This window comes from Malurus melanocephalus, unplaced genomic scaffold (assembly GCF_030028575.1).
Source record: "Malurus melanocephalus ecotype Western Australia unplaced genomic scaffold, MMel_1.1 scaffold_196, whole genome shotgun sequence".
Taxonomy (NCBI): Eukaryota; Metazoa; Chordata; class Aves; order Passeriformes; family Maluridae; genus Malurus; species Malurus melanocephalus.
Window position 1 is genome coordinate 970562 of NW_026623428.1, and position 72089 is coordinate 1042650.

The 72089-nt window shown below is 38.6% G+C and overlaps 4 protein-coding genes across 5 annotated transcripts in view; 1 reads left to right on the forward strand and 3 right to left on the reverse strand.

Moving 5' to 3' along the window:
• ARHGEF3 (Rho guanine nucleotide exchange factor 3) overlaps positions 1 to 2711 on the reverse strand; it is a 95528-nt gene extending 92817 nt beyond the window's left edge. Inside the window, 6 exon segments of the mRNA XM_057373403.1 lie at positions 2120 to 2166; positions 2169 to 2236; positions 2239 to 2294; positions 2296 to 2393; positions 2396 to 2615; positions 2617 to 2711. Coding sequence (XP_057229386.1) covers positions 2120 to 2166; positions 2169 to 2236; positions 2239 to 2294; positions 2296 to 2393; positions 2396 to 2615; positions 2617 to 2711 — 584 coding nt within the window.
• A 4487-nt stretch (positions 2712 to 7198) lies between these two features.
• Positions 7199 to 48786, reverse strand: IL17RD (interleukin 17 receptor D). Its single transcript, XM_057373405.1, has 13 exons — positions 48535 to 48786; positions 26561 to 26618; positions 23261 to 23386; positions 21294 to 21412; positions 20513 to 20633; positions 19440 to 19484; positions 19194 to 19345; positions 18737 to 18802; positions 18260 to 18314; positions 17234 to 17344; positions 15420 to 15604; positions 12693 to 13629; positions 7199 to 10449 (listed from the first exon to the last, which is right to left on the reverse strand). Exons 1-13 carry the CDS (start codon positions 48775 to 48777, stop codon positions 10334 to 10336), a joined length of 2334 nt encoding a protein of 777 aa, XP_057229388.1. The 5' UTR covers positions 48778 to 48786; the 3' UTR covers positions 7199 to 10333.
• Positions 48787 to 59662: 10876 nt separating this feature from the next.
• HESX1 (HESX homeobox 1) lies at positions 59663 to 66202 on the reverse strand. 2 transcript variants are annotated; one of them, XM_057373408.1, is made up of 6 exons: positions 66113 to 66202; positions 64131 to 64232; positions 61622 to 61880; positions 61315 to 61520; positions 60906 to 61007; positions 59663 to 59948 (listed from the first exon to the last, which is right to left on the reverse strand). In XM_057373408.1, exons 3-6 carry the CDS (start codon positions 61833 to 61835, stop codon positions 59850 to 59852), a joined length of 621 nt encoding a protein of 206 aa, XP_057229391.1. In that variant the 5' UTR covers positions 61836 to 61880; positions 64131 to 64232; positions 66113 to 66202; the 3' UTR covers positions 59663 to 59849. The 2 variants fall into 2 exon arrangements, with proteins under 2 accessions (XP_057229391.1, XP_057229390.1); XM_057373407.1 differs by lacking the exon at positions 66113 to 66202 and adding an exon at positions 65762 to 65823.
• A 169-nt stretch (positions 66203 to 66371) lies between these two features.
• Positions 66372 to 72089, forward strand: part of APPL1 (adaptor protein, phosphotyrosine interacting with PH domain and leucine zipper 1) — a 24981-nt gene continuing 19263 nt past the window's right edge. The window contains 4 exon segments of the mRNA XM_057373416.1: positions 66372 to 66484; positions 70175 to 70273; positions 70791 to 70850; positions 71556 to 71627. Of these exon segments, the coding sequence (XP_057229399.1) occupies positions 66431 to 66484; positions 70175 to 70273; positions 70791 to 70850; positions 71556 to 71627 (285 nt within the window). The 5' untranslated portion in view covers positions 66372 to 66430.

A 72089-nucleotide genomic window follows, 5' to 3' on the forward strand; every position in this document is an offset into this window, starting at 1 on the left:
TATTTAGTATAAGGTGTCTGCAATACACCACAACACATACACAGACCACTCCAAAAGGATTGTAAAGGCATTCATTACAGCATTTGTAGCAGCAGGCAGATGCTTCCACAAAAAATACTAAGAAAAAACTCTTCCATCAAAAGAGATTGTTCAAAAACTGAAACCACTGAAAGCATACAAATAAAACTCCAKCATAAACAAAATTTAAGAGGTCGGGTTATTTTTTTTTTAAACACCTAAAGCAAAAGATTTAAGATAGGAACAAGGAAACACTCAGGAGCTTTTTAACACAGTAAAAAGCTCCTGAGTCAATATGAAGGTGTTACMCATAAATCCCCAAGCAGAAGCAGGTATGACCCATTTCAATTCATGAGCAGCAAAAGAAAACAGTTTTGTTGAAGGCCATGTGGTCTAACTGGCCACTTGCTGGAAGCAACTCCACATAATACACCTCCAAATCATGTGCACAYACGACTCCCACAGCTTGGAATCACGCCAGAACAACTGTCTACACAAAAGCAGTCCTGAGAAGAAGTGAGCTATTCAAAACAGAGCGGAGGTCCGAGAGAATGTACAGGCAATGATACTGAATGTTACAGTGTCCTCACRGGTCACGAGGCCTTGTCACACTGCTAACCCATACACACCGCTCCCAGGGGAAAGTGAATGGATCCCTGTTCAAAACAATGACATTTTGTTTACTGAAACTGGCTAACAAACACTTACTGAGAACAGGTATCATGTCATCTATATGAAACATTTAAATAGAAGGACTAAATCCACTACATGACTWGCCAGAGATATCCCTGATAATCCCYTTACTTCATYTGCACCTGGGCAGTTCTGTTTCTCACATTCTACTACATACATTCTGCAAGTATTATTATTCTGGAATAAATACTTAACTCCATTTTCCAAATCCCATGGCTTCTCCTTCTAATTCTGTACAGAGGGAACATCCATATCATAACTTGTTGCACTTGGCAGACCTCTGTACATGCTACAGAACTAAGTATGTAACCAAATTAATTCTATAGCAAGTGTTTGAGGATGAGGGAATTTCCTCTGCCCTTTCACTGTGAAAATGTACTGAAGGATAACATTTAACTAGAAATTGCATTAATGAATGTAGGTATGCATGGGAAAAGTAGACAAGAACGTCTATATACGCATAAGATTTAAAAAACATATAAAAAATAAATTTTAAAAACGTACCAAAAAAAACCACTCCAAAGTTGAATTTCTTGCATGAAAGCAAATGGTTCCGCAGTAAAGCACAGCTCCTGGCCGCGGCTGAGCGCAGCACTGAGATGAGCAGGAACGCACGAACCGCACCGCGCGTTCACCTGAGCCCCAGAGCCCGGGCTGCGGCTCCGCGCCCCGCTCACCTGCGCTGCCGCCCACCACGGCCCGATCCGGGCTGCGGAGCCTCACTCCGCAAGTGTAACTCATTACGCTCCCTATTTGTTTTTTTCCACTTTTCCTTCAGCTCGAGCCTCCCCCACCTCCTCCCCCGAGGCGGGGACCGTGCGGGCGGAGGGAAGGGCCGAGAGCCGGCTCCGCGCCCCGCCAAGGCAAACAGCAGCGGGGGCACAGCCGGTCCCTGATAACCATCACGGGGCTCAGAGGMGGCGGCGGGCGCCGGGCAGCGCGGCCCTTCCCTCAAAACCGACACTCGTGTAAGATTCGCCACTAARCAAACGTTGAAAGTTCTTCAAAAGCATAAACTAATAGAGGCACCCGAGAGGGAGCGGGTCGAGCGCCCGCCGGCCCCGGTGCCGCCCCCTCAGGGCCCCTCTGGGGGCACGAGCGCAGCCCGCGCGCCCGCCCCACACGGACCGGAGCTGCGGCCTCCCCGGCACGGGGCATCGCCGGAGCGGGGACAGGAGATGAAGAACGAGCCCCGTTTTCCCCAGCAGGAGCTGGCGAGAGTCCCTTCCCGACCCGCCGTGGCACCGCCGCCACGGTTCCTTGCCGAGTCCCGCAAGGCGCGGCGGGTCCCCCCGGAGTGACCGCGGCCAGCTCCGCCAGTGCCACCTCCAGCTGCCCCAGAGGAGTCGAGCCAGCCCAGCTTTCCCGGGCAGCGCCCGCCTGCACAGCTCCGYGGGGCAGCACTCACCTGGAGCCGTCCTGCTCCTGCTCCGCTCCGGGCATGCGGCTGGMGGAGCTGCAGCCCCGGCCCCRGCCCGGCCCGGCGGCAGCGAGRAAGGGCGGCGGAGGGTGTGCAGGGGGAGCCGGCGGCGGCGGCAATCCCGGGGCTCCGGGCGGCTGTCAGGGCAGGCGGAGGGAAGGAACGTTTGTCTGTGTGTGCTCGCCTGGCCCCACCGCCCGCCCCTCTCCACCGGCCCCGCCCGGCTCTCCGCCCGGCTCTCCGCCCTTCCCGCTCCGGCTCCCCTTTCCCGGCTCCCATCTGCGCCTCGGTTGTGTGTTCTGTGCTTCCCTTCCGCTCCGGGTTCGTTCTACGCTGCTCATCCCGGCGAGGAGCGGYCGCTCGGGCTCACAGCAGCTGTCTCCGCAGCGCCGGCCGGCCCCTGCCTCTGCCTCTGCCGGGGCTCCGGGCTGCCCTGCACCGGCCTTCCCCCATCCCTCGCCTCCCGGCCGGGGCTGAGAACGGCTAACGGGGCAGACCGACCAAAGAAAGGCAAATAGCATCGCGCCACGCTGGGAATCTCAAACGACATTAACAACAAGCAACCAGGAGTAGGTCCCATTAGCTTAAGAACTTGGAGAAAATATTAATGAATGTACAGATGGTGAGAAGCATGTGTGTTTCRGACAAAAGTAGTAGTAAGGAAATACACTCAAAAGTCCTATTGACCAGGAAAAATATAGAGATGTGAAGATGGAAGCATGTAGATGATGAGGACTTTGGATGAGGGACTCTTTATGGTATCTTTGTACTGTGCCTGGTAAAGATAATCTTACTTTCTGTAACTGAAGTATAATAATAACTAAGTATTACATCACTTTAAACAAATTCAAATTAAATGTAGGTGGTAGGTCTCCTGCAGTAGTAGCACTGCCCACATAAAACAGCCAATGGAAAAACAATAATAAAGCTCACCACATTTTGTAGCCCAAACACCAGAAACACTTTACAGTAGAATAACTAATAATTAACTATGGCTTGGCCTTGCTTCCTAAACCAACATCTTGCAATGAGATTTCATCTCTCAGTTGGTTCTARCTGCTGAGATCAGAAGCGTGATATAGACAGACATGTGGACATCAGACCTTGCTTTAAGTAATAATCTCTAATTCTATGTAATTGCTTCACTTTGGAATACTAAAGGAATCTCAAAACTCCATACTGTATTAAAACATTCTGGAATTTAAATAATATTTTTAAAAACTGGTTCTTAAAGTGAATTCTTTTTAAACTAGGGACAATTCAACGGAGTAAGAGTCAAGATGCCACAGTAGTTTTACATAGTAGTTTACAGCTGGGTCTTTTTTCTGCTCTTAAAGTACCAATTCACATAAATTATACAGGTGTGTGGAGACCTGGTACATCTCTTGCCCTATGGCAAAGTCAGGGATTTGTGTTTTAATCAACACCAGGTTATGGGCAAAACCTGGGCTCCCAGCAGCATTGATATAATTAGCAGAATGGAGAAATCTGTAAGGTTGCTCAGGTCTGATAATTTCTGATGGGTTCCTGAAACATTGAGCCTTTTTCATAGCTGCAGCCAAGAAAAGTGTAAAACAGACATCACACCCCCTGCTTTGGCAGTGCCTGTAACAAAAGCAGAAATGCATGGGCTGTAAGTGCTTGTCCATTTTTCATCCAGGACTTACCATGTCTGTCACAGAAAGTGACAGTTCTAGGCCTCTGTTTTAAAGTTTAATTTGATATTCATTATCAGGAAATAGGAGAAGATGGTCTGTTTAGAGACCTTTAACTTCTGGAGTATTTTATGTGTCCACAAAATTTCCACTTATTTATGCACACAGGGAGTAAACAATTAGTTGATGTAATATTTATAATTACATGACAAAGTGGAAGCTGCTCAACCACATCAATTAAAAGCATTGTCCAGGGAGACTGAACACTTTTCAGTAATTACTCATTTGTATTTCCTGGGTTCAAAGATGATAAATAATACAATGCAATTTAAGATTGTTGTTTGTTCAGCATTTTAAAATTGTAACAAGCATGGATTTTTATTTTTTTTTTAGTGTGCAAAATATAAAATTCAATTGTTAAATGTATTACTACTTCAGTCCAAACTTTATCTCAAAAACACAGTGATATCTGACTGATATATTTTTTAAAAAAATGTTTAGGAAGCCAATTGACGGGTAAAAACATGAAAATTCAAATAATGTACTGGCATTTCTCAGGTTTGAAGGCAGTCTAAGCAAAGAGGGTGAAGTTCAGGAACACAAATGCTGWCCTGTTTTCCTGATTCAGTGTCACCATTATTCCCACTCCACCCTTAGTAGCTGAGCATTGTCCAACTGCTCAGCAAAGAGATGGTGACTTCCTTCCTAACACCTAAACACACCTTGGCATGTTTGCAAGAACTATAACAGAGAGCAGACAGTTTCCTTTCTGTTGGTGACTCACAGCTTTTACGGGTACATCCCCTCTATTAGACATTGCTAAAGACAAGTAGGTCCAATTCTATTCTCACTTTTAATTATTTTGAAATAAGTATGATGTAACTGACAGCAATGAAATCACTGCAGATTTTCATCGAAATTATAAAGGAGTCATTCTTGCAAACTAAGTTCTCATCAAGCAATGCACTTCCAGAGGAGCACCAAGGAGTGCCACGGGGCTGAAACAGGCCCCTGCAGAGTCTGCCCCAAGGTACCTCACACTTCWGAGATCCCCGTGGAGTGCTGTAAGGAAATAAACATTGCTTAACACCTGCCCCAAATTTTTCTCTTCCTTCTCCTGCGATTCTTGCTGTGCCACTCTGTTTCCCACTGTGCTCCATTAGCAGACGATTTGCTGCAATGGTGCCACAGAACTCTGGGACATGAACCATTGCCCTGTGGTTCCATCACACAAGTTAGTGCAAAACGCCAAAGCTGTACCAATCATCTAACCAAATACCAATAACAAATCTGAAAGAATTAGCACAGACTGCTGAAAGAATCAACACGATGGCTCATGACCGAGACATGAACCCCTGTGGTCTGCCTTCAGCTGACACCAGCCCACCTCTGCTCCCAAGTGGATCTATTTCCTGTATCTTATCWACTTCCCATCCAGTTCTCATGTAACATGAGGACAAGAACACTTGCTTGTGGCCTTTATTTGACCAGCTGTGCACTTGTGAAGAAAAAAATCCTGCCATGTGACACATCAAACAGCTGCCCTGATCTATGTCCCACTCCCATCATTAGTGTCTGATTTCATAACCAGACCCATTGAGATTGGTTGAATCACCTGAGAAATAAAGCATTACTAAAAAGGGTGTGACCACTGCCTTCTGGAAAGGCTGAAAGAATGTTGCCAAAAAAGATTTTTATATCGCGATTATAGTTCTACAACTTGCACTGTAAATTATTTTCACYAGACAGTAGCTGGCTGCCCTAAAAATATTCCTGGTCCTGGTTTCCTCAATGTAGAATCCTGCTGGCAATTTTTTTTTCTATAAAACACAGTTTAGTWGGGTAATTATGTAAACAAAAAATAAACAAGCCCATTCTCCAAGTGTTTAATTTTCACTTTTGCTATGCAAGGCATCCAATTTGTCAAGTTTAATCCTCTGTAATTGGGTTAGAAATACTTTTTTTTTTTTATCCATTAAAAAGTTGACTTCTCTTTTTAGGTTTGATCTGTATTTTTACTGTACTATCAAAGGTAATGAAGAATTCTTGGTTTGCATTTATTGGAAACAGTCAATTTTCCAATAAAGGGAAGCCTCCAAAAGTTAATTTAGTCTAAAACGGAAAAAACATGGTATTAGTTTCCCAAGCCCTCAGTATAATTTAGAGTTTTATGGCTATTAAAAAATGCAATATTAAAGAAATATTGTAAGAAATGTTGTATTCCTAGGAAAATGTATTCTGATTATCAAGGGCGAAGTATTTTAGGTCGAATAAAATCTCATCATAAACCTTACTGGCTATTACAGAAATTCAGAGCAAGTTGTGTGAACAATTTGATGGTGATTTAAAGGGTTAATACAGAATCTGCACAGGAAGCAGATGGGTTAGAGTATAGAATTACGTGAAACCACAGATAGAAACTYACCCTGTGGAGAAAAAATGCCAAAYTGATGGACTACCATGAAATAAACTTACCTGACTCATATAATCAACAAGACTTGCCTCTCTTCAAGCAGATCTTTTTGCACACCCATAGCTACTAAATAGTTAGAATGCCAACTAAATCAGCAGCCACACAGGACAGCATTCCATACACTCACTCACACTAGTTCAATCTTCCATCTATTGTCAAAGCCTGGGACCCTACTTGGAGAGGCTGGAAAAAAAATTGATTTTTTTAAATTAGCCTTGATGTTACAGCTTTAAGTCTTTTAATTACCTGATGAAGAAAATCCTCCAAATGTTGATGTCTTCTTGCATGCATTTTTACTATTGTAACTATTAAACYGATTATACATTTTTATATCTAACATTATATAACTAGATTACCTTCTTTTATCTGAGAAACATAAGGAATCAGAGTGGTTTCAAGGTTGACCCTAAAATTACAGTTTGCAGGGTTCACTGACTGGAACAGTGCTTTGAAATCCRCTTGGATGAAAAAAACCCACATATAAATCTTAAGTATTTATCACACCCTCTTTGACAAAACGAATCCAGTCCAGGTTGTTAGAGTTTCATGGATGTGGATAAGTTTCACTTGGCATACAGAACAACCATGTACTGCTAGACCTTCAGARAAGATATAGGAAAAATAATTCCATAAAATCACATTAACACAATTTAATTAAAAAGTAAAATAAAATCAGACTAAATCTGTCCAAAACAGAAGCTTTAGAAGTTWAAAGTTTCTTGGAGTTGCTTGACTGTAATACAGACCCACTAAAACAACTGTTCCCCTCCCAGCTGTAGGGCAGGTAYAGCAGTTAGCAGGTCTGGCTGGTTCTGTGTTGTGTGGAGCTGCACTCAAAGTGTGAGGGATAAAATCAYTGCACTTTTAAACCATTTCTTTTTAATAGCATAAGAAAAGCCCAATGAACGAAAYGGAACAAAAATATTTTATTTAGATATTTAACTTCTAAATTATAGTATGATAAAAAATTAYTTCTGCAAGTGTCAGCTGCATTCTATTTTCAACAGTTGATGTGGCCATGAACAGGTACAAATTATGGCAACAATTATACTCATCATTCAAAATGCTGAACATGCTGTCACATCTTGAGTCTTCAGCTTTCCAACGTTTTTTCCACCCTCTCAGAAAATATACTATAAAAAACAATGTCCACACACTTGAGTGTAGCAGAAATTAAAAAGATCCTTTCATCACTAACATGTTTAAAATTTACTAATGCTTGAAAACAGTAGTAGCTAACTTCTAATATGTGTGTTAACATATCTTCAAAAAAAATTTATAAGGATTTTGCTGCTATTCTCATTAGAGAAAAAAAAAAGAATTCTTGCCAATTCAGTACTACGTCCTTCCAGCATCTCAATATACACAGTATCTTTCTAATTGTGTTAAGAACTGTGGCTTTGTAAAAAAACTATACTAAGTTAGATTACTTCTCTTACTTTTTTATACTTCAAGTGTGGGCTGTCCTAATCTATATTTTCACTTAATTATATTGTCTTTCTTCTGAGTACACGTAATACGCTGCTTCCACCTTATGCTAAGAAGGAATAAAGAAATTCTTCTTCCCTCCCACCCCCAGATTTGACTGTCATCTGCATAGACTTTTCATAATTAACAAGTAAGTTTTGCAAGATTGTACAGCAAATTTTGAACCAATAAAAATAAAAACATKAATGACAAGTGATTGTTTTGGTTTGAGACAGTGATTCTTTATGCAACTGCCTTCCTCCCTCTTCAAAGCTCAGCTTTCTTAGAGCTGAAAATGCAACTTAATTTCATTTTATAACACCAATTCTGTCACTGAATTTAATGGAATGAGGAAATCTTCCCAATCTTTAGCCCAGCATTAAATAATGGCAGGTGAGCTGGGACTTCCTATGGATGAAAGCAGCATTTCCTTCACYAGCTCACTRCTAASAAACTGCCTCCTCCTCCTCCTCATGTTGTGAAGCTTTGGCATTTCCATGCACAGCAGATCTTCAGCACACAAACTGTGTCACCTTTCTGACTTGTCTTGGCAGAACTCTTTCTCCAGTAAAATAACAAGAATTGCACCAAATCAAAATCCTTCATAGCTGGATTTAGTGGAGGAGCATTTACCTCTAAATGACACTGCCTACTTTGACCTTCAAGTGATGGGAAAACATGGAGAATTTTGCCTTCCATACAGCCCAAGGCACAGCCTTAAAAAAATCATCAAAGGTGCAGACAATGCACAATGTGTGTAAAATTACCCAAACTTACTTAGATATTTCACGTTTTGAAGTTTTCCAGGTAGTGTTCTTTGAAATACAGAAAGCAGAGAGAAGAAAGAACTTTACATTAATGGACAAGACCCTCCAGATCCAACACATGCATCCAAATAATCAGAGAATTCTGTATTACAATTGTAAAGCATGTCAGAGTTCTGCCATCAACAGTTATACACAATTAATTGTTACAGCACTCTCACTGCATCTGTGACAACAATCTCTAGAGTCTTTTGTTTGGAAATTCAAATGATTAAATATAAACYGATGCAAAAAAACCCCAAACCAAAATAAAGACAACCCAAAAAAACAACCCATGAGCTTTACAGCTACTCAGCCAAAATCAACACTTATTTAATAGTTCTATCTCATGCTATTAAAATGGATAATAAAATGCAACAGTTAGCAATGTCTAATTCTCATCTATCAAAACTGAGAATATTTGAGGTATTTGAGTTCTCCCTTAATTCTCCCCAAAGTAATGTCCTGCTACTGGAACGTGAATACAGGTTACATGAGACAAAATTTGACTCCATGAGCAGAATGAGCAAAACCACATTGGTAAGATGTCCTTTCCTACTTGCTGTTTCCATGCTGATTGTAATAGCACCTGGAATGGATTACATAGATGTGTTTAACTTTGGAAAAGTTGCTCTTTGGAAACAGGAGGGACATCCTGCATGAGGATATACCCACCTGGTCACTGCAGGAAACAAGACATGTTCTGTGTCAGTACATTAACATGGCCAGTTGGGAGTTTTTTGCATTTTTCCTTAATGTAACACTATGACAGTACACGAGCTTAATCACAAAGAGATGGTAAGTTCTGTAAACTGCAAAATAACTCCTAGGCTTCTGTTCACTGGCTGGTTCAAGACAAAGTATTCCCGCCTGTTTACTGCTTGTCTGGTTTCTGTCACCCCAGGTGCTTTTGTAGCACCACGTCCATGAAGGATAGTAAGAACCCCCCATAAAGCATACTCATCTCATGGCTGAACAAACCTAGAATATCTTCAATATAAAATATGGCCTTCCTTCCCCCGTCTCTGTGGTTTTTTTATTAGCCCTTCAGGAAGAAAGTAGGAAACTGTGTTTCCATGGTATCACTCAGCATATGGAGGACCTGTATTTTTGTCTATTATAAAAATGCTACTTCAGCCTCAGTATGGTGCTGTTTGTGAGTCAGAACAGCCAGACTGCAGAGGAGAGATGAGAGATTAATGCAGAAGAGGGAGACCTGCACTGAAATTAAATACTGAGACACAGGAACATCTGGGAAAAAGAGACTGAGGAAAAGAGCTGCAACATTTCTAAAAGCAAATTATACTTCTTCTGATGGAGAATTTCTTGATCTCACCTTTGGCATTTTATCTTGCTTCTGAAAAAAATCCTGTTCTCATTCACTACAACACTCCTGCCATCAAGTACATCAGCACTTAAAACTAGAGGCTGGACTACAAAATTTACTAAGGCTTAGTGTTCTAAGCTATTTTATGTCCAGTTACAAAATTATTCTTAGCAAAAAGTAGTAAATTTTGATTATGGCATCTGTAAACAGTGCAATATSATGACATTTAAATTATAACAGGAATAATTTTGAAATGTATTCTCTTCCATTCTTCCATGCTGCATTTTTCAAATCATGAAAGACTTTTTACAAAAAGACCAACAGATTCAAGTTTACTGGCCACAAAAAATGGAGTAACAGATCTTCCTCAGGGACTATTTGTTCCTTCAAGTAGATTTAGTGCTGAGACAGTGTGGTAGTTAAAGCACAAACAGAGGCTGTTGATAAAGTGGCAATGCATAACAACGTTGTAATGTRTTATAAAGGAGCAATTGCCTGCAGTTCGTCAGTGTGGATGTGGCAATGAAGTTCTGCTTTACATATTCCAGGCACTAAGAACTTTGTCGCACTCATTACAGGAGGTTCTTCTTCCCCTAGAAAAGGAAAAAAAAAAAGAAGTGAAGTTCATTAATTGAAACACTGATTTTGTACTTGGTAAACATTTCAGAAACAAAGCAAAGAGAACTTATGAAAACTCTCTGCACCATCTTGCTATACACCCCAGGGGCTGAACTACCATGCTCAGTAAAACCTTATCTAAAGAAACAACACTATTTTTCTCCCCAGGCACAACTTCTTAGGGAAGACCTTATTAGTGAATGGACCTTGTAAAGGTTTGGTTGTTGGTACTTCCTCAAAATTAAACTGGTTTGAACTTCAGTTGAGGATGTCAAAAATTACGATCTCTTTGGAATTTTTCATTTGCAGACCAATAGTCTGCACAGGAACTGCACTGAAAGATAGAAAGGATTATAAAAATTGTGTGATYTATGGTTTTAATTCAGAAGATTATATCTAACTGTCCTTTAAGGAAGAAAGGAAAGATCTACTTTGAGATGCTAAACGAGAGTTATATCTATCTGTTCTGACCAAGTAATGAACAGAAAACAAGCAAAACTCAGAAATGCTGTGAATTCAGAGTAATAATTTGGATGTRTCCATATTTCAGAACAAGAATAAAAAGTTWAAAAATTTATTTATTCCTCTCATTRTCAGGCAGATAAATATCAGGGCTAYAAATGTTTTGTAYGTCTGGGACAGTAAAGAAATTTTAATGGGTTGCACTTCAAAAGGCAGTTSTAGATACTGTCTCCTTTGTACCCTGTACCTCATTAGGACTGTGATTTGGGGGAGAGTCAGTCAAGACTGTGCTTTTGGATGAGGACAGTAAATATGAAAATGGCAGAAATTATTGTGTTTTTTTTTAAGGCATTGGAATATCAGCAATAAAATCCAGCTCTACCAGCGAGAGCTCCAACATTTAACCCCTACAGCTGAAGTGTGTTAATGAGGAGGTATGTGACTGGAGAATTAATTACTGGAAAGACTGCCTCTTTCTTCCAGTGCCTCCCTGCAGCTGGGATACCCAGCTGACAGCTCAGTAATTGAATCAGGAGGGGAACACTGGGAGAGCATTCTTACAGGGAGGCCATACATTTTAAACTAGCATCCTCCTGTCACCAGAACCTTTAGAGAGAGAGAGATCATCTGTAATTTTTTTCCTCAAACGAGAGAAAAGGCTAAGTTAGAAGATGGCAGGAAACTTCAAAGGATACAGTTTTAATTTTGCAATCAGAGTAATTGTGGTTTAAGTAGTGAAATCAGTAAATCTGTATTTTATTCCACCTGTAGTTTTTTTCAGGTTTTAACTATTCAGTCCTATAKACTATCTAGCTGATAAATACAGATGTTGTATCCATAAATTAACATTTCCTCCAAGATAAATTCGGCATCAAGCATTAGTTATGAATTATGTTAATAATAATAAAAAATTCATTTAGCCAAGAGAAAAGTATAGTTAACTCCCTGTCAACATTCATTCCAGAAAGCAGAACAGCATACTACCATCAAAATGCAATGTTCACCTGTTGTAGCCGCCTAAGGAAAATCTCAGCAAAGAGCTATTTTATCATACACAATTGCTGGAACATTCCACACTTGTGGATGTACTTGTGATGCCAGTTCTATATCCTGGAAGTAGCAAGGTCAGATCAGTTTTTTTATATAGCCTGAGGCAAATTTACATCTTCTAGCTGGAGGTATCTAAGCTGGGTATCTATTCTGGAGAGCATCTTCAAAGCATTTACATTCCTCCACTGAAAACCATTTGTTCATTCCCCAGCCCCATATCTGGTGAAAAGCCTGATGTCATCCTGAAACTTGAGTTAACCACAGTACAGAYGATACCCCTAAAGGATCCAATATGTGCTGGAGCAAAATAGGATGTCAGGTTTAGATTTATGGCTGGCTGTGAGAATGCTTCACCATATCACCCTCTTGATTACACCACACAGCTGTCAGCTGAAATCCCAGCTGCCAAGGRGTCCCTGGAAGAAAGAAGCTATCTCTCCAAGAATAGGCCAATTAATGAGCAGTGACTTATTAATAGAATTTTAGTGAAACCTTACCTAGCTAAGATTTCCTCCACACACTGTAAGTTAAGAAAAAATTCATTTTTCCAAAGTTACTGTAATTGTTTTACCATATTTATACAAGTCTTACCTTTCTCTGCAGCTTTCTATATGGATCCTCATGTATTACCTTACCTATTTGGAGACTGCAGAAATATGCTCACACAGTAACTGAATTTAAGCTTTGAAACACYTCTGCATCTTACCTAAACCTGATGATGAAGAAACACTTCCTGTAATGGAAGACGTTTCCATTTGGTCTGTCAACAGTCCTTCCATTAAAGGTAAAGATAATTCAGACGAAGGAACAGATGAATCATAGATTCCAGAATCTCGAGGCATGTCTTTCAGATTTGAAGCTTTAACAACATGTAACAATGGCTGAAGGACAGAGCTGCCACCACCTTGAATGTCCTGAGTTTCTATATCTTCTCCAAGGTTTAAGTGCTGAATTATACAGTGAGAGTCTGAATTCCCCACTGAAATATTTACATCTGTTTTCAGGTAAAAATCACCATCYGTCACCTGTTTATTCACTAAGTCATTCAAAACCAAGCCTGAATCAAATTTTTCCATGACAGGCTCCGAGTAATGTAAAGAAGGTGGAGGGAAGGGAATAAATTGTTTCTCAAACCARTCTGGTTCCTGATCAATGAACTGATGCATATTGCAAATAGCAACATAAAGGGACCTTCCAGATTTGCTCCTGAAATAATTTCTTTTACTAATGTTAACAGGAAACACCTCTGAATCCTGTACACTGAGATCTCTGGAGTGYAGGTGTGAATACAGCTGGGGGAGATTGTCCATGAGTTTGTATTTTGTGCTGAGATCCAGAATAGCAGGGATGTCTCCYTCACAGGAATAATCAAAGTAGACTGCAATGAACTTGCAGAGGTCAGCTGAATTCTGCTTTGCCTGMCGAAGCTTCTCTGCAACAGTCATCACAGCAAAGAGAAACAGTTCTCCTTTTCCTGCATCTTTGGTTACTCCTCTGTGCTTCCAGTTCTTTTTTTCAACAAAGTATTTCATTCCTTTGGAACAAACAATGATGATAAACTGGGACTCATTTATTTTYTTAATAAGCCACTCCTTCTGATCTTCTTTACAGTTTTTTAGATCTTCCCACAAATCTAAAGCCACCTGGAAAAGAAAAAAAAAAATTCTGGTTGATAGTAACTTGCATGAATGTAAACCCAAGTAGYTCCTCAAGAAACAAAAGCTCTATGGATTTGACCCATGGCAATATTTCTTGGGGAATAAAAAGAACACAGAAATGTGGATGGATCAAATAAACTACAATTTACTTATGTAATCAAATTTGATATTATCAATCCATAATAAACAATTGTGCCTGCCTCAAACAATTTACCATTGTACGTCTGGGTCTATAATGTGCTGAATATAATGAAAACAACAGAATAATAGAATTGTTTAGATTGAGAAAGACCTTTAAGATCAAGTCCAACCATTTACCCAGCACTGCCAAGTCTGCCACTCAACCCTGCCCCTAAGTGCCATATTCACTTATCATCCTTTGCATATTAATGAATTGTGATGCCAAGAATTTTCATATCTAGATAGAAACCTAATTAGAGCCTATAATGCCAAGGCGTTCCAGTTAGAATGCAAAACAGAAGCAGCCTTATCTGATAAGTAAGTTATTTTATTTTGTACTTTGTCAAGCTTTCTGACCGTTCTACATGATCTGAAATGCTTGTGTACACCAAGATAAGGGATTAAATGCCTTATCTCAGAGGAGGAATGAGAAAAAAATAGATGCAAAAAACTTGCATAATAGACACATCACAAACACTTATAAAATCTTCTTTGAAACTTTTTTCCAGAGAACAAAGATTTTTGCTCAGCTGTATCACCCATAGCAGAGTGGAAAACTTTGACCTATCTATCAGAAGATAGAGTAGGTGGATGTCCAGAACTCAAAGACTCCTGAAAATTGCTACATCTTCATAGCAGATCATTTATTCCATAGTACACAGAGCAGTAATAGCTCACTCCAACACCATTCCAAAGAGAAGCAGTGTAGCAGGGCTRAAGTACATCTCTAAAAGGGGTTTCAAATAAGTTCCTCTTAAAACACTTTATCCTGAACTATTTCGAAAAAGTTGTGACCATCCCCAGCAAACAGGCGAGGCCTCGGTTGTGTTTTTGTGTTTTGTCACCAGATGGCAGAGTCGCTGTAATGAAAACCAGCTCCCGCTCACATCCCGCAGGTGGGAGGAAAAATGCAGCACAAAGAGACCAACGATTGTGCTGCCTTTTTCCAGCTGAATAGTGGAGGGCTGGCCACACACTGATTCTATTTTAAAAAGCAGTATGAGATTCCAAACCTACTCATTCAGAGTAGCAATTTGAATGTCTCTCTCATAGCTTTCAAATAAAAACAAGGAAAAAAAGATTTGCTGATTTTACAGTATTAATGGAACAGAAGGGAAGTAAAAAATAAAAATYGATTAGTAAGTACATACTGTTAACAAGTAATCCTAATCATGCAGTTTTTGCTCTGTGAGTAGAAGTCTTCATACATTCGACTTCTTTTAAGTCACAGTACAAAACATATTTTAGGAATACTGAAGTATATCAGACAACAATATCTCTTTGTTGCTGCTGACCATAGAGATGCAAGACCTACTGAACAGAAAAAGCACTTAATATAAAACAACTAAATATAACTAAATGAAAGTACTGGAATCATGATTTTCCACTATTCTGTTGRGTTGTTTTGTTTTGTTTTTTCACACTGGATAAGAACTGCTCATTTCCCCAAGTAAAGAAAATTTATACAGCCAATATTTAGAAAAATAACAGAAGTTGTCTCTGTGGAGAGACTGAAATACCTAATGCTCACACACAGTTTTGTTGGTGCTGTTTCAATAAAGGAAAGTTGTTTACATATGAAATGTTGGGTTTACCTCACAGCCACAGAAGTCCTGAAGAAAATAAGCAAAGCATTGGATGACATTAATGTGTTTCTGGCAATCTTTACTGGAATAGCAGATGAACACTTTTGGCCGGGGACGGAGTCTTTCCACATGCAGACCTGCAGCATACGCTGAAGATTCCGAGCTCTCCTCGTCTAGATGGGAATATATATTTTCTAAATTGGAAGAGAAAAGAGAGTTCACACCATAAAGCTTGATTTTGTTTTGGCTTTTTAGAACTTTTGTAGRCTCTTTACTAATGCATACAGCAATGATTTTTTTTCTGAATATTTTCCTCTCCAGCCTGAAAAAGTTGCACACACTCTTATTTATCAGCCTATGAGCTGCTGCATGTGGAACACACTTTCAAAATTAAATGTGCATTTATTTCTGTCCAACTCAGAAAACACAAGGAAGGTTTATTTTATAAATAAAATGAGGCTGTTTCACCTTTATCCRGTTCCAACAGTCTTCAAATCCCTGTCCAAATATTGTAAGCCCAAAAGATGTATCATCTTCAAGAGTTTCCTGTCTAACAAAGTCTCGTTTAAAAAAACCCCAAACCACAACATAAGCCAGGTAAGAATATTAAACTCCAGGTCCACAGACCCTTTCAGGATATCATACAGGATCCCTCTAGTGTAAATATACACACCCGTGTTTGGACATTAATTTGACATTAATTTGCAATAAGATATTATTAATTTAGTGTTTCTTTCCTTGCATAGATGCTTTTATGCTGGAACATGAAAGTCTGGCCTTATGCCAGACTAATTCAATCTAGTTCTACAGCTGATTAAGCTAATTTGGAATAAAGCATGAGTATTTCAAAATATTAATATCCATCTAGGGATTTAATTCAGAACAATTCATCAGGAATAACTATTCTGGAACAACCCTCTGTACACAAATCCTCAGTGATTTGTCTGTTTTTTTTGTTGGAACTGTGCTAGCTGTGAGCAAAGGGATAACTACAGAAGACCAGAAGGTAAAAGGATTTAACCCAGCTGGCGCATGGCACTTGCAGTATATCTCAGTGCCAAAATTCAGGTGGATAACACAGATATGTGAGGTTTGGAGAAGTAATATCTTTTTCCATTATTCATGAAACCACATGATYCTCTGAATTCTGTTTAAAAGCCAATGGATTTTTAACATCTCAATGTATCAAGTGTCGCTTGCCAGCTCCTGGATAGGGAGAAGTCAGCAAGGAGGGATGGAATCTAAGTTAGAAAAACATCTGCAAGSAGGTTTTAGAAAGAGTAAATTTAGGAAGATGGCTTAGAATGAAAGGTAAAGGCAACTTCCAGGAAAGTGAGCAAATCTGGAATAGTWGCTGTAGATAGTATTCCAGACAGCACTGTGAATTGTATTGGCATCACATGGCTTTACTCTCCTTCTGATTTAAAATAAATATGAATTAGATATTTCTGAGTGAAATAAGGGAATATTTAAAACATATCCATTTACAAATCTGTTTGTAATCTACATGGTTACGTAGTGCTTTCTCAAATAAAAAGAGACATGAAATAAAAAATACTTTCCAGTATTGGTTTTGCTCTCTTCTTTCTACAGTGTAGTCTTGATCTGTGATACAATACTGTCTTGACAACAAATTACTATCAAGCACTGATTAAGAATTTGCTACCAGTTTCACCAAACAAAAAAGATGAAGGGAGGCAGGAGAACTAAAAAAGAAAGCTGTTCAGATAAAGGTACTTCTGGAATTAACCTACCAATTAAGACAGTTTTGGTTGCAAAAGGATGTCCTTAAATAGAACTCTGTAGTGGATAAACCCCCTTACCTTGCTGTTTCTTGCGGCACATCACTGTGAAAAGTGTGGCAAAAGCAGAGATGACAACCAAGGGGACTGTGATGGCAATAGCTCGGATCGGGCCGGCCCACGGAGAGTGCACTTGGCAAAAGAAAGCAGAATTAGCCACATGCAAATAAGCTGCATTACAATTATCTAAACAAATCTTCACCCTGGGAATGCAAAACTGCTGCAGTACACTGTTACCAGGTAATTCTCAAAGACAGAGTGGGCTCAACCATCATGTTCTGCTCCATTTCAAATARGCTTTTCATGGTGGTGCCCCAATGCCACAGCATCAGAGTGACTTGCACAAGYAACAGCTCACAACAGCCCAGGAGAACAGCCCTGGGTCAGGTGTGCTTTTGATGRGATATGCAATGGTCACTTGGATCTGACACATTTTGGTTCCAGAGTGCTGAAGTTGCCACTTGGGAAGAACTGTCCTAATGAAGAGACCACCCTTGCCAACGTGCATTAGGACTCAGTGCATTCTGCCCATTGCCTCCATCTGGAGCTGTTTTGAGCCTGCAGTTGCACTCTGAAATCCCTGTTTAGCTTCTCAAAAATGGGTCTGGTACATGGGCACGTGAAGCATTCACCTGACAGGTTCTCCAGATTGCTTGGTTTGATACCTGGGCTGAAGGACACGGGTGATGCGCTCAGGCTGCTCCCACAGTTTCATTACACACTTTCCACACTACTGCACTATCAATTGTGTGCAATTAAAGTTCTAATTCCTCATACCCACATATATTACAAAAGTCACTTTCCCACAAAGATTTCCAATGATGTATTAATCTAAACTCCAGTAAATACAAATACAGAGATGCACATGTCAAAGTGTGTACATCAACTCTTTTACCATTAGGTAAAAAAAAATCACAGCACAATTACCTCAATCATCTAGATAACGGCAAGCAAAGGTCAATTAGAGACTTATTTCYGACATAATTAAAACTGGATCTAAATTAATAAGGCAAATATAGTATATTGTTTAAGAAACAGAACTCATACCTGGTTTTAGTGCATAGTGCATTGTYTTCCTTGTTGTATTAGTGTCATCAACCAGCTTGGAAAAGCAAAAGATTAATTTTATTTTCTGCAATATGTAATAATTATAACAACTTTTATTAACAAATGTGAAGGAAGTTACTCCTCAAAAAAGGTAAAACTAAAGAGCAGCACAAACTAGTATAACAAAAATTGACCAAGCAACAGAATTCCAATCTAAAAGAAAAAAATCAAAGCTCAGGAATTATTCAGGCCCACAAGTTCAATTTAAGGCACAGATCAAAGTGCTGTGCACTCTGGGAAGCAAAGCTATGGAAAGGTCAAGAACATTCTGAAAAATTTACTTGCCCAAGTTACTTCAGCRGGGATGCCTGAAGTTCAATTCCACCAGAGTGTGATTTGAAATGCTTTAATTTTACTCCATTTTCCCATTAACATCCTCACTYAGGTGTTTTACCAAAGACTATTTAGAAATATTACCTCAATTATATAATCCCCTGGAGATACGTTCTGAAGAACACAACTTGTAGTGTCTGTGTTCTGTTCCTAGAAGAAAGAAAGAAAACTTTGCAATTCATTCACATACTTTTAAAACCTAATAAAGAATTCACATAGATTTAGCAGTGCACTCTGGTATTAACACACCTTAAACCAGCAAAACTAAGTTTCCCCATTCAATTACAGAGTCCTCTGCCTGCAGAACTATTTGTTTATCCAGGTCCAATGCAGCCCTCAAGCCTGGTTTTGACTGATGAGTGCTATCACAGTACAACAGTTGTTTACATAAATAGTTTCAAAAACTTTTAYGATTTTAAAACTGATACKGTTTTATATTTTTACTATTTTATARTAAGTTTTTAACATTTCTACAAGACCTTAGAACACYTCATGTTAATAGGTTTTGTGCTTTTAAGAGCTGCAAAACTCAGCCACGTACCTGTTTGCAAGTCTTTTGCTTAAACAGCCCTTCATGCTTAAGTTTGTAGTGAAGAAAGTAGTACCTAAACCCAAAGTTGTGAGGTGCATGATCAAAGGACACCTGCATGTTAAAACCTTGCTGGGTAACATTCACAGTCCTTGGCTTCCAGTCTGTCAGAGGAAATATTCAGGAATCACAAAATGAMTCTCCAAGTACAGTAACTTTTTGTAAGATTAATATAAAAAAATATAACATTTTACTTACAAGGTTTGCAGACAAGGTTTTCTGGCTGTAGCAATAATTCACATGCTACAAATGAACAGAAAAATTATCAATTATACTGTGTCAAACTGCTATACTATTTAAACAGAAAAAGAATGAGAGCAAAAATAGGGAGTTCATTATTTTGAATACACCTACTTCTTTCCCAGACTCTAAAATCCCTTTTCTAAATACAATTTGCAAACTTAACTTCTTTGTTATGATTTCAAGTCCCTTCTCATTTTTAYATGAGAAACAGAGATTCATTAATTTGAAAATCACATTTCTTAGTGAGACAAAAGGGATAACACCAGGCATAGCAGATCAGGAGAGGAAGTCAAAACTCAAAATACATTTACTCAGATTAAGTAAATATGCTGAGCACTACTACAAATATTACTGCAGTCTTCAGTAACAGACAGACTTGAAAATACTTTAAGAAGTTTTATAGGTAAGAAAACCTCTCAGCAGGACAAATATCAATAGTTCACCCCAAAGGGTACTTGCAGTTCCTCCCCATATACCCCAATACCATGTGAGCACTGAGCTTATTTAAGTTTCTTCTCTCTACTTCCAAGAAGAAGTGCTAAGTAATTTTGAGAAACTCAACTTGATCAGCTGCTATCAAACTTTAAATGTCTTTCCCTACATCTAAGGGATAGTTGTTTTAAAATTCTTATCTCAAAAAGAAAAACAAMCTGTCCTTCTCCACAATGTCCAGAGAGGACTACACCATCTTCATGAGTTAAATGATCCYGAGAACCACAGGAACAACCCTGCTRTGGGCAAGCCTGAGGTAAYCTCAGGCCTACCTGAGACTTTTCTTCTGGTTGCTGCATAAYACATATGATCACACCCCACAGATTYATCTCTGGYATGCAAATTCTTTCTGCTTAACACTCAGATCTTMCTTCCAAGACAATGTCAGGAACTACTTAACCCAGAGTCAWCTAACACCATCATCCACTRYATTTCTGTGTTGGGAAAACCAGAAAGTCAGGCGGATGGGAAGCCAGCTGAAGAGATTATATGCAATATTATATTATATACAACACTGTATTAGATGCAGTACTTACATCTAGTTCGGAAGAAAAATGGGTGATAATTACTTTCATTTTTAACGGAAGGAAAAGGTACAATCTTTACAAAGTAATCTGTTTCAAACTTCAAATTTACAAAGGGCTGGGACTCCATTCCCTACAAAAAAGACAATATTGCAAAGTATTTTAAAATCAATTACARCTGAAAGTATTTTTCAAAGCAAGCCCATGATTTTGTAATCAAAGGCTGAAATAAATACATCAAGAATCCTTTTTCTACCCCTCTATTCCAAACTGACATGARGAATCTCAATACATAGCTGGATGTAGACTATTACACAAGTCCATCTGTACTCCAGAGTCACCAAAATGACAGTTCCCAACTTCAGGAAAGGTTSTATCAAAAGGGACAAGGTCGGTTTCTAAAGCAACATCTATCATTAATTTCAATAACTATACTTTTGGGAACCAACCATTTGACAAGGGTATGGAGCTATGGGACAAGGGGGAATCGAACTGAAAGAGGACAGGGTTAGATTGGATACTGRGAAGAAATTCTTCAGTGTCAAAGAAGTGGGGCCCTGCCATCGGTTACCCAGAGAAACTGAGGATGCCCCATCCCCCCAAGTGCTCAAGGCTGGACAGGGCTTGGAGCAGCCTGGGGCAGTGGGAGCTGTCCCTGCCCATGGCAGAGGGGCTGGAACTGGATGATCTTCGATGCCCCTTCCAACCCAAACCATTCTGTGATGATAAACACTTTCAAGACTACTCACATAGTCAAACAACACGGAAATTTTTCATGAAACAAAGCACTTACTATTCGTTTAAAACTGGGACTGAGCTGCTTTGGATCTTTTAAAACCATCTGCTGGCATTGTCTTCCCTCTGATTTTAACTCCTCTAGTATTACTCGAAATCCCTTCARGTACTCAATCCCTATAAACAGGCAGGGCATTTAAACAGAAGATTAATATTTCAAAACCATAATGTGGTATTTTATGCAATTTGAATATATTTCATTTGTCTTTAAAAATAAAAACTTACCAGTCATATGAAATATGTTTGTATTTAATTCCTGTTGTATGTCAGCTCTTCCTGCATATTCTATATTGCCTATCTAGAATTCAGTCTTTGACAAAGGCTGCAATCACTACATAGTTGTGTAAGGGTTAGAACAGAGGGGAGAGGGGCCCATGTCTCATCTGGGGTTTGCAAATTAKCACTGCAATATAATTATCAGTACCTTCTTCACCCTCAGAAATATTTTAGAGTAATTTCACATTTCCATTATTAGCAATTAAATACAGTATTTTGCTGGCAATTACAGAAATATTCCTTTATAAGATTTTACTATCATCCCTGAGACTACAAGATTAAAGTGATAATAATTGCTACAACTTCTTTAGTTCTAGTACAGTAAGGGATAACAGAAAACTTGACTTAAATGGAATGGAATTTATTCCAGTACATATATACTTCCAGTTATTTATAACTGCTGCCAGAACTACACCCATTTTGTTCAAGTTACTCTAACCCAACTTCTCTCAGCACAGTGTCTTTACAATGTTCCCAGTACAGAATTACTTCATGAAATGACTAAACTGAGTCCCAGTGATGTGAATATCCCAGGAAAATGCYRGTGTAACCCTGTGACAGTTTGTGGCTCTGRTATCAAAGGCATTGCACAGCCCCTCCAGACCAACTCTCACTACTCCATCTCTTCAACAGCAATGCACATATTTATCAAAGACACAGGCACAGCTTCTGTAAGCTCAATGCTGCATAAATCAAAAAGGACTAATTTCAGTTTATGCTGCGCTTGTCTAACCAAAAAATAAAATCCCAAATGTATAATTTCCACATTTTCCACCATTTTCTCTGGTTCACTAGTTTTCACGGATTTGTGTTTTGATTAATGTTTTATAATTTTGTAGRAGATAAAATGCTGCCAAATGTGTTCTTAGTATTCCATGGAACAAAAGCACTATTTGTCCTTACATGAAAACCCTGAAGGAGAAAGTGTCCAGTTCCCATGTTACCCGAGATGTCTGAGCAGCAGCTCTGTCCTCACACTTTCCAAAGGATTAACCTCTGATGATTACAAGGAAGAACACCAGGCTTTGTTTCCCATGGATGTTTGATTCATGCARTCTGCAGCTGAAGATTACCAAATGCTTTCAACTGCACAGTTCTGCAGAATTCAGTGGAATTTTCAYACCTTTCTTTCAAAGTCCAGAAATAAGTTTCTCATTGGAAATATATTTCTGCACATCCTCAATTTTTGGGCACTACTGCTCTAGTTGGCAACAAGGTACTTCCATTGACACTGAACTAATGGAGGAATACTCTTAAYGACCAGGCCTGGCAAGGAAACACATTGAAGTTTGTATAGCTGTGATTAGATAATGTTTTCCACCTGTGAGATATTCTGCCTCCCCAAGAACCTTTAAGTGTACCAGGAATTAACTTAATCAATGCCACTGAAATRCACTAAGGCCTTAGGGCAGAAAATGAAACCAGGGACAATTGTAGAGTTTTGAAGAGAAGGAATTCAATAAACTGGGATAGTAAAAAGCAGTGTTTGGCTGCAGAGAGCATCCTAGTTTTAAGGATATTTTTGAAGCCAGTAAAATTAGGAGCTTTGCAAACACGTAAAGAATTCCTTTCTTCTTAGGCAGTTAGCATCAATGATTCCAAGCATAATTTAATTATTTTTAATACTGAAAGAGCAGGAAGTCATTACCAAATCCATGACCAATAAGTCTATTTCTCTCTAGAACTTACCAATGGCATTTGCTGTCCAAAGGATCATCACAGCCACCTGCTCCTGGCATGCAAACTGACTGATAGTGATGTTCTGCACATCTCCAATCACRTGTCTTCCCACTGAATTCAGGTAAGGAGTGCAGTCTAAAAATACGGACAAATAAACACTTCATGAAAAACAGTCTAGCTGACATAAATTCCCTAACATTTCTTCAAGACTGAGCAAAGTAAAATTGCACTATTTTCTGTAAGTACTATATAGTAAATATACATGAAGTTTTTGCTTCAAGACACAAAACCCACAAAACTTTACAAATCACTGAGCAGTACCACTTGCACTGGCTGCCAACCCCTAGTTCACAAGATTCCCAAGGAAATTACCAGTTTATACCACCAGAGCAACCAGTGCTACATGGCACATGTTGGGACTCCCAGAAGAGAACAACTTCTCCTTGTAATTGTTCAGAAGAATATGAAGACTGACATTAATTTTCTTCATTTACAAAGCTCAAAGCAAGAGAATGTTGCAAAATGATCAGGAACACATGAGAACAATAAACCATGTGAAGCTCGAGAATGGTGCTCAGAAGAGCTTTTTAACCACAATACTGCTTGTTCCTGAACACAAAGAACCAGCTGCCTAAATCCATCTCTCCTCTACTGTCCATTCTGTAGCCATATCCCTGCAGACCATTTTACTGCCACTGGATTCACTCAGGACTGGTTTTGTCTTGTTATCCTCATAAAATGCAGTGTATTCCCTAAAGTTACAGCTCCACAGATTTGATTACAGAAAAAATCAAAACATCAGCAAAAGATTCCTGACTTTGTCGTTTGTTGTTCAACTTTACCATGTTGTTTTGCTTTCAAAACCCCAAATTGTATTACTTTTAGAGCTTTTCAAAATTTAAGCTCATATTTTGTGTCAGGAAGAGAAGTAGCAGGCAGGGAATTCACTAGTTCTGGAGCACAGTATACATGAAGATGGGTGTGCAAAAACAAACATTCTGTTTCTGAAGCAGTGGAACCAACAAAATCCAGGAGAAATTGATCAGTAGATTGTACAAAAAACTGAGATCATTTATAAGGTATATATTCATCCGTACTTGTCAAGCTTGTAGAAAAGAAACATGAAAAATCAAGTGCGATACACCAGTACAGGAAATTTCAATTTACTTCAGAGGTGTAATCTTAAAGGCAAGGAGAGAAAAATTATTAACTGTAAAGGAGATTTAGAAAATGGCTTTTTACTATGAATAACCATGGCAAAGGATCTTTTATATGACTGTCACAGACACAAGAATAGAACAGTCTGTACAACAGTGYCTTTTACTAAAGCTGGGTTGTTGGTAGTGACACCGCTGTTTGTAGAATTCGGTTGCTATGAGTGAACTCAGTGACAGCATGAACTTCCTCTGAGGAGGAGAGAGGATCTCTTTCAATGGAAAGTCTGAAGTAACTGGTTTTTGCTGGGTCTGGATCTAATTAATAGTAARCCCAAAATTTTGGATCCTGGTTACTAGAATTTTATGGTCAAATGACAATTTGCCAAAATGGAACACAGCACAAATGCCTGAAGTTTGACTGCAAGTCACTGATTCACAGTCTTAAAGAACAACAGTTTTAGGAAGAAAACAGCATGGAAAAATCACACATTTTAGGAAACCACTTCTTTTACTTGAATRCAAGTGACATACTATAAAATACAAACATTTCTTTTTCACCTGAATAAATAATGTAACCAACTAATTTATCAACACAAAACACAGTTTGCTAGAGYTGATGTGTGGCAAAATAAAAGCCTTTAAATTACAGCCAGCAAGCCAAATTTTCTTTTGTGCTGGCTTATTAAAGTTAAATATGTATTTCCATACTAYGTAAGCTCTTTAGTCTTCATATCAGCAAACTTTGTTCCTAGACCTGCAGAACTCMAATAACTCCTTTGTCCAGGAAGCACACAGTGCCAGTAGAATTGTGAATTAATACTTCTCATTGGTTAAACACAGTTTATGGTGCCAGAATTAATGGAAAAAAACATGACACATACTGGGAATTAAACAGAGTCATTGTGTTAACTAAATGTGGGGATCTCTGCTCTGACTGGTATTACTTCCTGGTTTTCTTTATGTAGATTGAAAAAAAAACCATACCTCTTTTGTAGAGACCACCTACAACTTGTGCAATCCGACATACTTAAATTTTGCTAATTTAAATATTAAAATCAAATTAGATTACAAAAATTCACAGTGAAGGACTGCAGATTCAGAAATTAACATGAAAACAGAAGAACAAAAGGATGATCAGAATGAAACAAATCACTATTGTTAGGATCCCTGGCAATGTTCTCAATGATGAAATTTTACCTGCATTCAGCATCTGAGGTAATTTCTTTGGGTAGGCAGAAAAAACCACCTATGACTTGCACTGGCATTAAAACAAACATTACTGCTGTAAAATAGGACCTTTCCTTGACTCTACATTGAGTTTATATTGATAATGGCCACTGACTGCCCAAATAAGGATAAATTCCTAATGTAGTCAACAGTCCYACTTTGACAACTACACAAGACAGATGCCAAACCATCTAAAATAACCCCCAACAAGCAGATACAGCCATTTAGCAGATGTTTGAGGAGGTCTGAAGTATTACTGCTGCAACCTGTTTACCACWGTAATTATGCCAGAGATTACTCTGTTCTTGGTTTAGCTGCAGAACACCACATCCACTACAGCCCCAAAACCATCTGTCTGCACTGCAAACAYAGACAGTTTTCCATTGGCCTGGGCCTTTAAGACTGTAGCTAATGAAAAGTTCCCACTGATTCAACTAAATTAAGAATATTCTTCAATTTTCATAATCAATATTAATCCTTGCAAAGACCGTTTTTTTAATATATAAACTGTATACAAAGTACATGTTTTCTACTTTGAGATACACTTCATGCCATTTTCACCCAAAATTACACATCACAGAAAAGCTGTATAAAGCTCCTTTCCTATGAGTTCATGTGAACTGAACCTTTCAGTGACTCCATTATGTCACAGAATAAAATAATTCCCTATAAAGTTTCAGTCCAATACTGGGCAAATGATATAGGCCAATCTGAAAGAGAAACTGCTAGAAATTGTTAGTTTTATTATCAGTGAAATACAGAARGAGATGATCTACCAGAAGACACAAATCTAGATTTTAAAATTATGTCAATATTGAAGAGCTCATGMCATTTTTAGAGCCATTTTAACAGATATGTTGCTATATATTGACAGCTGTGATGGAGTCTTTGATTTCTGTGAATGTAGTGCAGATTTTCAACTTACTGTCATATTTAAAGGTGATGTTGAGTAGCCCATTGTTCTTCATGACTGATGACAGCCCCTGCAGAGAAAAACCAAAGGGAAAGGGAAGTCAGAATATAATACTTGCATGAAGATATGAAATTGTGATTGAAGTAGTATGTCCTTCCCAGTAGATGGGAATCATAGAAGCTTATTTTTGGAAGAAAATKATGTGATATTCTCAGCTTCCACCATCTAGGTTAATTGTGCCTGTACAAAACCCGCACCTTTAATCAAGATTTAATGACAAATCAAATTGGGTTCTCCAGGGATAACAGTGCAAGAGAAGAGAATGTCAGCCAAAATTACCCTCCACTCCACAGCCATGAAAAAGAGAATCCGAAGTTCCGAAAGTGACATTGCAGAAATCCATTGTGCTACCTCAGACACCCTTTTCTATTAGCAAATACTATTAAAGATACTGCAAACTGAGGACCAACCAGAGAATTGCTCTGTGTCAGGGAGCAATCCAGGCTGATTCCCTTCTACACTTACAGAAAAGAACTCTGGACCCCAGACATGCAATACCTTACCCTTCAGAAACACTGACATTGTTTTGAAACAAAATGTAGCATCACCCTCATCCCCACAAGACACAGAGTTGAAAACTGGAACACTGATTCTTATTATAAAATGTCATTCCCTGAAAAGCAAACAACATCACACAGAATTTTATCTGGGTTCACTGCTACAGGGCAAACAGCAAAAATCAACTGTGTAAGAGGCCTGCAGCAGTAATGAGATGTTATGGGGATCCTCACAGAGCACTCACTATGCATCCCTCCACTGTCAGACACAGACAGGTACGCACAGAGGAAAACAAGGTAGGAGTTGTTAACTTTAAAAAAAACAAGTAAAGCACTACCTAAAAATCTGAAAGCAACTCAGACCTTGATAGTATTGTTACCAGTTAAATTTGTAATCTCACTTTCTTCTTAGGTACCTTTTCATTTGTTTAGGTTTGGTTTAGTTTGGCATTGAACCAAATGTTATACAAAAAAGCTTCCTGAAACAGGAAGGAGTCYTTCTTCTTCAGGTGTAACTTTTCTATAAATACCTGTTCTATTCTGACTCACTTTCTGTTTCTCTGAACTATTAAATGTCGTTTAACTTATAGCAAAACAAAGACATGATTTATTWGATTAAAAAACCACCAAAAAAGCAACTACTAACTTTTCATATTTAGAAAGGGAGATTAACCATCAAATTGATACTTGTCTTCCTTTTGTCCTAGAGCTGAAGTTTTGAGAGACATAAATTTTACCAAACTCCACAGAAAATTAGTGTATTTTAATTCATTAGATAGCATTTTTATATGCTATATTAAAAAAAAAGGCAACACTTCACCACACCTTTAACTGCATTTCTACCAGGGCTATGGTGACATTAAACAAAACGTGTAACAGTAGAAGTACAAATCAATATGCCACAATGATTGATAATTTAGAGGCAAAAAAAAGATATAACATAGACCAAACTCAGCTGAACTTATGCAGCATATAAGACTTACTGGTTGCAAAAATTTACTCCCAAATATAGAAAAGGTACAAAAAGGCTGCAGTAATTAGTGAGAGAACTAGGGTCAACTTAAACTATTGAACAAGATAATTGTTATATTATTAATAAGTTAGAATATGTAAGCTACTCAGATAATTTCAGGCTAAACTTTAGTATTAATCTAGGAAGCATTCCCTTGGTTTTGAATTAAAGTAATTGTGCTATTTAGATAGCTTAGAGCCAGGAGAACTTGTTTAGAGCATCTTACTTTAAACCTATAAATACTAATGTTATGGCCTCAGGGCTCTGCATTCTTGGCTAATTGTCCCTGCCCATGGCAGGGGGGTTGGGAGTAGGTGATCTTGAAGGTTCCTTCCAACACAAACCATTCCGTGATTCTATCATTAATTAACCACGAACATTTGTTGAATTTACATTTGTTTAATTTAATTTATTCTGAACTTTACTAGAAAGCAAGTCTTTGTGTCCTGGAGCTTTGTCTACAAAATCCCTGTGGTCTACATATGTCTATACACAGGACTGAGAAGAAACACATAGGAAAGAAAACAGCCAAAACATCTTTTCTGAAGAACTCTAGACAGAAGATCTTCAAACAGATAATCAAAGTTGAAATGCACACACATTAAATCACAACCTTATCTGTCAAAAAGCCATGGGAGCAGAGGAGGCATTATCCACATTAAATCTCACATCATGTGAGCTCAAAGCAGAGCTCCACAGAAAACTTGACAAGCTAAAATCCAAATCCTGTATCTCTATTGGGAAGGAAGTCAGGAAGAYTTTCCATCACACATCACCTACCTTAAATCACAGAGGTCAATGTTGGATCTGTTCCTCRATCCATATAAACAGCCTGAATAATTAAGGTTAAGATCCCAAGATATCTTAAGTCACCACAGATCTAAGACCAACAGACATCATCTCCTGAAGAATGAATAGCTCACTTGGATGTTCAAGGCATGTACAGGCATTTCATTTTATTTAAACTTYCATCTTTCAACATGAAAGAGCACAATTATTAATAAAAGACAAAGACTATTATGTGAAGTTAACCTCTGGTTTTGTTTATGTTCTTCTAATACCCAACCTTCATTTATAGTAATAGCTCAGTAATGAAATGCACTTATGACAAATCTTTTACACATTACTAGGCCAGAGAGGAACAAGGTCGGGATTAATATCCAGACATAAAGGTTAATTTAAATTTGTAACCACAGGAACTAATTGTGCCTCCAAGAAAAGTTAAATTTAACTAATGTCTGCTGTCAGAGGCATAAATTAAATACAACAGAATTAAATGAAAAATGTATTTGATTTTTGTTGAACTTTTCTCTCTTCTTTTTTAACATAGAACATACAATGTTTCATATTTTAAAGTACCATCTATCTTTTACATCTGGCAATTCCTGCCAGAGATAGCACTGGTGATAGAAATGGATGGGTGATTTCAGAATAGTTCTATGACTAATCTTTATTACAAATAATATTGAAGCATACTCCAACGTTTTTCTGTTGAGCAAACACTCTTTCATTCAAGAAAGCCAATTTATGTGGGTGAATAGGCACTGTCAGGCAGCCACTTRAACATCAATACTAGGAAACACAGAGAGATGCTAGCACTAATTACAGAGATCTGGTAAAGGAGGTAGGAAATCACTACCCCTCAAGCACAGCCTTGTGCAGCAGACCAAAACAGTAATCATGATTCATCTTTCATATGTTGYTAATCAACACACACATGGTCCTAATTTCACACTCCCATGAGGCAAACTGAAGGGACAATTGTTTTTGAACTCTAACATCAAGATGAATAATCAATGTTTATCATACTCATTGCTCAGTAAACCAAGTGCTTTATATTTGACATCTGCTCTTTTTGTTTGAAAGCTTTACTGATGTTTTCAACCAAGTAAAAACATTTTCTATTTCTAGAGTCATTGGTAAAATAATGAATTATCTGTATTATTTATATGTCTGCATYTTGAATTGCTTTCAAGAGAATATACCAAAAGACATAATCCATGTTTGCTATGTAACTTGTGTGTACTCCATTGACTGCAGAATGAATTCTAAACCCTGGGTGAATGGGTTTGTACTGTTATYACTTATAAACTTGGTGTAACTGACAACTGCAACCATAAATTTTGTTCTGATTTGCCTTTTTGTATACATATATTCCTGCATTGCACAAATTACAGGAATAGCATTTTAAAAAAACATCTCAGTGACACTGAGGAAGTAAGTTTTAATATAAGTGAATTAAAGGGGCAACAGACTTCTTGATGCCTACTTCATATTTCAAAGAGGAACCAAGACTCTTCTAAACAGGTTGGTTTTAACTTCTTTTATTCTTATTTCACATGAACATTCTTAATGCTTTGACTTGCTCAGCCTCCCGAGGAGTAGATGCCTGGTGACCAGAGGCAGGCACAATACACATCCCTTTGTTTTAAAACTGGCAGGCATCAAGCATATTTAGCTACATTTAGCATATTCCTTCTCCATCTCCCAGGATACAACTTTTTACCCCAATTTGAGCCCTATGACTGGGAAACACATTATGAAGCATCCATACTAGATTTTTTAGGAGAATGTGCTAACTGATTTACCAACAGTCAAAACCTTCTAAGAAGAAATTCCAAACCAGGACTGTATAGAYGTTCCAGAGCGAGATATTAAATTATATAATATCATATTGCAAAGTTAAGTTATAATCCAGGCATAACAAAAAAAGCCATTTTAAGTAAGAATCTGTGAGATAAAACTCACTTTGAAGAGTAACATGTAATACTTATTTCCTTAAACCAAACACAAGGAACTCATACTCCCCTTGAGTTGTTCTGACCTTTTGTGATCATAAAACATCTCAATGACATTATCCACGGTTTTATGGTTGACTTCCCACATTTCRTAACTACATTTTGTCTGAACAATCTTTCTGCCATTTCAACTAAATATGGTTTTCTCAAGGTCCTCCTATCAAGAACGGATATTGAATTGAGCARCTGCTGGCTTAAATCCTGCCAGGGAAGGAGGTGGTCCTGAAAGGTATGCAYGGATACTCATTTCATGGGGTCTTTGGGGATTTTGGAGGTGAAACACGCTGGCTGAAGAGCCACAGTGAATCCCATCTGAACAAAWGAAAACAGAAAACCAACCAAACCAACACAGTAAAAATGCCTTTTCATTATGCCCTGTTCCTGCCTGGTTTAGCTTCTATTTTAAAAAGGCAGCATGGAAAGTTATCTTACACGAGTCTGACAGAAGTGAGAAACCATTGTAAGGAGAAACACGACAAGAAGTATTTACAGCACAACTCTTCAGACAGCATGGCCCCATGCAGCTGTTCACTGAAATGATGTGAACTGGTTACTTCAAGGAACAGGCAGTTCTTAGGGGCACAACTTAACAACAAAGGAAGCCAGTTTAATCTATACTGTTCACCACCTACCGTGACAAACTTAAATCTCTGAGCCAAACTCAGGAATTTAATGCAGCAAAGCATGGCACAGAATGGGCAATACCAGCTCTGATTTCTCTCATACAATTTGAAAGTTTGCCTAAGAAGTTTTCTATTGTTTGCACTGACAGTTTATTTTTTTTCCAACATTCTTGAGCAAATAATGTTTGGTAAATTAAAAGCCTTCTAAAAACAAACAAAAGGGCCCCAGAAGTCAACAGAATAAAAATTTTCAAACAAAGCCTATTTCCCACAAACAATACTGAAATGTGCTGGTCTAAGGATATTTGGATGAAAGCCAAAAGCCTGTAGTTAAGGCAGTGTTCTCTTAACTGTGGGACATGACCCCTGGCAGGAGAATTCTGAGAAAAGACGAGGTGTTTGGGAAGGGAAGAGGGAGAAAAAGCAATGCCAAGACAGGTGCAGGAGCAGTGACTGTGACTGGGAAGGAAGGAGGCTACAAATGGGAAAGCTGCTTTTAGAGAGACCCAAAACAAATTAGCGTAAGAAACACTGACTTGTGCTGTTAACAAACAGAATAACACAGATCTGAAATAATGGAGAAGAAGAAATTAATGAAACCTGTAATGGATGTTTACTGTTAACTTATGCACAGCATACTGTAACATCAGCAAGCTGACTATTCCACYCAAAAAATATCTTTCTTCTTCTGGTAGGAAGTTATCCACACCTCAGTTAGCCCACAAGGTTCCTCACATTAGGAGGAATAACTGGATGAGCACTGAATTTCAGCTTAGTCCCAAACACTTCTAAACTAACCTGTCTATGAAACAATTAAATAATCTATTTTCACTCATTTTATCAACTGTGCACTTACTGTGCACAYAGAGCCATAAGCTGAGAGGCACAGTCTTTGTCTCACAAAGATGTTCAAACACAGCTAGAAGACAAACAAGAAAAGGTTTCAAGAAGCAACTGAAATATGATAGAGCAATWATTATATTATTTATATTAATATGTATATAATATATATGTACATGTTCATTCATTCATTTTGCTTACCACATTAAGAAATTATGTAGCTTTCAGAGAACAGAACATCAAGGGAAAAGGAAAACAAAGAAAAATATTTCAATTACAAACTGTATATTTCAGGATTTTATGCCCATGAAAGTTTGCTGCTTCTCCTAAATAAGTACTTCCAAGCAAGACAGATCCAAGAAGCAAGTCTTTGCCTTTAAACCTGAGCAAATGCAATGGCACCTGGAAAACAACTAAAAGAGCTCATTTCCAAAGTCATAAATGATTCCCTAATAATGTTCTGCTGCCAGATTCCTACCTTTCAATGTGGAAACTCCTAGCACGAGCTTTTTGTCTGATTTCAGGTTTCATCCAAAGGAACAGAAAATCTGTAAAAGTAACTAGCGCTGACTTCATAGGCTCAGTTTTAAGCTTCAGCCAGAACACAACTCACAAYTATGACTAATTCAGGGTGGGTTTTTATTCTTCATTTCTCAATACAATCCCAAAGTGCACACGCAAAAAAAAAATTCCTCTAACAATTCTGAGGGAACAGTCATTAATTGTGGATTAACTGTTTTATTCATAACTGTCCATAATTTATAAAAGTTCTAATCTGAAATTTACTGCAATGTTGGACATTAAATTGCAAACAACCTCAGAGCAAGCAGACTACAAATACTCTGTAGTACAGGGTGATTTTATTCAGTCAGTAACTTCTGAAAATGATAAGAACAGCTGCTTGAAAAGAAATCTTTAAAGCAGAACATCACATAAAGGCTGGAATGTGAAAAATCTGACATAGCACATCTATTTTGTTGTGATGTATTCAGACAATGTTTCCCCCCAGTTATGATCCGTCTCCTGTATTATTTGAAATTCAGTGAAATTCTTTAAGAGTTTGCAATCAGAAAATATGAAATGCATATTCTTAGCAAGTTCACTTGAATTCTTATTTACCTGAATGAAACATACAGGCACAGCTACAGAAAGTACTACATATTCACAAGAGATCATGACTGTAAAGAATATTAATGTACATTGGTTTTGTAGGACCAACATATAAATAGACCAAAGCCTTGGCTCAGGAGGATATGGTGGTAAGGTAATTTAGCAATAACAGCACTGATTAAAGTGCCACAGAACTCATAAAACTTTTAAAGTAGATAGGATTTGGGACTCTTCCATCTTAATCCCTCCCTTTGAAATAACACAATTATTTTGGACATAAAAACCTATTCTTAGGGATTTAGAAACACACAATTCTTTAGAAATACACATTCATCCAGGAGATTTTCAAGCTGAATTGGTAAGCAGTATGGTTCTTGTCCAGGAATAACCAATGATTAACTTGCCAAACCCCCCTGTTCTAACTTTAAAGAATCGTTCCCCATTCTCCCAATAGTATTTTTAATACTTCACACAAAACTGGTTTAAACAGTAGATGAAGCAAAAAACCCAATTTTCTTTAAAATAACACAAGCACCTCCTCACAAAGTTCCCACCCTTGTGACTACAGAACTTAAAAACCCTTGGGCAATGAGATGCCAGGACTTGAAATGCGATAGGCATCTCCTCAGTAGCAATGAAAAGGTGCCTTTGGCACAAAGTTTGCTATCAGGAGGGGCACAAGAAGAGTAAAACACCAAGAAGAGCCACATTTATTCCATACACAGCCATGGTACACTATCTGCTCATCAGAAGCAAGGGGCAGATTGCTGCAGTTTCAGAACACACCAGCATGATGTTCCAGACTTTTGTACTGGGGAGAAAAAAACAAGCCAGAAAAATGGAGGGGCCATCATGTCAAAGATAATGACTAAAAATACCTCATTGTTAGAAGTAAACATTCTTATACATCAACTCCGCTAATAAAATCGACTACCTTTCCATACAAATCTGGATTTCTAGGAAGAAATCAAGCACTCCTCCCTCTCTTCCTTTCCCCAGTTAATGGACAAGCTGCAGAAGCTGCTTCCTGCAGGCAGACACACAAATCTCAGCTATGCTGCCCTTCCTTCGGCTGTTACAGGGACAGGCTTTGGTTCCTCTGCTGCTACACACTGTTACTCCCACCTCCCCAAAATCTCTGCCAAGAGCAATTCTTACTGCTGAACTATGYACTTTTAGGAAATAATTCCTTCTCAAAGCCTCAGTCTAGTCCAGTCCACAGAGAAGATGAAAATTACTCCACAGCTTAAGCAGTAATACATTCAACAGAGAGGATTAGAAGGTCCAGTGCTTGCTGTGTACTGATGATCCACATGGCTGAGCTTCAGAGACATAAGCAGACACATTTGGTGGCTGCAGATTTAAAGCTTTGGCTGCCAGGGAATTTATACACTCCTGGTTACTCTCTATGGAGTACAGCCATCATATTTGCAGCCAAAAAAACTCCATTTGGAAGTGTCAGAAACATACACAAAGCTGCACAAACACTTCTTGCTCACCTGAAGGATACTTGGAAGAAATAGTAGTAAAATATTCCAACTATACCAGCCCGTCTCTGCAGGCAAATTGGAGCTTCCCCACTTAGACACAAGTAGGAAAAACCAAATAATCAACACCARGAATTTGAACACAACAAAATAAAACCATCCAAAACACAGTTTTCTGAGGAAACACTCATGAGATTGTTTCTGAGAACTGCCAACCTTGAATAAAGTTCACCTCGTGATTCAACCACTTCTTTACACAGAATAGTTTCTGCCATCAGGATTGTTAAGGCTTTTCACAATGAAAAAAAAAAAAGAGGGAAAGACAGAATACATTCCAATTTTCTTGTGTGCTCATCTGTCTTCAGTACTTGGATTCAAACAGCATTAAGTATTGCTTAATTTTACTGCWGGAAAAAAAAAATCAGAGAAATAAGTGTGTTTAAAGTATATCTGTACTGGCAAACTCTTTAAGCATTCTGTGCTATCAAGTCCCATGCAGTGTTTAACCTGTAAAAAAGGCAACCTAGATCCAATATTTAGAAGAGATCTAAGGTTTGAAATGGTAYTGAAACTGCAGTCTGACTGCATCCAGTTTCCACTAATGAAAATCACACCCTATGGATATCACACTTCATACTACACTCGATCAAGTTAAACATTTTAAAGGATGCATTTTTCCTAAGTATTTCATGTTAAGTGCTTTTGAAAGTTGGCCAAAGCAAAGGTTACACATCCTATCTGTATGATATGTGGCCAGCTCCTAACTGCCCTTTTCATACTAATTAATACAACACTTGACATGAAATGTGATATCTGCTAAAACACTGACACAACCCGTACCACAACCTGCTTGGGCTTTAAATTACTTCATTGGTGCCATTTGCTTAACAACTACTTAAGCGCTTGCAAGATTTTAATTCTAAATCTTTTTCTAGAACCTTGGAACACCTCTTGTTCTTGTATTATTGGTTAAAAATGAATTATCCCGCTAAAAATACAAAACAAACCCATGGCAAAGAATATCTGTATCTTGAGAACATTTGTTTTTCAGTCGCATCCGATTTTTTAAAGTTAATAAATTTCAATACCCACTAATAAATARTAATAGGAAATCATACTGTGGGAAAAGTTACGGGAACCCTAAAATCAAGTGCCTGAGGTACAARTGCAGGCTTGGCATATGGGTCTGTTCTGTCATGGCCTACTCTGACAAGATGCAGGAATGGTACAAAGTCCATTTAGCCTCAGGAAAAATACCATTGCTGTGCTGCTCTAAAGAAATACCTCTGGTTTCCATACAAGCAGCACCAATAAGATGCAGACTCATTCCACACTGTCCTTACAAGTCAGAGGAACCTCAGACGAGGGTACCCCAAACTGTAATTTCACCCATCTCATTGGAATTATAAAAATACAGAAATCTTTAAAAAATCCTGTTAGAATCCTACATGAAATGCATGAGCTGCTCAAGTGAACACAGCACACAGCATAGCAAGAGGTTTCAGTTCATGCCCTTCAATGATACCCACAGGAAATAATAAGTTTCACAATTAAACTTTAGTTTAACCTTTTCTTGTCTTTAAAAGGAAGGAATGCTTTGTTTTCACACACAGATTTAATTAATYATTTATTATCCTGCACCTCAGATAATAAAACTTTTCCAAACTGCCCAAATTAAGTAATAAATCTTGACACTATTCAGGCTTGTTTCCTATTTTGTGTTCCTGAAAAGCTGAAAAAACATCCCCGCATACCTAAATAACTTACTTGATGTAGAGTATTTCAGGAAGTTAATACATGATAAAGATAAAAATTTAAATTTTTTTTCTGCTGGTTTACACGTTCCCTGGACAAACATACCCATTTTAAATGTAGACTTATTTGAAATGCTTTAAATACTTAAAATGTAGAGCTGTTTAAATACTACTTAACACATGAAAAACATACCAAAATTGCAACCTGACTGCTTGAAGTTTCCATTAATAAAGTTACAATCCATGGATCTCACACCTTATAATACAYTGGAAGAGGAGACAACACAAAGAAATGCATTAAGCTGGAAGAACCCAACCAAAATGTAGGAATTCACACCCTGAAAACCCCAACCATTACAAACACAAAGCTCTGAGACTTTGAAGCAGTTTGGGCACTGCACAGCAACTCATGAAATTGCTGCTTATTTGGCACRTATAGGTACCTGAATGTACCTGAAAATATATTTCTACTATTCCTTCTGCCTTGAAAAGGAGAAGGCATCAAGACTGAAATAAAGAAAATATGTGACATTAATAAGCAGTATCTTTGCTTAAAGTACTATAAAGTAAAAAAACATATTTGAAAAAGCTTATACTCTTCTGAAATACTTCTATTACATGGATATTCACAGTGATTTTTCTGAAATCAGACACTTGCACCCTAGACTGTAGACTGAAGTGATTTGAAATGGAAATATTTCCTGTCCACTCACTGCCAGTTTCTGTTCCCAGAGTGATATAACAGATGACATCCAGTACAATAAATTCTTTTATTAACCATAAATTTGAGCCTGCTTTAGGGATTTGAAATGCTCAGTTTCATGCTGAAAAAATGTAATGTTATCCACAGACCATCAGCATGTGTAACAAAAACAGAGCCACAGGTTACGTGACTTTGATCAAATTATGACAAAATTTCATCTGAATTTAAAAACACTTGATAAATCATTTATACTAACTTTTAACCTCTTATTTTTTAAAGATCCACGCACAGAACTSATCTTTTTCTGCAGGAAGGAATCACTTCTAAGAAACAGTCTCTTTACAGAATGGCAATGAACAAGTTACCTTCTAGCATTCATCTTATTTAAGAAGACAGAATGCAATATAAGTTTTAAGAAAGCATTCAAATACACAGATTAAAAAGTTAAGTTGAATCAAACTTTCACTTGATATCCTCCTATCAACATTAAACTTAACAGATATGTAGSTAATCCTAAAACACTGAACAGGAAGATATAAAATATAATCACATTATTGTGGTAAATTGAGAACTGCATCCAAAGATCATCAAGTTTCACTTTCAGTAGAAATGAGAGCTTATAACAAGAATATCACTTGGATGTAATTGTAAAATATAAACATGGAAACAAGTGGGTTTTTTGTTGCAGTAAAAGCTAACCGCAGAGGGAGGAGAGGGAGGAATCACACCTATAGCTCCAAGCCAGTTTGCCACATATGAGCATGTTAAACTACCAGAGTTTGCATATTGGAACTTCAGTGGTTGATGGAATATAATAAACAATAACATAAAACATGTAAACCAAATGCAATATTGGTTACACCAAGCAATCATCATCCACATCCATCAGCATTGTTAGACGATATTGGGTGTTATTCTATCACTTATCTGGGGCTTTGATTCCTACATTTACTGCCAGAAGGTAATAAAAAGAAACTTCTGTCGTTGCAGCTCATTCTTTARTGAGTTGAATGTTCCATTTTCAAACCTCTGCATGACATTTCACGGCCAGTGGTCCTTAATGAAAAAGAACCCCAAAAGTGAATGGCATGATTAGTGAATTACTCTTACAAATGCAACTATATGGAGAAACCTAAGCCATCTCAACTTGCATTATTCCTAACTAATGAATAAAAGATAAAGGTTTTGTTTCCTTTGATGTTCTGAAGAAGCATGGAAAAATAACTTTTCACCTGTTAAGAGTCTGGCTGAGTTATGTGTTTGTTTTTTCTTTTTGTTTCTTATTTTAACTCTTTTCATATTTAACCTATTACTACCGTCAGAAAGTAAACTAAGCTAATTATTAAATGCCACCAATATAATTTGCTCAAAAAAAGAAAACCAAACAACAAAGCAAAGATGTAACTAGGCAATAGATCATTTTACTGGTTCTTTGAAAAGTATCTTAGCTAAACTTTTTGTAGTAAACAACAGAAATAGCAAAATCTTAGATACTCTTTCATAATTAAAGCATCAGGCTGTACATCTGGCCCTTTCTCCTTTGGGGATAGTTAACACTTGCTTTGTGAAASGGTACCAGGAGGGCTTAGATAAAATTTTGACAGAGTAAACAAAATGCAAGCTCCTTATAATGGRGAATAATCCTTAACTGTACTCCCTAACCACACGAATTTGCTCATAGACACTGTATTAATAAGAGATACTGTCTTCAGAGCAAGATAAGAAATAGAGAGAGTTATTAAGACCCACTGGGTCATTCTGTAATTTTAGTGGTAATTTGACCAAATTCCACTCACAAACTATAGGCTGGATGGTGAAGTGCCCCCCTTGGGTTACAAATGAATACACTACTCTTCATTTCCTGGCAGGAAGGGTTGTATAGCGTTAMCATGAGCTCTGTATTCCACCATGGAGTTGGCTGCATTTCAACAGATGCTGAAGTGATTTCTGAAACTTTATCATCTTCTTGCTTGTGAAAAACCCTTCTTGCTTGTGAAAAAAAAAGTCCATATGAAAAATCTTGAATAATTTATATGCTCAGTATACTAAGCTCAAACTCTTTTGATGAGATATCTTTAAACAAGTACCTAAATTAACACAGCTTAAGGGTGGGAATTTTAAAAGCATCTGAATAGTTACGTGGAACACTGGGCCTAATCACAAAATTAGCTTTGGGATTTCCTGACTCCCCTGTCCAGTTTCTCCACCTCCCTGCTGTAGCTCACCAATTCTGAACATGTATTTAACATAACTGCATGGGGACCTCATCTCATCCATGTCATTGAAATTACTCCAGTTGTGAAAAGGGGAAAAAACAAAGTAACAAAAAAAAAAAGTAGGATACTTCCAATTCAAACTGCTTTAATAATGCAATTTATATTGCAGCTCACAAGGTGCATTAAAGCAGGTGGGGAGGGAAAGGCAAACAGCAACAGCAAAGTGGCAGGAAACGGAAGAGAGAATTTTACTAACCTGTTTCATTGCTGAGTCCCTATAAAACATAACTACACCCCTGGGCCACAAAAGAGAACAAACCCCACTGAAAGTTAACAGGAGATAGGGCACTCCATTATTTTTCAGAATCCCACCCTAAGGACCTGCTCACACCTATAGGGTGAAGCTTAAATCACCCACTTATACTCTGTATCTCCCAGATTTCATAGGCAAGCCCAGCACAAGCTTGAAAACTTTGCCAAGAAGGTTCATGATTTAGCAACATCCCCTTCCTACATCATATTTAAAGTTCATCCAGACAGAGCACTCTTTATGCTCAGCATTAATTGCACAATTTACCAGTTTCAACTTCCATCCTCATTTTGTTGCTACTGCCTACAACTGGGGACAAGCCCCGACAGGAAGAYAGCACTGATTCCCAGAGAAACTGCAGGAATAGGAAGCAGTGCAGGCTTTACAAGGGCTGTCAGACAAGACACAGATGGGCACCTTAACAGCTCAGAGAGAGGAAAAGAATGGAATTCTTCATTTGCTGGGCAGCTGTACCCAAAGTTACTCTGGTGCATTTGTGGGGGGAAGAAAAAAAATCCCAGAATCATGAAGAAAAATTAATCATGTAAAAAATCGCAGAATCATTAAGGTTGGAGTCTAGCCCTGACAGCCTGTTGGTAAAAGAAGCAGTGACATCCTCACAGACACACAGGAGTTGCATGAAGTCAGACCCAGTGATGGGTCTGGGCAATCAAAAAGCATTGAGCCACTCCAAGTGTGAAGGAAAACCCCATCAAAACAGAAGTCAAAGTGTTGCTACTGATTTTAACAGGAAGGGGTTTAGCTCTTTAAACAAAACAGCCCAATAAAACCAGAAACAAATCCTTTAGTTTTCCATGTTTAAAAGAAAAACAGATTGGGATGCTGTTTCTACAAGCAGATGACAGAGGCCTGCTTAGAGTTTGCTTACACCACTGTATAATATAAAAAGATAATGTGACTATTGTAAGTTTCTAAAGCCGTTTTAATGTTTTCTAAAGCCTGTTTTAATGCTTTCTGATTCCAGGCCARTCACACCTGGAATTGCATATGTTTAATTGAGCAGCTGATAACTTATAATTTTAACAATTTAGAAGATTAATTGTTTGGACCTAAACGTTCTCATATTATGCCTTTCTATGAGCTAAACTAACTTCACACCTCATTTTAACCTGTATTATTTGGGAAAAAAAATTATTCTCTTTTAGCCTCTAAAATCAAGATTTTTAAAAGGTGACTTTCACAATYCARATTACTCTTCAGTATTTTATATACCAACAGGTGAAACKAAACTTCACTATGGATAAGSAAACACTAAACAAATTTCCTTTCATGAATAACACAATCCAACCCAGTAGTTTGCTTCCTGTTGGAGCTCCATAACTTCTAAAGGAAAATATTAGAAAATATATGGTGATATTTTTATGCAATAATTACAAAATACAGGAAAATAAGTTTATTTTATAAAGGTGGGGTGAACTTTAAGCAACAATATGAGTTTGGGATTCCCACAGAGAACTAAAATCCTCCATTTGAAAATACAAAGCAAAGTTAATTAGAAAACACAGTTTGAGCRAAAGAGGGCTCTTGCAAAGAGTTCTTAGAAAGGTTCACCTTGAATGTGTTTGATGCTGAGGCGACGCCATAAGTTTCCTTCACACAAAAGCAGTGATCTACAGAGCACAACCAGATGTTAAGTTTTCTTTTCTTAGTTTCTGTAAACCTCTGTGACCTTCCTCAAATTAAAGAAGGGAATAGCATTTTTAAAGCCACAGGAGCTATCATTAGTGAAGCATTCTAAGGATTTTCATTAATTCATAGCCAGCCAACCAGGAATTTTCCCACAGCCGTATACAAAAAAAAGTCAGGGAAGTCATTGATTGCTTGGTTGGATTTGAATGTAGTSAGAACTAAGATCAGAAATACCTAGTCCCTCCCACTGATGGAAGAGTGAAGAACATAGGCAAGGTCAGAAATTAAAATCCAAGTCTGCCCACCAACCATGAGGAAAACCCAGCAGGGCCACATAACAGGGGGTATAGAAGTGGTTATTACACACACTTTTGTGAGATAAAGGATCATATGGCTAGATCATTACAGATCAATCATTTGGAAACCATAAAGCCCAGAATGTGCAGCTCCAAGCAGATGTGCAGGCCCATCACCCTTTTCAGACAGCAGCCTCAAGATGTGATGGATGTTGTCCAGTTGTTGGTGTAATACCCACTGTTTACAGCAACTCATGTCCCAATACATAAATGTAGCTGGAGCCCTTTGAACTCCACACGCTCTTCAATAGTCCCCTATTGTTTGTGTGAACCCAGGGCTCAGCTCAGAAGGAGCTCTACCTTCAGTGTGAGATCATCTGAATCCAAAGGTGGAGCAAACAGCAGAACAGCACTGCCCTCCAAGCCCCTGCACAGCCTGGCATTCCTGCAGCAGCCTCTGCAATGCGCACATCCAGGGAAAGGAGAAGGCCTGGCAGAGGCTCACAGATCACTGGCGTGCTCGCTCCATGCTGCCAGCAAAAGGTGCATCAGTCAGCACCTCATAGACACCTCTGTGTGCTGACAGATCACCAGAAAGGACAAATTTGATTCAGGTTAGTCACAGACACACAACTCTGGTTCTCCTCGATCAACCAGAACACACATCTCAGAGCTCACGCTTTCAAGCCTGCAGGAAGAGGTGTGACACCTGGAATCTCCTAGGACAAAGCTACCTCTCACACTTATTTGGGCACATTGGAGTACGAGAAATATGCCCCAAAACCAGATTTACTGTCTGGCTGAATAACAGCTCAAAGCAGAAAAACAAAAACAGGATATCTGGAACAATTCTTCAAAGTCAACAGTGATATAACATCGTAACAGCCTTCAAGTGAGAGAAAATCAGAGAATACAGAATCTCCTGGAACATGTGATGCCTGATAAAACTCTAATCCAACCTTTAAGCATTTTGGGAGAACAAATCCCTGCCTGCACACTTGATTTTCCTCACACTCTTGGAATCTACCACACAGAGGTGAGAGGTGACAGGAGAACAATGATACCACTTGTACTTTTAAAATCCAGAAATGATGTCTTAGACATGATTTCAAGTTTGCACTTAAATTTTGACCCTTAAATAAAGACTCACATTACCATAAACTAAAATTAAGTACTTCGTATGTATTGATCTAACATTGTGTTAAGTTACTGTAACTTACACTTTCAAACAATCCTCTTTTATAATTACTACAGAGATAAGGATATAAAAAATAAGCATTCATGTATCTCATACTACATTTATGCAGTTTTTCCCAGATGCAAAATCAATGTAACAACTGCTATAGGAACATCAGCACTAACCTAAACTTAGAAAAAATGTATTTCAAATACACCTCATCATACTAGTAGCAGTATATATAAAACTGAAGCAATATACTTGAAAAAACTTTTGAAAACTAAAAATGGCATTCAAGMTTAACAATTCAGCAGTAATACTTCAAACTCCTCTTGTTTGCTTCTAAAAACACATGCTAAATTTATGGGTAAAATTCAGCCTTTGAGCATAATTAAGCAGGCAAGTTCACATCAAAGCTTTGTTTCATCATCTTTAGACCAATCTGTTGGAAAAGACAGCTGGTCCTTATTAAACACCCTTTAAATGTTGCAGTTTTAATTAAGCAACATCCATGTTATATTAACATTACCAAATAATTAACTAAAGAAAAGCTAGTATCATCTAATCATGACAGCTTAACATCCTTTCACCAGTGGACTATAAAGTATTAATCTATTAAAGCAGAACTTGTATTTGTTCTTAAATAAATGTCTCAAGATTTTAAATTAACAAGTGTGATACAGCAGTTTGTACACYTGTACTTACTCAAAAACAGATTTTGAGTAAGGCAGGGAGTGGAGTTCAACATCTAAATTAAGGGACACATTCTAGARAGGAAATCAATCAAATCTGTAACAAGTCCCAAGCGATTTCAATTGCAAAAACCCTGTTAAGTCAACAGCTGATGAATTACCATCATATTCWAATTTCCCAGTTTCATAGATACACATAAGGAAATACACAATTTTGTTGTTAACACTGAGAGTTAGTTTCAATTACATAAACATATGTTTCTGTATTTTTTTTTCAGTAGGTCATGTACTTGAATGCTCATCCTGAAAACYCAGCATTAAACAGTACAGCCTCACAGTTCCTGAGGAAACAGTCAATCTGCTAATTTAAACACTAACATATTTAGGCTACTTTYTGCATTTTTTAATTCMTTTAAATAGGCAGATTGTCATCAACACTTTTTGACACTAGAGCAGAAATGGACTCTCATTCTGTCCCACATTACTCAATAAATGATATTCAGAAAAACCACAAAACAAACCCTGAAGCCAAATTCTGAGCTGAACAACAGTGATACAGATACCCACCTGCATGACTGACCATGCTTGCAAAGCCTTGCACCCAACATGTTGCATTGTAGCTAATCACAGAACACACAAAGCYTTCAAGTGACACATCTCATCAATTCTTAAACGCTATCACACTGTTCTGTATGCCAGGGAGAGAAATCTATTGATTTTGTGAATTTTAAAAAAATGGCACATAGGGAACTGGTGGCATCTGGTCAGCAGASCTTTAAAGCAGCTCTGGAACTGTCTATAGATTAAAGAACTCCCTGATGGCAAACATTAACACCTTCTTCCACCATGCTCCATCTTAGGTCTGTCTTCTGCTTCATACCTTTTAAAATTTTTAAATACTCTGCAAGAGAAAAATCTAGGTCTTTTTAACTGTTGGAAAATAACATGAAACAGAAGGGAGAAATGTAAACTTTGGTAATTTCTTACCACCTTACAGGGTGTTTTTCCTCCAAAATGAAGTTCCCAAAACATGTAATTAACTGGGAAAAGTACTTCAGTAAGACCTAGCTCTGTGCTTAGGAGATTCCTAACTGTAGAGAAGCAYGAGTCTGCTTTGGATGCTTGAGGAGATAAATGCAGGCACACAGCAGCATGAGCCTAAAGAACAATGAGACAGGCAGAGCTCCCAATAGTGGAACAGTAGGAAATCTTCAGTCCCTACTCCGAAGTGAAAAGGAAATAGAAAGTTCCTTACATAAAGAGCATAGAAGGGGACACAGGGAGTTTCAGGGAGAATGCACGGGAACAGAGCCCCCAGTCTGTCTGAGCAGCTTTGCTTAGCAGAGCAAAGGAAGGTACAACTCTCTGCTAACAAGGAGGGGAGGTTTGGTAAAATGCTGTATTATTCATTCTTCCTCATCATAGAGTCTCATTAAATTTAAGCTTTATATTGAACATACACAATTCAGTGCCAGAAACTTCAGAGGAATTAAACATATGAAAAAAATTACTCATGTGTGTAGTCCCATTAGAATCTACAAAACAACTTGAGACTGAAGCTGCTCATGTGTTTAACAGTGAATAAATGAATCTGAAATATATTCAAATCATCCTCRGATCACAAGTCTCTCTTCTCTGCRTACCTCATGGCCTGCTTATAGCATGAGAAAAATCCAGAGACTGCTTTTCCAGAATAGCTCCCCATGTGGACATAGTTACTCTAGATTAAAAGAGGCCCTTCCCTCAGCTATTTTTTTCTGGATAAAGGTATGCATATGAGGTACTAAGATCATCCATATGGAAAACTACTTTGCAATACTATTCCACTTTGCAATACTATTCCACTTTGCAATACTATTCCACTTTAAGCAAATGTCTACTCTAATCTGAAATTAAGTGTTGGAATATATCAAAATTTCTATTAAACATCAATGAAAGAAATCCTACACTTAGCAATGTCAATCCAAATTCTACAATCCTGAGCCCACTGTAATCTGATAATTCTTAGCCACARTAATGTTAAGTTACTCATCCTGGTATTAATTGCTTTGCTACAAACACATGCTGAGTTCACAAGACAAATGCCAGTGTATTAGCAGAGAAGATGAATAATACAGGTATGTATTTTGTGATGGARGTCGTAAAAACWAACAAACAAAAAATCACATCTAGAATGTGATTTAGTTTTTAGTTTTCAGAATATTAGGTATTAATAATTTCAGGAGCTATGTAAAGCCAACCAATACCTTCTTTTAACCATRGTCTAGTAATATGCTCTCATTAAGTCAGTTTTTTACTGCTACAAAATATTGAGGATACTTAAAACTGTATTTTGTACAGTAAAAGAAACTTGTGCACTACTTATGTATGTATGTACATTACTTATGTGTGCATGGAGAAAAATGGAACGTAAGATKCTCAAAAACAACGCTCAAATGATAAAAAAAGATTCATTGGAGGGAAATGAACTATACATTTACAGTTCTAGCAGAGGAAAATACCCAATGCACACATATCTAAATGCACATACAAAAACCCAGGTAGCTACATTTTATTTCTCCTTGAACAACTATTAAAATTTAAATGATTTATTTTCAGATTATTTACRCCCTTGAGAAAATTACCTCTATTCAAACCCCTTCATTTAATGYAAGCTAGATATTTTTACTTTCTCTATATAAAATGTTAACATTTATTCATGCCCTTAACATACATTAATTAGACACTACTTATAAATAACCTGCAATAAGAATAACTGTTTGAATAGGATACAATTACTTAGGGCTTGTGTCTTTTCAATCAGTCAGTGTCCCTGCAGTGTTTAGAGTGGCAGAGGGGAAGTGGCCTGTGGTTAAACAGAGGAAATACCAAGGAATTTTAATAGAGCAAATAGTCTCTTTACTTCCTACAGGGTACTACTTCAAAGGCAGCCCTGCTCCAGAGCAGACAATGTGTTAGAGGGGCCATCAGTCATTTAATAGTATGTCAAGTCTACTCAAAACTTACATGCAGCCCAAGATAAATACCACATAACTGAGACAATGGGTACCATCCTGCAGTCATTACTCTAATAAACGCTGCCCTGCCTGCATTACGGAGGCAATCATGCRTAAGGGTGGCATTAYAAAATCAGACTACARAATTATAACCACACAATCAGACAAKGTAYCYAATAAATTAGCTAGGGAAGTCTGAACTTGAAGCTGAAAATACAATAAAACCAGAAACCCGTACAAATATATTATAAGCTAAAATGGTACATTAGTTGTGAGCAATAAAGACAAAGGGGAGGTTACACTAATTAGAAAAAGTGTTAAGCTTTGCTGATCTAAAAGCCAGTCAAAATCATTCTATTAAAAGAATTATATTGTGGTACATTCTTGTTTAACACACACAATGGCATTAATTATATAAGCAAGAAAATTAATTCAGAACAAACTTCATCTGCATATTTCTATAAACGTCAATATACACTAATTCAAKTATATTACAAGTCAGGTACTATGATTTTAATAGCGATAATTTACTTAATAGAAGATGCAAAACTTTACAGAAATATACACAGTGSTGTTATGAGCCTGTGGAGTATTCTGCCCATGTCTGGTGAAGTACACAATAGCCACAYTGAGCCAAAACATTTTATTTTTTATACTGTTAAAAGACATAATAGAGGAGTCTAAACCTATAACTGTTCCATCCAACACCAAGATTTAGTGTTCTAAAGACCAAGATTTAGGTCTTAAGCTTTATCAGAGTTTGAAGTTTGTTTTTCCACACTCTTCTTTTAGACATTTCCCGATACYTTCGCCTTTCTAAACTATGCCCTAAAAACTTCTGAACTGTGTGTTGCAGCAACGTTCTCAAAGGACCTGATCTGAAACCAAGAAAATCCTTAGTGACAGTCTAACAAAAAGGAAAAGCAATGAAAGTCAGTTGTGTTCCCTCCASTGTTCCCGGATCACCACGCTTCAACTAAACCTGTAATCAGACATCAGGAGCAAGGAAAGGAACAAACCAAAACACACAACTCAAAAGTTATTAAAATACATTAAAAAAAAAAAANAGGAGCAAGGAAAGGAACAAACCAAAACACACAAAACAAAAATTATTAAAATACATTAAATAAAAAAAAAAAAAAAAAAAAAAAAAAGAAAGAAAATAAAAGGAAAAAGAAAAACTATCGAGTAAAGTCTGACAGCAAAACACACCAGAAACAGGAACAAAAGGCAAAGACCAGTAACAAAACGTTTATCACCTTCCTCCCCCCGTTCCCCTCCCGTAAATTTCCTACATCCTCTGTATAATGATCAGGCCCGGAGCTAAGACCCCAAGCCGGCCTCGAATCATTAAAATAACAAAGCCCCAGCGATCGCTTTTATCCAGGTCGGCTCGGGGAAGTGGAGAGCGCTGGTGGTAAAGGACCTGTTGAGTGACTTCTTCACACTCGCCGGCTCCGAGCTGCCTCCCCCCTTSGCGAGAAACCAATAAATATCCCTGCCCGGGAAATGCTACCCTCTCTCCCGGCCGCAATTAACTTCCAGATGCAGAGCCCCGGGGCAGCGTTATTTGTTGCAGAAGTGTCCCCAGGGCAGCCGCTCCCTCCCGGAGCAGCGCCCGAGCCCGGCGCGGCTCTCCCGGCGGCGGAACAGCGCCCGCGCCCCGCGGCTGCGGAACTCCGCGCATCTCATCTCCCCGCGCCTTGCCAGAGCGCCTTGCCAGAGCCCCTTCCACGCAGCCCCTTCCACGCTTCGCTCTACTCACCCTCCCTGCGCACGCCTCGGCCGCCGAGCCCCTCCTGCCGCCGGCCGCTCCGGCGGTCGCAGCGAGCCGGGGGCCACCGAGACAKACGGCGATGGCGAGGAGGAAGGAGCCGAGCTGCAGCCCCGGTGCCATGGTCCCCAGCGAGGGGCGGCGGACGGGGGCGGCAGCGCTGCCGCCAGCTGCGTGTCGGTGTGTCTGTGTGTCTGTCTGTCCGGCTGTCTGACTGTGTGRCTGTGTGTGCATGCGCGCCCGGCCCGGGGGCGGGGGGTTCACCCGAGCCCCGGCCCCGCCGCCCCCGCCCCGCTCCAGTCCTGCCAAACGGCAACAATGGGAGGGAGCAGGACCCCCTCCGGCTGCTTTGCCCGCGTGTGCATTCTTCCCTTCCCTTCCCTTCCCTTCCCTTCCCTTCCCTTCCCTTCCCTTCCCTTCCCTTCCCTTCCCTTCCCTTCCCTTCCCGGGGAGCCCTCGGTACGCGGGGCCTCCCCCCTTCCCGGGACAGCTGGAGGCTGCTTCTGCCTTCCTGCAAGTAACCGGGTCCAGCCAGACCTGGCCGAATTCCCATCTTCATTTCGTGATGCGGTACCCTATTCCTGATCCACTCACTACATTGCAATGAAGTGAGGTATCACTTTAGTGACCCCACAGGGATACGGTCCAGGTACTTCACAGGCTCAGGGCCCCAAGCCAAAGATGACTCATAGATCTTAGATCTTTGACATGATTTCATGCATTACACAATCACAGGGTCAATTAGATTGGAAAACACCTCTGAGATCATTAAGTCCAACCTTAAGTGCCATGTCCAGTCTTTCCTTAGACTCTTTCAAGGGACAGTGACTCCGCCACCTCCCTGGACAGTCCATTCCAATGTCTAATCACCCTTATTGTGAAGAAATTCCTCACAATGTCCAACCTCAACCTCCCCTGGCACAGTTTGAGACTGTCTTCTTGTCCTGTTACTGCCTGGGAAGAGACTCCATAGGCTACAGCCTCCTTTCAGGTAATTGTAAAGGGTGATAAGGTCAACTCTAAGCCTCCTCTTCTACAGACTAAACAACACCAGCTCCCCCAGCAACTCTTTAATTACTCTTTAATTGAGGAAGACAAGCTGGAAGATTGTACTATCGTAAAATTTCAATTGCAGAAAATGCAAAGGAAGTTGTATCTGGCAATAAATATTTCAGCTTTTTCAACTGGAGWTAGTTCTGATATTACATGCTTTGATGAAAACACTTTTCTTTAAAATAAAATAAATCATATTCTTTATAAATATCAAATGCAAGCTAGTCTGATGTATCAGTAAATGTCTTCAGTTACAATCCCTTTGCCTGAAATTCTCAAAGTCATGTAAGAGACAGAGCAACCCAAGGCTCCTCCAAAGCACAGAACCATAGGATGATTTTGCTTGGAAGGGACCCCAAGGTCCCTCTGCTCAAGGTAGCCTTAACTTCAGTTTTAAATGAGGTGAGTCTAGGGCCTTTCAATACATCACTTTTACATATCACTTCAATTATTTTTGAAAACTTTGATTTTAGTACTTTCTGTGTGCTATGATTAATCTTGGACTAAATCACAATCCTAATGGAACAGACAAACTCATCAGTATTTTATAAAAGACATCACAGTTTGGATTAAAATAATATGTAAAACCACCACTATGACAAACAGTTGAAAAGTAACATGACCAGCTGGTAATTTTTAACTACAACTGGTTTACCCCTATCATAGGGTTTTCCATCCTTTGTGACTAGTGTGTGAAAGTAATGCAATACGACTTTCCTAAACTGCTTGTTTAAGTTGATGACAACCCTGGCACTCACAGTTACCTTTGAAAAAACAGGTTTGCGACTTCAGGATGGCTATCACTGTTCATAGCAACAAGAACAGAACTTACATTTTTTGCCATTAAACTTTTTTCTTTTTTTTTTTTTTTTTTTTTTTTTTTTTTTTTTTTTAGCAAAAATTGGAGATTAGGCCATAGTTCTTTACGGCTCCAGGGGCAAAAGGTTCTTACTTTTGATCTCCATTGCCCCTGCCAGCTGGAATTCTGAAAAAGGTAATACTAAGTATCTAGGTGGAATTTCACTGATTTTATGATGAGATGTTTTTGATGGTTAAGTACACTGAGGTYAGAATGGAAGTTTAACATGTTTTGTCACTGTATACCACACACTTCTGTCTGGGTATTCTTGCTTTACTTTCTCCTTGCGTTACTCAGAAGTGATCCTAYAGGCTTGAAAACTACATGAGCATTTTTATTTTTAATCAAGTCAGGCTGCATAAAACCTGTAAATAACYGGTCCTTTTATGTTTGAATGAATTAAAAAGAACATAAAATAACACAGTCTCATGGGTAAAGAAAGGAAGACATATGTACAGTTCATTTACAGGTGAGTAGTACCTCTGCTGCCCATAACCACCTATGACAAGCAAGGATACCCTGTTGAACATAATGCCATTGATCAGCAATTAAATATTCCAAACCATGAGGAAAACTGTTTGGGTTTTTCTGTTAATTAAGATTTAGATTRCTGGAGAAGTTGTAATTTTTAAGTGAGGACAAAATCAGCATTATCTGTGCTGTTGATGTATTAGCCTATGATGATTTTAACAAAAACAGACACACAACAAATAGTGAGAATGCCTCAGTTGCAGAATAACCAAGGCATTTATAACTGAAGAACTCACAGCTGCCACTGGTTACACTGGCGGTACTCAGAAAGCAGCAAAATGATTGGTCAGATTTACTGAGATTTACTGATTTATCTCAAACTTTGCAGCACAAAGCAAAAAAGCCATCTGACAAAACCAGCACTGATGCCTCCTTCCCAACAGTTCAGCTTAAGCTAATAACAAAATGACACATCTGAAAAATAATTCCCCGTGCTGCCACCATGTCTAGCTTATTGTGTGAATGAACTGGCTGAATACAGAAGTATTGCATTGCTTTGTAACCATTTAGAATAATTTCCACTGAAATGGAAAACAGTACTGGAGAAGCAGGAATCAAATGACTGCAGTTAATGTTTTTAACTAGAGCCTCCAAACTGCTGCAAGCTCATGGAAAGGCAAAATTGGCTGTGGGGACTCTGCTTGTCTGTAGGTTCTTTTGTCCTTTTTACAACGGTCTCTTGTTTCTGGGTAATATAGAATGCATACTACCCAAAAGTCATGGGTATCAATATCCTGCATTCTACAGCTGGTTTTGGTTGCCAGTCTCCCTTCTTGCTTAAAGCTAAAAATCCTTTCTTTCCCTTCCCCTTTCTGAGCAGCTGTTCCCAGATGGAGGAGACAGTGAGAGCCCAACAATTCCTACAAAAACATGAAAACTCATTTAACAAAAATTTCTGATAATATGATTAAAATTCCCTACCAAATATTTCTATTGCTCAGCAAAAAGTCATTCTTGGACCTGAAAGTTGTACACTCTATCCTTCATAGTTCTAGTACTGAATTCTCTCCTAAGAGAGACTGACCTTGACTGCAAAAGAAATCATGCAAACAGCTCACTTTAGGGCAGAAAGCATGCATCAGGCTGGTAGAGTGTTCAGCTAAGTCAATCATGACTATTGCAGTATCACAATATTGCAATAACTCAGTAACTCCTGTTACAGACACTGCCCACTGTTAGGAAATGAGGGTGAGATGCAGTGAACAAGCAGAAAATGTGCTAAAAGAGATCCTATAACAGAAATCCTTCAATGTGAGGGTCTTTTGGAACTTCATCTGACAGATACCTGAAGACAGAAAACCATATCTTTTGAGAGTACCCCTTTGTATGAAATTGTCCCACTTCCATGGGAATGGCTTATCTGTTGGATCAGCACCAAGGAAGAACCACTTTCCAGTATCAAACCTTAAGAACAAAACTAACAAGTGTGAAATGGATGTGGACACTCCCAGCAAGGGCATGAAAATTCCCACCTGTATCAGGGATCACAAAAATCCTGTTTTCATGGTATCTTCTATATTATGACATGCCATAGTTTCAAATGCTCCAGCCAGGCTCAAGTGAAAGGTTGTCAACTGATAAGAAACTAACTTCAAGCCAGTTAGAATAAAATTGAATTGATATTTCAATCAAATCTATCAATTGTTATGAATATTCATCTTGTTCAAGGCAACTGTTAAATCATTAGGCCTTGAYAAATGTGACAGAAATTCATGAAATACAGAATTCTCAAAAAAAAAAATCTGTATTGCCAGTGCCATTTTATAAATGAAGGAACTTAAACACCAAGTCATAAAGTTGCCTGCTTTTATGTCTTGCACACTTGCTCAGGGCTAAACCAATAATTAGATTTGGACTCAGGAAAGACTCTGCCCCTTAGAAAGACAGGAAAAGACCCCTGTGTGTAGCACTCTTTGGTTTTAATTTGCTGCTTTCTGTAGGGACACACTCTACTTCCTAAGGTCATGCAGACACCACCAGTGGGTGCAAGCCTCCAGAGTAATTCCCCCAAACTGGCTGCTTCTCTCTCAGGAGTGGCAAAGAGCACACAGCAGGCTGTCCTGGCAGCCAGCTGCCTCCTGCTGTGGCCACACATTCACTGGCACTTCTGGAGTAGCTGCTGTTGTGTCCAGATGGGAAAGTGGAATTAGATGCATGAATTCTACTTTGACACTGGCAGCCATCATTTCTATATGCAGATGCTTTGAAACTGRGCATCCAGTCCTTACTGCTGACTAAGCCATACCTTCCAGAATCCCGTGGAGTGTACCAGCAGGAATATTTCTCTCCTACTCACTTTTTTTGTCACAGTGTCACGTTTGAGATTTTTCTCAAAAATCCCGAGTCTGTCTCCAGATATTTGGGAATGTTTTGAGGCCTGTAGAGTTCAGAGAGAAGGGAGTGAATGGTCTTGTGACCTTTCTGGATGACTAAATCTCTTCTACAGGAAATTGCACTTAATGACCAAAGAAGTTTAAGTCCTATATTCCTAGAGGCTCAAGTCAGCATCAGATGTAGGAGTATGTAATGGTGAAAAGGAAATGTCTGAACTAAACCAAACAGCTATTACATGAAAATTACTTCTGATCACCATCAAATTAACAATTTGTCAGTGATCYATGGATGCAAATCTTCATATAATATTACCACTTCCCAGACCTCACAATTCCTTATATTGTATAGAGRCCTCCTTCTCTACTGGCAGAAAATGTTTGCAGTCAAATGTTAACTCTGTTTAGCTTTGTATCTGTTTATTCATATGAATATAATAAAGGAAGTTCTCTAAGATTATTCAACTTAGTGATGTGCCACCAAGCATATTCCTCCCTCCTCCAAAAGCACACTGAAGTGACCCACCCTGTGGCCATATGTTGTTTCTGAGGGAGCAGGGCAGGACTGCATCTTTCAGCAGCAGTCTTCTGTTACACTGGATTTCGTGCAATATGAAACTGCACTTTCAGAGAAAAGTAGATTTATGATGCAAAGAAAATTWAAAATTGCATGGATGAGTCATTTTTCCATAAAAATTCTGTTGAACTAAAAATATCCAAACCAAAAACTGTTTCCCCAAAGTTATCTATGGGTATCTATGACTTATTCTTTAACAAGTGAATAACTTGTAATATTCTATTTTAAAATAATRTATTTCTGCAACATAGAAATTTTAYCTCAGCCAGCTGTTAAAAACACAAACCAACATCCTCACAATACAGTTTGAATAAATGCCAGAAATGTTTGCAGCTTTTATTCTACTGTCAACCCTTTCTTATTGCGGCACAATACTTTCCATGCAGACAGCCTGTCATTTTCCTTCTGCAGGGAAATACGGGGGAGGGAGGTGGGGTGGGAGAACAACCCTAACCTGATTTAACAGTCTATTGTGCAATTCAACAGCATCCTGTGGCAATGTCTGCAAAATTAATCCTAGCACACTGAGGGACCCCTCACTGAGCATAACCTGCCTTAAACCCTTTCCCATTTAACTGAGAGAGAGCTATTTGCTCAAGCACTTTGGGATGACATCATTTGYTATTTGAGGCCAAAAGCTAAGGGTAATTAAGGCTAAAGAAAATGTTCTGAAATTTTTTGCAATTAAATGCATAGAGACACTTGTAACATATACCACTGCAGAACAATAGAAACATGGCTGGAAGAATTTTAAAAAGTCTGACTGTTGTGCAACCATTGTGGAAGAAGATTGGAAAGCCCTTTGTCAATAACACCTCATTCTACTCCCACAAAGGGAAACACACAAACAAAACAAAATACAAGGGCTAGAGGCATATGGAAAATGCATTTTTTGTTTATATGATAGATATTCCCCAAAATATTCTAGTGTAACTTTAAAAAACTTTGTAACAGATTTACTAAATAATGCACAGCAATCCTACATTACTAGGCTAAAAAAAAACAAAAAAAAAACAGAGGAAMGGCCCTGTTAGGAATGACAGTTGTTGCTGGCAGCTCTACCTCTCAAACAAACAAACTCTGTGTTCTTTTTATACAGTCTGGCATATTATTTTAAAACACAAATTTGAAGCAGTTGGATATCAGGATTGAGTTAGATGCTTATTTTTGGAAAGAGGAAGATAACTATGCAGATAATAACAGACTGATCAAATTCTGGGAACAAGATTTGTCAAGACTCCATGGAAAGTTAAAGCCTGTTAATACGGTAAGTTACAATAGATCATTATCATTCCTTTCTAGTTAGATTATAATAGTAGCATCCACTGAAAATACCACTCCTCCTAAACTGTAATTTGCAATAATACTGACTGCCCAGGATCACATGGTTACAGAGTAAAGAAGGAAAAGATTAAATCAGTTTTCTCATTTAAACAAAAACATCCTCAAGAAAAGATTTTCAACATAACCAACTTAAATTTTACCAAAGTCTCTAGCTATAGCTAACAGCATTCTAAGGACATTGCTGATGCCTCCTGGGAATGCTTCCCTCTGACTTCCTTTCTGCACCAAAATGAATTAGAGCAAACTGCAGTAATATTGTCAGATAGCCACAACCAGAACAACTCTGCAAGTCTGAAGTGACAGAATCCTACAAATATTTCAATCATGACAGGAATTAAAGTGKATACTATCATATTTTTTAATGTTTTGCCTTAAACGCTTTGAAACGCAGTAAGAATGGTTAAGAATTGCACAGTATTTAAACAGCACAAGTTTCTTATCCTTCTAATGTGATGAAACAATGAAAAATTAAAATCCTGATGGCAATAAATTTTTCTGCCTGGCAAACATTTTCGTTGACAACACTGTATTTATTATCCCAGAAGAATTATATTAGTAGGTATTTATCAGAAGTCATTCTAAGTTTTACACCATAATAAGTGGTGTTATTTTAGAACTGCAGAATACTTTGCCAAAAGCTTTCACAGAAATATCTAGCTCACAAAAGACCTCTAAGACCGAGTCCAACCCTTGACCAATCTCCACACTGTCAAGCAGACCATTGCACTAAAGGCCACCCCCAGTGGTTCCTGGATCATGTCCTGGGATGGCAATTCCACCATCTCCCTGGGCAGCCTGTTCCAATGTTTAATAACCCTTTTAGTGAAGAAATTCTTCCTGACAATTCCTTTCTGGAATGTGAAAATATTCTCCTACCATAAACTGACAGTGCTAGGCAGTCTTATAGACACATACTCATGACAGCAGCCTAAATTCATTTAGAGACAAAATTTTAAAAGGTTGGCTGTCCAGAGTATCAAAACAACTAAGCACCCACATCTCTAGTTTCTGTTCAATATTGAGCACTCAGAGCTTTTGAAAATCAGGCCTGACATCAAGCACTTTTGTATGCCTGCAGAATATAATTTCGGTCACAAGCGCTGTGTAAATTGGAAGGATCAGTCAACCCCTGCGATCATCCTGTGCCCAGGGCCCCTCTCCAGACTGAGGAATGAAATCCTCAGGAACAGGTGGGGCTGTCATTAMAAAATTCAGCCACCAGAGGACAGAAGCAGCCCAGCACTTTTCTAGGCAGTTTAAATACTGACTAAAACTTGCAAAATTTATGACTTTAAAGCCTGTCTTAATACAGAAATTTTAATTTCCATAATTTTATGACTTTAAAGCCTGTCTTAATACAGAAATTTTAATTTCCATAATTTCCTCTTATTTTACTTAATATGGCATCATTCATAGAAACTGAATATTTTGGAATATTACTATAGCCCATACAATAAAATTCTGAAGATTAAAGGTGTGAAATCCATCATTAAAACATATATATTCATTTTCATTTAATATCTAAAACATAATGTGGTTATACAGACAAGAGACTGCCCCAGAATCTAGAAACTGTGGACAGGCACCTAAAATCTTAGAAGCAGTAAAATGTCATGGACTGGTAGAATAAAAACTCAGTGCTAAGGGAGAAAGAAAGAATCAGASAAAAAGAAGGTATAATAATTGAATTGCTGCAAGGTTATAGATTTTCTTTTGAAAGGTCACAATGAGATAATGGGTTTGAAACTTATGCAATTTAAAAATTGCAAATTCCCTAAACTTTATAGTGATTAATAACAAGGCTAATGACATAGATAATTGTTAATGAAGGGAACTATCTTACACCACCTGCCTGCTTTTGTCCTTTTAGCACAAAATTGCACAAGATTCAGGAAAAGAGTGATAGAGTATACTCATTGTGTTCTCAAGAATATCAATTCAATACAAATTATTATGCAGCCCAGCATCCCAATTAAGGTCACGGGCACTGGACCTATTTCAGGAAAACACTACTAGAATATTTAAGCCCCATTACAGTCAGAGATCGAGGCCCAGTATCAACCTGCCCGAGCCTAAATTGCAGCTATTGATGGCTTTTGACGTGACAGCTTGGTCATTTTAAGAGGGTTTTTTGCTAGAACAGTTTTTCATCATCTTAGTCGATGTCTCAGCTTATCACAAGGGTCAAATGATCACTGGAGCCAAAGCAAGGCAATGTGGCTGGAAGGATGTAGCTTCATGAGCTTAAGCCAGAACTAGAAAAAAGATTAAGACTTTTCTGCATTCTAAAGGGTAGAGATACAAACAGAAACACTGCATGGTAAGGCATGCAAACCTGGAGCAAGGCTGGATTCTTGCACAGGTAACCGAACATGTCACACACGTTGCCGAGGGAGCCCTGCACATTGCCAGCAACTACAACACAAAGACCCTGGGAGGTCCAGACTAATGCTTCTCAAGGTGGAAAAAAAAATCCAGCTGTATTTGAGAAAATGATAGGCACAATTTAAAGCTATGCTGGTCAAAGTAGGTATCAATGTAAAGTGAGAGATTCTTTTCTGACTTGCTGATGAAGGGAAGAGYAAGCCAAGCCAAATGAAGCAAATAACCCAACTCTGCTTTCAAATTCTTTTCCCCTTAGCGCTGTGTGGGACACTCTTAGTACATCACAYCAATGATCCTGCTGGTAACGTTTGCTAATGGAGAGCAGGATACTGGGACTGGTGCTATTATTATTCTGCTACTATTCTACTGCTTCTCTTAAATTGCTTTGTCAGACTTCCGTCACTTGAGACAAGTTCCATTATAGCAGACATTAGGTGTATTTAGGTATTTGCCAGATAATAGAGTAAGGTTCTTAGGCAATCAGTCTGTACAGATTAGTCTAATCTGCTGCTGCTGGAACCCTTGTTTCCAGCAGTAAAGTAGACAATAGTTTCAGATTACCTGCAATAAGGTTAAGCTATGGTGTGAAGGTGTGAAGAAAAGCAAATAGAAGAATGCATTCCCAATATTGTCCTTGCCTTTACCAGGCAGGTATCTGAATTGAGATTTCAATTTCTCTAAAAACTATTCCTAATGGATCTGGCTCAGTTTAGTTGCTTTACTTGTGAATATTCTAGTAATTATTTTGGAATGCAGGATAGAACAGAAGTTCAGTTAGGAATGCTACTTCCCAAATCCAACAAAGCACAAAAAATTAACATTTCAATACTGGATAGAAGTTTGCTCTTTTCATATTAAAATCAGATTTCCAGGAGCAAAGTCAAACAATTCGAGATTTTTAGGATKCTGTATAAAAGTGAAGGCAGTGAGCAATTAAATTAGAAACACAGAAGGGCCAGAATCTGTAGCCCAGTTTTAAAGTAATGCAGTTTTTCAGTATTTTCCAGAAGACATAGAAATGTTTTTTATTTCAACTCTCATACCTCAAACTATCATTCAAAATACTAAGTAAGAACTGTCAGATGATCTTTCCCTTTAGCTTTTCCTATTATGAGACTACATAAAATTATTTTTTTTGTCACCCCATTTTCTCAATTTACCTTTCATCCTATTGCACAACAGACATGGATATAAGCATCAAGAAAAGAAGAACAATATTGTGTCTGTTCATGAAATAATGTAGAATTTATGTCTAGCAAGAAACACAGTCTGAAGTCTCACTGAAAGGCACCAGCACTTCAGACAAGTGCTTAGAGCTCGCTAACAAAGAACAGCATAAACCTGTACTTACAATGTTTTCCTGCATTATGGCCATGAAGAGTTGGGTGGATTTTCTTCATATTAGGCTCTCCTTGACTTCAGGCTGAGTATCAARTACCAGGATAATTAACTTTCATGTAGTGTTTGATGAAAATTAATTCAACACACCAAAATTAATGGCAATGATCTGGATATCTGGTTTGGTCCCTACTGATTTGATCCCATGAAATACTATGTTCTGTCATTAAAAGATAATAGGACAACCTCCATAACTGGAACACTTATGCTGACAAGAGAGGAGATAACCAAGTTAGACAATTAAATAGGCAAATAACCTAAATTAATTAAAATTATATAAAAATATTATAATTGTCAGCTTCTKTTAACTGAGCAATTATTCAAACTGAAGTCAGTTTAATATTAGTCCTTCCATTTGAGACACCTTTTTTAAAAAATTGTGTTCTTTATGAAAACTATCATATTATTTATAAATGAGATATTTAAACTCCAGTGTGACAAACTGTTTCCAGTAGCAAAATCCATTTTGCATATTGTGTATTTCAGACTTGAAACAGACTTCTAAAACCATCAAGCTTTGTCAAGTCATCTGCAGTAATTCATAGTAGCTGAAAATCTTGTGCAATGTAGGGTTTCCGTTTTTTTAAACTGCAAAAATATCTGAGCTTCTCTGAAAATACTTACTCAAATATATAGGAAAAGTTCACTTTTTCCACAAAAAGTAGATTATAATAATACTTCAAGTATTTACAGTTTATTTGAATGAAAATAATAATAAATTTTCAAATCTGGGCATAAAATCATAATTACTATATCATTACTTAATACAGGTTATGAATAATTCTTCATTCTTTCTTGCATTACTGTAACAGCAACCCATTCCTTCCTTCTACTCTAGCAGACTGGAGGTGAAAGTATTTTTCACCATTAGAAACTGAGATTCTCTGTGTGATCTTTTCAGCTTTGCACGACGGTTCTGGAACCAGATCTAAAATGGAAAGAGAAGGGATACTTTTCAGAAATACAGTAGTGGAAACAGAATAATATTTGAAATTTGAAAGTATTCATACAGCATTACAGTATTTTGTGTGATGACAGCAGCTTGCAAGTTCAATGTAAATTCAAAATCTGCAGATGATAGCATGTAGTTATCTGCTGTAATTCTAACATCACAAAAAAAAATAATATCCCCAGCTTAACTGGAAAGTGAGAATCAGCGTCACTGCAATTAATATAAAAACTGGTATTAAATTCAGTGACAGAATCAKACCCTGGAAGATCCTGAACTTCTGGAATTCACACACATCTTATGGTGCTATTTCTTCAGCTGCCTAGCTACTTGCAACATCAAGAGTCTCATTAAGCTGAATATAATACTTGCATCAGGGCGTGATAAACAACAAAGCAAAGCCCAMATTCTAATGTTTACATTATGCTTCTTATCACATTGGACTATGTGGAAATCAAKAATTAATATACCTGAGCAGATTTTGCTTTTGGCCAGATAAAGACATAGGTTCAACACTGGTTCAACCCACCTATGCTCTGTTGGCAGTCTCGCAAGATACATAGGCAGTCACACAAATTATGTCAATATCTGTTTCAAATTTGTTTTTAAAATACAGTGACAAGAAAAATATAAATATTATTTTAAGTAAATAATCAAGTTCTGCACATAATAACAGAGCAATAAGAGATGAACAGAGCAGGTATTATAGAAATATTATAGTGACAATACCTCATCAATGCTATGGAAGGCTTTAGATTTCAGAATGAATTCAGTGGTTTCCATTGCAAAAATCACTGAATGAATATTACATATATATAAATCGATTTAAATTGAGAGTATTAACATTGTTACTACTGCTGTCAAACTACTTACTTATGTAACGAGAGAGTACATATAGCTGGAATTACAGAAAAGTTCAAGTAAGTTTTTAATTACCTGGATCCTGTCTTCATCTAAATCTAATTTGCGGGCTAACTCTTCTCTAATATCAATGCCGGGGTASGAGTTCATTTTAAAAACATTTTCCAAGACTTCAATCTGAGGAGATTAAAACACACTTGTTGAATAGCTGTCATTATGTTCATAGCAGTAACACACAAAATAAATAACAGTTTAGTTGGTTCAATAGCAGACTTCTGATCAGTGTTTGCACAATTCTGATTCCATGCATAAACACAGGTTTGCTGAAATTAGCAACATACCTGTTAATTTACACTAGTTCCTGATTACATTTCTCTCTGCAGAGATATATCACACTGAATATTAATCAATTTTTACAGGTTTCTTCCAACACTTTACTAAACTGCATTGTTACTCATTTGTTAAATACTGAGGAAAGCCCTACCTGGTTTCTAGTGAATGCAGTTCTTGGTCTTCTACCCCTGTACCAGCTCAATTCTCGTTTGAAAGACAGCCGTTCAGTGACTGAAAAATATTTTTCACATTTCAAAACTTTTTCGTCTTGCACTGGATCACTTTTAGCATGAAATAATGGATTTTCATAGCAAACAACAGGGATTTGCAGATGGGGATTACTGTCATCACCTAAAACTAGAAAACGCAAGCAAAGGAGAGCTTTAATTTACTGGTTTGCAGTAGAAATACGTCAGTATTTTTAAAATCTTGAGAGGTTACAAAACGGACTGACTTACCCAAGCTGGGGCATGCATCCATCCAGGGTCTGTGAGGTTTCCCAGCTGGAATGYCATCTTTTTTTTGCTCCAGTCCCAATATACTCTCAATTGAAAAGGAGCACTGTGTGGTTTTATTCTCTGCAAAGCCGGACACTTTGTGCAGATCCTGGGAGGCTGCTGTGTTAGCAGCACACAGCGAGGGACTRGCCATGCCTTCGCCCTCAGTCAGCATAGCAGGGATACTGTACTTGCATTTCTCCACAAGCCCTCCTTATAGCTATGTTGACAAGGGGGTTGGATTTGCAACGTCATTAATTAAAATCTTTTATTAGAAAGTTTTAGCATGTCAATGAAAACTCTCCCACCAAGAGGCACGAGGAGTTAATTGTTTATTTGTTTGCAAGTAATTAGCAACTAATGGTGACACTAGGGGGGCCACCAAGGGGGACAAGAAGTGTTATCTCTCCTAACCAGAGCATCGACTTAACTTTCTCAAAAGAAGCTGCACACAAATATAGTACTTCTCTTTTATTTGAAATCATTAATGTATAAAATCAGTTTTTTAAAAAAACTTTATACTCTAATGGACTCCACTTACCTAAACATAGAAGCATGATAGGAAACCAGTCAAGTAATAAGTAATCTCATTTAAGTGAATTTCCTTCCAAGGAAATTTAAAAAATAATCTCTTAATGCTATTAGGGTAATCCCGATGAAAATGCCTCTGTTTTTTCATATGCATATGTAATGGTGAACGTGGTCAATAAAACAACAATAGCTTTTGGCATAAGGCACTGTGCAGTGGGTTGGCAGTGTTGTCAAAGCTCAGTGTAATTGCCTTCCAAGTGCCTGGATTAGTTAATAGGAACAGTTGCACCAACTATTTTAAATAATTCATGCATTCATTTTTTCTTATTAAAATAACTTTGTTGCAGCCTTTTTGAAACATACCAGATGTGAAATTTCTTGATAATTCTTCACAACATAAAAACACAAGTCAAATAATATAAGCAGTACATTCAAATTTACAGGTTTAAAAGCATCCTTTTTCTCATAGATGTCCCTCCCTTCTTGTAGGTTTATAGCTAATAGAAGTATATTTAAATCCTACAGAGTCAACATTTAAAATCACAAAAAAAAAGATGAGAAATGGGGGGAGAAGAGATAAAGGCTTTGTAATGGGGCTCAAAGTGTGACAGAATTCTGATTTCATCCACTATAAAGCAAAATAATTAYAACATTTTTATATTCAAGCTCATCCCTCAGTCACACAGTAGTTCACATCACATGCTCAAAAACAGCTTTTGGTACAGACAAGAAAATGAGGAATCTCTGTAGACACTATAACATCAAGATTWGTCCAAAAACAACATGCAAAAATGAGAACAGTATTTTCATTTCAGGACAAAAAGTTACCCCTCTTACTGCTCTCGTTTGTGTTGTGCAATAAGATTGTTGTCAAACCCTACTATTAAAAAGAGCGACAATTCCAGAAGTGATTTTACAAAGSACACTTCTCAGCACATATCAATGGATTATGAAGCAGCATCAATCCACCTGCAATGATCACTTGCAAGCTGAGCTCCAGCCATCATTTATAGACCTTAAGTCTTCAYTTGAAACCTGTATTTCATTATTTTGGCCCATTAGTAATGACCAATATTACCTTGCAACCCATGTGAAATTACCTATAGACTTGTAGCTAAATACCTTTGTAGGGGCAATTAAAGCAACACAACAAACATTAAGTTGAGAACCCTAAGTAATCAACAATAGGAAAAACTCTCTGCTCCTTGGAACGCAAATCCAATCCTCTTACAGCATCACATACTTGATGAGGCAGCAAACTAATCTCCCTTTCAGACTTTGCACCACTGTATTTTGCCCAGGGACAGTGTGATGTCTTTAGCAGATGAAGCTCTCATTCATTAGAGATGTGAAGCCTCCAAGAGCTGCTTACACCAGCTGAAGAGACCACACCAAGTGCTCTTGGGGCTTTGGTCTGAAGTTCCAGCCTTTATTCTTGCTGCCTGTGGTTCTTCTCACCCATTGCTACTCCACTGCTGGGTCACCTTTCACTAGAGYCTGGGTAATATTTTCAGCTTTTTAAAAGGCATAAATGCCATAATTATCYTTTTTGATTACTTATCACACTCCAGAAATTTGCCTTTCATGTCACCCGTCACCCTTCCCACAGCTGCTTTACCCTTCAGCAGTATTTCACCATCTCAGAAGTGGTGCTTCAYAAAGCCTTCTTACAAATGTCTTGAACATCAATAACAAGTATTATATTCAAAGTCAACTTCAAAATTCCCAAGTTTTTTTTTAAGCAAGAATACTCAAAATAATAACACCAATTTTTACAAAACACAAGCAGTTAACTGTTTCTTGTTTCAAGTAAAAGCTATTTTGACACAAGGAGACTGAGTGAATGCAGGTAAATTCAAGATAAAACTTAAGGTTGCCACTAACAAAAGCATGAGAAACAGCCTGTTAAACAGTAGGAAACATTGCAAATAAAGCCTACCTTATCCAGACAGCTACTTTTACCCTCCAGCAGAGGCAAAATGTTCTCTCCATAAGGGCACACATCTGGAACACTCTAAAGATCTGTTTGCTGCTCTTCTCCCTGTTGACAGTGCCAAGTGTTAGTTCCCCACATTTTTAAGGCTTCTTAGTAGATATTTTGCAGAAAGGACAATAAAAACCAACACTAAATAAAACCCAACAACTCCCCCCAAAAAACCCAAACCAAACAACCCCCCAAATAAAAATGTCCAAACAACAACAAAAAAGCCCTCACACAAACAAAAGGCCTACAACGCTGAAGACAGAGCAGCACTACAAGCACCCTTAGAGGATTCCGAGGGATTCTTCAATTCATTACTATCACATTTGTTGCAGTCAAATTTATAGCTCAAGAAAAACTTTTGGMTGCCACTTACAAGGCATTGTGTAAATACACAAAGCTAACTAAATCCAATCTACTTAAAGTTACTACCTTTCTGAATTCCACTGGGAAAAYRCATCTTACTTGACAAAATAGAGCCRTTTCTTACAGGAGACTGCTGTAAAACTTAGTCACAAGTTAACTGAGCTCAAAACTAGAAAGCAYAAATATTTATAGGTCATAAACCAATGTTAATGTCCTGTCACAAGGCTACAGGYACAAGACTTAGCCTTTAAAATACCTTTTAAGACAACCCTGAATTACTACCCTCACTGACAGGGAAAGGGAGAGGTGATGTGACTTGCTTCAGTCAGGTGAGTCACCCACTGAGCTGGTAAATGATTTGTCTGAACAGAATATTAGTTTGGAAATTTCTTCACCACTCCCTACAGGAAAAAAAAAAAAAAACAAAAAAAAAAAACCCACAACAACAACAAACCCAAAACAACAAAAAAACCCCACCACCTACCAGAAAGTCCAAACCAACAAACAGCCCCTCAAAAATCTTTAATTGTTTGTCATTTAACACACCAACCCTATCCTTCATCTGCTTCTAAAAGTAAATCATGACCTGATACAAAATAAAGCAAGGTCTCCGTAATAAGACTGCACAATCATTAATCATTTGTTCTGCTGAATGACTTCATGTGCTTTCTCATCTTATGTTATACTAAGTTCACCTGGTCCCAAAAAGACAAAATGTACAAAGGAAGAGCCTAAGAGCCTCTTTTTTTTTTTTTTTCCCCAGCTTAAAAGTATCATGAATCCTACTGGGTCTTGCTTTCTAAACTACCTGAAAGGAGGTTGTAGCCAGGTGGGGGGCAGTTTCTTCTCCCAGGTAACAAGTGACAGAACAAGAAGAAAAGGCCTCAGGTTGTGCCAGGAAAGATTTAGACTGGATATTGGGAAAAGTTTCTTCATGGATATGGCRGTCAGGCACTGACAAGCACTGTCCCTGGAAGTGTTCAAAAGGTGTAGGCATGGGGGACTTGGGCACATGATTTAGTGGTGAACACGGGGGTGCTGGGTTAAGGGTTGGACTCGATAATCTTAGAAGYCTTTTCTATCCTTAGTGATTCCACAATTGTAAGTAATTTCAGAGTCGACCCAGTTTGCAAGTTCAACCAATGATCTGGTTCAACTCCAGCGAGACCTCACAGTAGTTTTAAGCATTTAAATTGGCCACCAACATATAGGACCACACTTACTCAGTTTAAGAGAGCAGGGAGTCCATTTTCTMATATCTAATCTCAATTTYCCTTGYCTTGATTTAARGTCTCTTGTCCTCTCACTGYAGGCAYGGTAGRACTGACTGGCTTCCACCTGGGACCCCTCCACATGGCAGGGATAAGAGGAGCCTTCCCAAAAGGGGTGCTCCAAATAACATGGAAAGAGTTTCAAAGATGCTCCATCACGGCAGGGACCCAACRGGGCCCCCACCCTGTGGGGCTGCCCCCAACTCAACTGTTTATGAGGGGAATACAGCAACTCCTGGAGCACAGACAGGTTTGGGAGCACACTTAGCTTGATGCCCCTAACCCGCACTGCCGGACAGTCACCTCAGCGGGGACACGGACACAGCCCGAGCTGCCTCTGCTCCGATCCCCACACGGAGCCGCTCCCGGGACGCCGCCGGAGCCTCCGCCCTGAGGGGCCGCGCGCGAGCGACCCCGCCCTCAGCCCCCACGCCTGCGCGCGAACCGGCGGGCCCGCCAGCCAATGGGCAGCGGCGCAGGGGGCGGATGGGCCAATGGGAACGCCGGGCAGGCGGGGGGGCGGGACGTCCGGCGCGCAGCGGGCGGGGGTCGGCGCGGGTCGGGTCCGGCCGGGCCGGTGMGGGGGGAGCGGAGGCGCGGGGGCTCGGCGCGGCCGCCGCCATGCCTGGCATCGACAAACTGCCCATCGAGGAGACGCTGGAGGACAGCCCGCAGGTGAGACAGAGGCGGCGGAGGCCGCTTCGGGCCCAGCCCGCCTTCGCCGGGCCCAGCGCTGCTTCCCTGTCGTTCCCGGCCCCGGGAGAACCGCGGCGGTGGCCGGGAGGGAGGGGGACGCCCCGGCAGCGCGGCGGGGATGCTGCCTGCATGGTTCTGCGGGGCTCCGACACTCTCGGCTCGAGCTTTGCGCCCCGGGTGTACCCTACGAATGCCCACCCGGGGCTCCGCGGTGCCGTCACCCCGCTGGTCCCGCCACCGCCGCGGATCGGGAGCGGGAGCGGGGCCGCAGCTCGGGGCTCGGGTGCTGTGGGGGCTGCGGCAGCGCCGTCAGGGCAGTGCCGGCAKCGGCTCCCTGCTCCCCACCCCCGCCTTCGCACCCAGGCTTGATTTTGGACACCTCGTGACCACAAAACCCCCTTCTCAAAACTATTTTTTCTCTTTTTTATTAAAACTGCGTTAAGGTTTAATGGACCGTATGAAGAGCTGGTACTGGATGAGGTGATCGCGGTAGTGGTTAATGCGGAGTGTAGGTGGGAAGCGCATGGTGCCCGGAGGCCTCCCATTGCTCCGATTCTGCTCTTCCATTGCTGWTTCCTGATCTGTGTCAGCGATGCCCTGTAGTGCACTGGTGTTTTCYTTCTGAAGCAGCAAATGCTTTATTCAGTTGTACTGATTTCTCTTGCTGGCAGTAGCAACAGCAAGTCCTTGTACTGTGAATCTTCCATGTGAGGTTWTTTGTGATASAGACAAGCAAAGCCTAATTCAGCTSAAAGACTTTGAGGTGCTTTAACAGTTGGATTTGGCAATATTGTCTTCTGGTTTAGGTAGAAAATWTACATCTGCCAGTCAATATTTCAGGTGAATTCTGTGAGTCAGGTGCTCAGGTAAGCACTCAGTGGTTTTCTGTCAGATTAGTTCGTTTGTTACATTTGTTAATTTCTGTTACTTTGAACTGAGTGCAGTGGAAATGGCAACAAATGTTGCTTGAAGAAAGCAGAACCCTCTCTTTCGAGGAGTTGMCAGGACCTCAATACATTCATRCWGGAATATTGCAATGCTCATCAGCCTGGGTCATTGCTTAGTGTTGAACTATGGCCTGGAGTTCGTGTTTCAGACACAAACTATAGATAAATTACCTTCATATCAAACCTATTCTGTGTCTGAGGAAAGGAAAGGTTTTTCTTTAATGTCCAAACCCATTCATTTCCTGTTGTGACAGRATAAAAATCTAACCACTGTGCTGTCAGGCCTAAACCAAATGCCAAGTTTACAGAGTCTTTTGCTTTGCAAAACAGAGCAATTTAMGTATTGACTTAGGACATCTATTACCCACACACACTTAGTGTGTATTTAGAGAGAGTTTCTGCTCACACTGATTTGCATTCCCAAAGCCTTGCACAACAAAAAAGCCAAGAGACTCTGGTAGCACAGGCTCTGGCTCATGTCACTTGCAGTGCCCTCCATGTGATGGCACAGAAGGCTGAACACTTACTTCCAACCTGGCGGTTTCGCTGTGCAGCATCTCACTGGTCCTTTTCCGTTTGCCTGCTCATATACATGGGTTGAAAGAATCCTAAAGAACGTCCAAAATTATGCCGAGTTTTACTAGAAACACAAGTAAACAATTCCTGTAAGTTTTTGCCAAGGAGAAGTCTGCCATAACTTGTTTACATKTTCAGGTTAATTTCTTTCCATCAGTATCATATTTTGAAGGCTGAACATCAGTAAAACATTTGTAAAATAAAACATAGAAGTACTTTCTTTTTTTCAATGTTCAGTTTTAAAGAGTAAGTATAATCCAGAAACCTTWCATGATACTTCTTTAAAATTTCAAGCTCAGGTTTATTTGTGTTCAGGTTTAAAGGTCATGAGTATATAATTCAGTGGTTATAGTACCATGTAATTTTTTGCATTCTTTCGTGTATGTCTCCTTTAGTGGGAGAGTCAAGGCTGTTAGGATGACACATGTTGCCACACCTGGCAAAGATTTGAGTTTTCCACTTGTTTCCACTTGTTTTATAAGCTAGAAGCAGCATTAACGCTATTTATTGTGTTGATTATTTTTTTAATATTTAAATATATTTTGGGCATTATATAGCATGACAATAGTTGTGATACAGCCAAGCATATAATGCAAGCTGAATAAAAGAATTTTACATCAAAAGAATGATCAAATAATGTACTTTATACAGGTTTAATATGTGTTCTGTGATTATCATTAATAGCAAAGAATCAGAGAGGTAGCTGAAAAAGACCTTCATGCTTCAAGGGGAGATGAACTAAAGAATTCAGTGATTTCAAGACAGCCTAAGGAAGACTAAGAGATAGAATTTCCAATTTCAAGTGTTTAACAACCATAGTTTGGGGGAAAAAAACAATTATGTGCTTACAATTCTTTCCATTTTCTGTCTGGACATTTATTTTAGTGTAAACCTAAAAACAGTACAGTCCTGTTCCTAAAACATTGTTAATGCATTTCTTTTGTGGCTCTTGCAAGCTCTACTCCTGGTTCTACAGCCAAGCATCTCAACCAGCATTTTAGGAAAAGCCAGTGTAGCCTGTGCAGAGTTACTGGTACCTCCTYTGTTTTTCTCCCTTTGGGATTTTTGTCTTGGTGGAAGGAAGCCATTCAATATCCTCATGGTGAGGAATAACCTTGCTTTCAAGTGCTAAAAGGATGCAAGAACATGTAGTCAGCATCTCATTTAAGCTTACAGGCAAATTATACCTGAGCAACCTGATTGCCTTCTCATCAAGTCAGTCATTTGGGTAGAAGGAAGAGCAGGGGATCTCAGTCACCCTGACTTATGCAAGGACTCTGACACAGTCTGGCAACATTCTTCTGGCCAAAAGGGAGAGGTATGGACTGTGACCTGAGTGGAAAAACAGGCTGGATAGCTGGGCCTACGTACAGAGATCAGTATTTAAGTGCAATGCATGGACAGTGATAAAAAGGGTGATTTTTGAGGTGGATGCTGTAAAGCATCCATGATGAAGGCAGTACAATAGGACACAAGAGTCATCAGGTTAGTGCGTGACACTAGCTAAGGAACAGACTGCAGGCTGGAGTAAGGACAAAAGGACAAATCTTTCCACTCTCTTTCAGTGGTGAGAGAAATGGATGTTGAGGACAATCAGATCTAGGTTGTATTGTTTGTTTKGKTTTGGTGTTCAGTTCTTCAWCCTTTTGATGACAGAATTGGTGGTTATSCCACAGGTGAATTATAGATCCAAGCACCACCACCAGCTGTCTGTGTTGACAATGGACAGTATGGGAAAGCCACAGCCTTTATTTGGATCTCACTGCAGAGGAAATGTGTGTACCTGGCAAGCTGTTTAATACCAGTCGTGTTTACCCTTCTCCTTAGGGATGTACCATAGTGGGTCCCGTAGTTGCCCACAATTTCAACTTTTAACAGTGTCACTCTCACTTGGTCCTTCCCATTTTGAAAATGTATTAACCTGGAGTGAATAGTGTAAGAACACACAGTAGAAGGAAGGCTGAGCTTGGATATCTGTAAGATTCTTTGGCATGCAACAGGTATTCCTTTAAAAAGTGTAGAAAGGTTTATGAAATTTTCAGTAATGAAATCTGAAATAATGCTAGTTAAGTCTGAAATTCCATTACATTTAAATTCTTCTTTTGTAAYTTGCCATGTTGGTATTTTGGCTGTTTGATTGTTACAGACCCGCTCTTTGCTGGGAGTGTTTGAAGAAGATGCTGCTGCAATATCCAATTACATCAATCAGTTGTTTCAAGCCATGCACAGAATATATGATGCACAGGTAGTGTTAATGAAATTCTAGAATGCATTCTGAAGCTTTTGAACCACATTTCATGTATCTTGCTTTTTTTGGCATTATTATGAGTAATATGCTTTTTTTAACTTCCATATTCTTTAAATGTAGAAGTGAAATGAAKTAAGTATTGTTTTTCTGTATGTTAGGGAGTGGTAAAGACTAAATTCTTGTGATTCTTTTTGCAACAGAATTTTTTATGACAAGTGAAATGGTATTCTGTTCTCCTAGTAGCTCTATTGTGTTTCCCAAATGTGTCTAAAATGTTACACACTTTAAAATGATCTTGGTGGGTAGAATAGTATGGATCAAGTGGGAGGTTATTTTTTACCCACAATATATTMATGTTTCACTAATCTAGAAGTAACTTTTATGCCAGAAACAGAACCCATTTAGTATGTTTTTGTAAAAAATGGAGTTTATGGCCATTTTTTATAATTGTATATTCTTTAACTGTTTGAATTTTTTACTGATTTTGCTTTTTTCCCTTTTTTTTTTAAATCAGAATGAGTTAAGTGCAGCAACTCATCTGACTTCAAAGCTTCTGAAGGAATATGAGAAACAGGTACTACATAAAAATCCTTCTTGTCTCTGTGTGGTCGGGACTGTGTATTTTTGTAGTCTTTTTTCTCCCCGAGCACAGTGTAGAATGTATTTAAGTTTGGTCCAGATAAAATGAACTGCTGTAGCTGGTGGTTCAAATCTTTGCCAAAATAATCRATTGTCTTTATATTAGTTCTTCCAGCTAAACCAGAATGAAGTTCCTCTTACCATGAAAAATATTAATATGTTCTGAAATATTTTACTTTGTTTTGGGAACTGCTTAGGGAGGTTCTGTTTAATTTTAACTTTATAAACATGTTTACCCTTAAGTGCTTTAATTTCAATAGTCACAAAAATAAGAGATTGCATTGCAATCTCCAATTAACAGCCATAGTTTACTCTGTGAGAATAATTCCATCTCTGAAAGCTTAGACTGTGGAATCCATAATTTTCATCCATGGCAGYCTGTACTGTGATGGGTTCTCTATTTTTAGTTTTGCTGCTGGGCCCCACTTTCTGAGGTTAAAAATGTTAARAACAGAAATTTGCTTCTTTTAGGAGCCAGCTGCTCCCTAACCTATTCCACCTAATGAGGTGAACTCCTTCGGTGTATCTTAACTGTAAAATATTTTAAAATAATGGAATACCTGATATACTCATAGAGATGATCCAGTTTTGTGAATGGCAGAAAACACTGCAAATAACATAACTCTTTTTATCTTTTCAGCGTTTTCCACTCGGGGGAGATGATGAAGTCATGACTTCCACTCTGCAGCAATTTGCAAAAGTGATTGATGAGGTAAGTGCTTGTATTTGCTTTGCTAATGTTGTCATGTATGGACTTGAACTTTGCCTAATTATTCCAGCCTTTTTTAAGCCACGAGGTACAGAAATGGCATTCATCTGTCGACAAGRTAACGCTTAATTGTACATTGCAACATCTGTTTAAAGTTAATGTAACCTGGAGATAAAGAATGAATTCAAAATGAGGATACAGTGCTGAGAAAGAATGTAGTTTAACTTAGCATAGATACAGTAAAACACTACAGGGTGGCAGTTAGCAACTGGTTACATCAGAGTGCCTGTATTGCCTGATTTCAGGTACCTGRCTGATAAAGAAAACTCTGAGCACATTAAAAGCTGAGTCAGGATGTGATCGCTCTCCTCACTTAAACAGCATTTTAGGAGGAGSATCACATTTTGTTCTACTCCTTTGAACTGGGAAAGATGGGCTGTGAGGTAGCTGGARGGAAACTGGAGA